Raw genomic sequence first — 72,089 nt, forward strand, 5'->3', positions numbered from 1 at the left:
CTTTAACTAAGCAGGTGTTCGGGTGAAATATACCAAAAATTAATAAAAAAATATATCATTTCCACACTAAAACAAACATGGTTTTAACAATTTTGGCACTCCTTTGTGTATGTATCTGATCCAAAATTAGACTTATGAAATAACTAGCCACATTGAATTGGGGAAATACCGTTTCTGAGACATTGCTTTAAAAAGACTTTCTTCTCTCCTTTTAAACATAGTAATATTATAATAGTTGACCTGTTATAAAGTAAGTTTTAAATGAAGTATGTGCTCGCCCATATGGTTCATTCCGGTGGCGAGGGTAAACAAACCAAACACACACAATGCTGGACAAAACAGATTTCATTGACTGGGTGTATAACGACAGTGATTAGTAATTCTGTATCTGTATTGATTTACCAGACTTGACACAAATTTCTTTTCATTAGATTACCTTTTGATTGTTTCCATAATCTCGCGTGAAAAGCGGGCGGTATTAATTAGTTACTTTCTTGGGGTTGAAGATATTAGGGATGAAAATTGATAATATTTGGTCGAGCATAATAATATTCGGAATAAATTGTGTTCTTAACGCTTAAAAAAGGACATTTATAGTAAAAGTGGTATTCGCGTCCAAAATCGTTGAGTTGACAGTGGCGACATGTGCGTCCCTCGTAAATTTATCGTTGAATTGAGCATGTATTCAAATTAATTTCCGGCGATTTTGTTTTCCCTACCAATAACAAGTACAAGTACAGCAATTGAGAAGCTCCGCGCAAAAAAAAAAATGCGCGCTCATTACAGATACCTTACCCCAAATTATTCCTACGCACAGGTATTTTAAATTCAGATTAAGTACATTAAATTGTTAGATTTTTTTCCCGAATGTTTTTGTAAACCATTTTTTTTGCAATCATTATACTTATCCTTATGCACTGTCCATAAATTAAAAAAAAGGGGAAAGAATATTTAAATATAAAAATGCTTTCACTGATGCCTACCTGGTAAGGAAAGTAATTCCATTGAATACAAACAAGACTTACAAGACTTGTAAATGTTATGTGACATGACTGTACTATGTTCCGTTTGTGTCACTACTGTAGTCAGAAACTATAAGATGATAAAAATATCAAAATCTGGGTTTTTTTTATTATTATAATTGTAACAAATATAGAAATAGTAACAAAGGGACTAATATTATAATATAGTAATATTACATGCATTTTGTCATGTCAAATTAAAAAATAAATGGTTTCGTTCAATACTGAAAGTAGAACACACTCTGGAATGAAAAAATGGGATGAATTTCAAATAGACCAAATTCACGAATGTTTTGTTTGTTATACACGCGTTACATGGTGATACAGTATTTATCAATATAATAGAAGACTGTTACCTGAATTTTAGGCAGGTATGAGGAAATTCACTAACATCATGTTCGTGCGAGTCAAAGATATAAAAGCTATTTGACATTGGTGATATATAAAAAAATCTATTGTAAATTGATTTATTGGGAGATCTATATACTTTTTTGTTGAATTGCTTTAAAACCATTCATAATAAAACATTACACTTCATGTTCAAACTGCAGATCAAAGTTTCTGTTGTTATCAATGATGCTATCTATCTAAAGCCTATGCTTTATGGGGGTCCATCCGCTCGTAAGGCCACTAAATGCAGCTTTCGCTGTCGAGCACGGACCCCGTACATGTCACCAGGCATACCCTTAAAGAGTTAATTTTGTATGCATTACCAATGACGCCAATGAAATGTAACCTTATATACTAAAGTTTAATTATTTCAAAACAACCAATTTATCAACATGTTATTATTAAACATTTAATTTCATAAATATAAATAAAAAATAATTATCAAAAGCAAAATTATTAAAGTCTTTTGCCTGAAATCTTCTTTATATTGACAAAATCAATCACTAATAGTATACTTGATATGCTGTGTCAAAATGTAACAAATTATTGGCGACGCCGGTGAGCGGCGTCGTCTCTTGTGGAATGCCTATGGGAAGGAGCTGTTATTAATTAACAATTAATGTCATGTTGTGTTAATTAGTTTATTTTGCATTCGTAAAAATAAGTAAAAAAATATTTTGTTATTTTTTTTTATAACTTTAAAAAAGCAAGTCATTGGGATATTCTTTTTCACAAAAGCGGCACAGTTCCCACCTTGTCCCTTATTTTGGGAATAGGAAATAACTGCGTAAACGATTTTCTATAGAATTTAACCATTTCGTTTCTATTGCACAGAATGATTTTTACAAAGGAACCAAAATGGGGAGTTAAAAGCTACCGATTTCTGAAATTTTACTGATTCACAGGCCACTTTTTTTTTAATGAATATTACCTTTAAATTTTGCGGCTTAAAAAAAAACGAGCCTAAAACTTTCAAAATTTTTCTTTTTGGGGTTTCTTTTGGTTTCAGGTATTCCTTTTTTAAGGGGAATAATTTCTTTTTACTAAATTATTTGTTCTTTTCTGTCTATCTTGGGTATGACTCACCATTTTTGTTGTATAAAATTTACCAGTTGTAAGGTCATCAAAAGCATAGAGACCCTGATGAGTGAATATTAATAAAAAAAATTTACTGGCTTTATATACCTTAGACCAGGATTTTTCTAGTTTGTTCAGTTAGTGCCTACTGCTAGAGGAATCTTCTAATCAATATGTGAAACTAATTATTATTTTCTATGTATTTGTATATAAATTGTTAATAAAATAACCTTTGGTAAAAATGAAAGGTAGAATATTAAAGCTATACATATAGGTGCTCATTTTAAACACTTGATATATATGCAGTTAGTTATATAGTAAAGTCTAATGTAAGGTTAAAACAGGGACAGTATTTGTTACTGTAAGAGATACGCATTTAATGTTTAGACACTCACACAACAACTCAATCTTTATTATATGATATAGACTATTTGAGATTTTATTTTTCTTTTATACTATAGTTTACATGTACAATATAGTTTTCTTTCTACAAGATTGTGAATTCCATTCAAACACCAATGTAAATAGGATGTTACATTTATTTTTAATGCAACCTGGGAATTATTAATGTAATGTGCATATGTGTATCGTAGTTTATGGATATAATGTGTATTTCTGTATTTAAAGACTTACAGTTATGATGGATGAAACTTGCATTAAAATTTATAATACATGTATTGATCAGTATACAGGTTATAGATGTTTATACCCAGTGTTAGCTGGCTAATTATAGTATCTACAATAGATTTTATACATTCTAGTTTTCTTTTCTACTAGATTTTGAATTCCATCCATTAGTACCAATGTTAATGTTAATGTTAGGATTTCATATTTATTTAATAGAAACTGGGAATTATTAATGTTATGTGCATACGTGTATATCTTAGTATTATGATGAGATTTACAATATTTCTGAATTTAAAGAGTTACAGGTAAGTCATTATTATTAAAGGGTGCATAGTTTGAAAAGGACAGCTTCTGTCTTATCTATTTGTAATGGAGGGACACCGGTCTCAACCTCCAGGTCTCCTGAGTCAACCCAACAACAGACTTTTCATAGAGTAGATTGTTACTTGCCCTTGAATAAATTGGTGCCACATGAAAACTAACAAAGTACAAAAGTAGCCGGTCACCAGATGAAAACATGAAAATACAATCTACCACAAAGTGGTTCGTTTGTTGCATTTTCATGTTTTCGCCCGATGCCCTTGATGCAAAATACAAATCAGTCTTCATAAAATTTCTCATCATAGAAAAAAGGTTAGTTTTTTAACTGTAAAAAAAAATAGATATTGTACATGTATTAGCACAGTTATGTTCACTTTCAAATTGACCTGTTATAAATAATGGCACAACCAATAACTGTTTAAGCCCTTTTTAGTAAAAATAATTATACAATGATATATAAATTGTTATTTTAATTAAGACTATGAGTATGTAAGGTTTCTTTTTCTTATTTTTTAATTAAGAATTAATTATCTGTTAATTTTAAAATCTAAAAGTATCTGTCTCGGTTTAGAGCTGTTCACTATTTAGGGGAGAAAATGTGTAAGCGGCCAGATAGCTCAATCGCTAGAGTCGCGATACATTATTCTAAGGGTCACAGGTTCGAGTTCTGGTCAAGCTGAAAGTTTTTCTCATCCTGTGACTGCATATAACCATGGGTTTAATTAACTATGCTCTGTAAAAATCAGAAATTCAAGGACACAAATTAATATAGTGTGGAGATATGTTGTGGTTTAGAACTGTTTCATTATTAAAGAGAAATTGTGTAGCCGGCCGGATAGCTCATTTGGTTTTCTGAAATTCATGGGTTCAAGTCATGGTCAGGCAGTTTCAGTCAGGGTTTAGAAGTGGTTTTAACTGACACATGTTTGATTCATTTAACAGATTGTATTCAATTTGAAATGGACAAAGGCAGTATTGCATGATACTTTTAGATCTACAATGGTCATTTGATACAGTTGATCACACTGTACTTTACATGAAGAAGTTCTTATACTTCTTCTTCATGAAACTTCAAGCATCTGCCATATGTAATGACATTCTTACATGGTTTAAGTCTTATCTCTGATAGACAGCAGCTGGTGGATGTGGCTGGTACTCATTCTATTACTGCTCTGAGTACCTATGGTGTCCCCCTGATGTTCATTTTAGGTCCTCTTTTATGTCTAATATATGTCAATGACATGTCTGCAACCCTGAGCAATAAGCTTTTATTATATGCACAGGCACGAGTATCAGACCTGGGAAGAAAAAATATGACCAGATTGATAAAAAAACCTGTGTTCATCTTAAAAGTGTCAAAAACCAAAAAAAAATGTAAATAATGACCCCCATTTAAAAATATACTTTAAGTTAATAGTATATTTTAAAAGGCGGTCAATATTTACTCTTTTTTTTTGGGGGGGGGGGGTGACACTTTTAAGATGAAAACAGTTTTTTTATCAATCTGGTCATACTTTTTTCTTCCCATGGCCGATACTCGTGCCTGTGATTATATGCTGATGACTCAGGTATCTTTGTATCTGGTAAAATAAATCTAAAGAAATTCTTTCTTATAGCATGAGTCTTTAAAGAGTGTTAATTGACTATAAATAGTATTTGCATCTTGGCAAGACAGAGTCTTTTATTTTTGGTTTAAGTTTCAACTTAAACTGGGCCTAGCTTCCCGGTCACATGTAATGGTACTGCTATAAAGGACACATCTTTTGTTAAGTATGTGGGTGCAAAAACTGGACCAAATTCTTTTGGCGTCGCCCGTTGATGCTTTGCATCAATGCTTTTCTTGTAATTTCATGTACTACTAAAACTACTAAAAAAGGGAAATAACACATTTATAACATAAGTGTCAAAAATCAGAACATTTATAGCCATTTATGGCTTTCGAATTCATGTACAGCAGAACTGCTTTCCGGTTCTCTTTTATTAATATGATATGTTGCGAATCACTGAAGGGGAAACCAATATAGAAATCGAAAGGAGTTCTTGAATGCGGATTTATTTTTAGCTGTAAATCGAAGGGATTAATTGATCAAATCCGGGCCCATGGACAAAAAAAAATAGTAAACACAAATAGTTCCGCGCCTTTGGGCGCGGAGCAATCAGTTTGCACCAGTAATTTACAATTCTAGTTTTAATTACTAATTCTAAGGGGTTGCGGCCTAACTCTCTAAAGAGTATATATAATGGGGTGCTTTTTTGTTGATTTAGTGATCTTTATAATAAAATTATTATGAACAGCATCTATTAGGTCAAGGTTGTCAAAGCCACATGTTTCACAATTATACAAACAGTTTGATCAAAAAGTTCTGTCTGCAAGTCGATTGGTATGTCAATCGGTCATTAAGGATAGCAGTAAAACTTTACCTAAACAGCTAAAAATAGTAATAGGTCTACACTTTCCAGGGTTAATGGATGATCATTTCTTTTTTATATATGGGTTTAATTGTTCCAAGTAACTATGAATCTGGCAAAATACCAGTCCGAAAATTTTGTTTAAAAAGTACAATTAGATGTTAAGTACTCTTCAGATATTCGTTTAAGATATTGCCTTGGGTAGAAGCAGCTTTTGAGTTATTAAAATTTATTTATAATATTGTCAAATTCTTTTATTATTATCGGAAAATTGTTTCTGGATTCATAAACGGGCGTCGTATGTATCATGGCTGTCGTCATAATTAACTTTACGGAAAATTTGTTTCCAAGTAAATTTTGTCAGCTGCTTTAATAGTATATTTTGATATTTGGATAGTAAGTGACAGTATTGAATGTCTGTCCGAAAAAAGCCGATCGACCTTCTATTTCAAAATTAAGAAAATACATGACTTTATATTTGTAGTGCTATTGCAAAAACGAGGTAAATTATCATGAAGATGTATCTTACCCTTCTCCCATTAATTGCGTGTCGATCTACAGAGTAAATAAAGATGGTACGTAATTTCAAATAGTTGTCTTTATAAAAAAATTCATCAAAATTGTACTTACTTAGTATTTAGAAGACATTGAAGACATGCGATAGTTTCAATTATTAGCATATCCATAAGGCTGATTTTCAAATTATATAACTTGAAAGTTGTGTCATAACTTTGGAATGATTTACATGTATTTCTTTCATTATTGTTTCATTCTTTTATCCTGAATATCAATCAAACAACTGTTTTATAAAATATAAAATGTGTCAATAATTAGAATTCGTATGTGTGTCTATCTTATGTCACTTTTCTTACTTGAAGATGTTTTATAGTTATTTTTAATGTGTTGATGTATTTTGAAATTGACTATAGAATTTAACATGTAACCAAGAATGTAAACATCAGAGATGTGTAAATCATTATGCCATAGTTTTTTGACTTGTTCTTTTAAAAACTATTGTGTTTCAGTGTACACATGTAAGTACATTTCTATCAAATTTTGTTCTTAAACAACTTTTGTCAAACATTTGTGAATATAGATAAACCGATAAAACAACAGCACAACGTTACATATTATTACATATATGATGAAGCCTGTCTTATGTCTTGGCTGCTTCATGAGGTTTTAGATATTCTGTCGGTTTGCGCCCTGGCCTGTTTTTGTTATGAGTCTTCCTGGGCTCCTTGCCGCGGGTGGTGTGGGGTTGCGTTCATTGATCTTGTTTATTGAATGTCAAATACATGTTGTATATGAATCGTTTACATGGATTTTTAATATGATAAAAAAATGTTTTTTTTATGTGTATACAGTGGTCAAAACTCATCCTCAAGACGCCGACGAATCAAAGTGTTTAACATTCCAAACTCAGCCAGAAAATGGAAATACTTTTTCTAAGCTGTATAAATGGATCGCTTGCGAGCAGGTCTACAAACTTTATTGTTATAATGGTAATCATTATTTATACATGAAGTAACGTCACAGTTAAAATGTAAATAAGCACATAAAACATTTTCACACACATTAGATTATCATTTTGAACAGGCAGATAACCTTTTATATGTTTATATTCAAGTAAAATGTAAAATTGCAGGTTGAACTTAATCATTTACCTGAAGGTTTGCTTTAAAAGTTCTGTTTTGAGGGAAGTCTTTGATTTAGTAGTTGGAGTAGTGTTGTAGTTTTGTATTTATAAATTTTAGTATCGACTGAGACTCATCCTGAAGAAAATCACAGATGGAAGGAAAGCGCAGAAATTTGTTTTAACAGATCAAGACATTCACTAACATACAATGAGATGCGGGCAACAAATATGACCTTTCGTAGTCCAGTATGGACTAGCATCATTTGCAGTGACGTCATTTATGAATACAAAGGTATTTGGAGAATTTAAACATTAGCAATGACTAGAAGAATCATAATTTTAGTCTTCCGGTGATGAATAACAATATAATTATATTACTTTATAACAGTGGCCGGTGTTATATTTGTTATTGCCAAATGGCTATATACCTTGTATGTGGTTAGCGGATTGCAAATCTACGATAAAAGTTTTGTCATAAACCAAAGGAGCAATTTTTATCTCGGAATACAAATGTTATTTTTTACGACATATTACCTTGTGGTTCGTCAAAACAAATCTTAATTTTTTCTAAATGCTTGCATGCACAATAATTATCATGACTTTAAATATTTCGTCCAATTCTCTGTTTTGGTTCCATGATCTCTTAGATAAGTACTAGAAATCTCTTGCATCTTAAGTATATATAATACATTTACATTTAAGATTATCATTATCAACTTATATGTGGAGCAATAGCAATCAAATTGTGTCTGAATAACATTGGATACTGTATTTCAACAGAATATGATAGGATAATTGGATCAAAAACCAACACAAAATATGATGGCAGTCTGCCGAATGCTCGATTTGGTTATGTGACAAGAACTGGTGCAGTTCTCAAATTTAAACCTGACAACACTCAATACAAAGCTTTATGTATTGACGGTAAGTAAGGATTGGCAGTGTTCAACGACCCGGGTGAGTGTTTTTACTTGCCACTGTTGTCAAAAAATTGAATCGATCAAATCTTGCAATATTGTGAATTTTACTGTTTGGGGCATTCTTTAAGGACCCCGTATTTCTTTCTTTTAGCGTTCCTCTTACTTACAGGGTTTTATACTTTGTACAACTGATTCCTTTCGATTAATGTATACTTTAACATCACCGGTCTATTTCGTCCTATCATTGTACTTGGATCAATTAAACCGTTCGGCAATGGCATTCCTTTATACACATCACTTGATAAAATGCTTCTATACTTTTGACAAACGCTCTTTCAAATGCTTCTTTAATTCAAGTAGTAACTTATCTATTACATCATGACTTAAACAAAACAAAATCTAGAGATATATAAAGGTAGAAATATAGAAGGTATCAAAAGTAAGTATATATCAAATAACATATTTTAAAGGAAAATATGGAAATCATTTAATACACTGTGTCAATAAGTTTGGGTGTTTCTCTTCAATTACGACACGCAAAATAATTCTGTTTACAAATGTACGATGAACATTAAGAATATTTGTAGAAGGGTGAATGCCGACTAGGTAAGTAATCAACATAATGTGGTTAATCTTTGATAAGACAGACTATTAATTCTGAATAAGAATGTATACAGTGTACATTTACAAAGTAGTAAAGGCATTGTTTGTCTATAAAAGTTGATAACTTTAAGTGCTTCAATATTCGGTATATTGTTTAAGAAAAATAAATCTGCATTTTTTTGAAGAAATTACATCGTATAAAGCTTTTTAACGAACCAGTATCAGCGTGTGTATATCGGAGGACCATAACATATACATTTACTAGTATATTATTTTTAGGTCAAGGAAAGACAATCAATACAGGATCAACTAAAACTTCATTCAGATTTACATCAACGAGAAAAAGTAAACTTCTCAATTGTACGAAGTAAATGGGAGATAACTTTTAAGAAAAAACTACACTATTCAGATAAATGAGCTACAGTGCATGCCCAAATGACCGGGTTAATTGTTTTAAAGATAAGAAACCGGATGAGAATCTTACAAATTGTTTGTTTTCTTATGATTCAATCGGATATTTTTCTAATTACACGGTTACCATGTTAAGTTTATAACACTCCTGGATTTAAGCTAAATATTATTATTACATGCAAATATACAAATATACAAGACTCATCCGGTTTTTCATGCAAATAATATGCTTTAAATATATTTTACCGATATCTAGCATTTAGTCATCTATATAAAAACTGAGTGTGACTAAAAAAAGGATTGGAGCACGACACTAAATACCGTATTCCGGTATATACCGGACAAGGCGCTTGAACTATAAAATGCCAAAATCTTGCTTTTTGACCCAACGGAATGAACTTTAAAACGTCTAATTCATCTTTTCACACCGATTTATGTCAGATAATGAATGAAAAATGTAAAAATCGGCGAAAAAAACGATATTTGTCTATTTTGTGATCATGATTTCTGCAAGCGTCTACAGGTACTGCTCCAATCCTGTATTGAGTTAAATCCATAAAAACTTCTGAATTAATCAGTCGAATTTCAAGATAGCTTTTATAATTCTGTAAATGATGACAATTTTTATATTTTCATAAAGCCAACTGAATGCATTTGTATGCGTTGAAATTACAACCAATCTGTTGACTTAATGCGTATTGGTATAACTTTATATAATCTTACTTTTGAAATATCTAACAAACATATTTGTGTATGGGTACGTTTTCATTGTTTTATTTTTATCTTTTTTCATCATTGTTGAAGGTACACGCATGTATCCTGATACATCATCACAATCATCTACCACATCAATGTATAGTAGTAGTTCATTGGCTGTACAGGTGTCATCCAACCGTACATCAATGAAACTGTATGGAGAACAGAATGTCGGCAATGAGGGTTTGTTGCTTTGGCATATTTATCTTAAAAAAAAGACATTTGTTAGAAATATGTGTAATTTAAGATTGTTTCAACAATTTCCTAAGAAAAAATATGAAATTGTATCGTGAACAGATATATCGTGTAAATATCAAAATTATAAAGTTTAAGATTGTTTTTTATTGATTCCTTGATATTTGTTTATATCTAACAAGTTGAATATGAATAAAATGTATAACTAGAAATAGTGTTCTATAATTCAAACACAAAATGATGTTCGTATGATGATCCTTGTAGTATCAACTTTTTATGAATTAAACATAAAACCTGTTAGACAAATTAGATATGATAAATTGTTACGTCTTATAAACTTTAACATGAGTCTTTGTAAAAAAAAAACAATCTAAGTTCTAAACTTTTTCATAAATAAAATTATAGATCTATTGATTTTTCCAAGAATGGCACTATAAATTAATTTAAAGATGCTTGCAAACATTTTATATCGTATTGCTAGAAAATTATTCTAACAATAAGCTGAGCAGAGTTACTATTTTATTATTGGAAAATTAATATTTAATTATCAAACATATACATAAAAATATGTAACATTATTTGTGAGAAAATGTCGACTTTGACGACTTTATCGACAAAAGTCGTGCTATTTTGCACGCCCGATGGCTTGCACTTATCTCCACTACCGTCACTATACAGTCTAAATCACAATGAGCCTACAACATTTTAATTATCCAGATATAGAAATGTATAATGTATATAATTAATAATTTATTCATATATTTTATTCTATAAAAATGGATTTATATTAAACGGTTTTCAGATGGAGATTCTACAGTCTATGTCATTGTTGGTGCCTCAGTTGGGACTTTAGTGGCTGTTGGTATATTAGCTGTTACCGTTGTTGTGATATTCAGGAGGAGGTGAAGCACACAATTTTATAGATTCTAATTCATTTCTAAATCCATAAAAATGTTATGTATACATATTAATGCTCACTTAATTTGCCATGGATTAAAATTTTATTTTATCTTCAGAATAATAGTTACTTTGAGCGATAAACATTGATAAATTTGCTTAACAGAAAACGAGTTCAGGCATTATCATTGACTTAGTTTATAATAAAAAACATTGTATTTACATATTAACCATACCGTCTTAATTTATGATGATTGGATTGTATAATGAAACAACTCATTCCTTTTATCCCGATGTTTTTTTGCAGACGATCGGCCACACCAAAAATACCAAATACTGAACATGAGGTTGTTTATAGCAACGCAACATTCCCTTACATTTGGCAGAGAACGATAGTGTGCCCAAACCAAATGCTGACAGTTCTTATTCCCAGGCATATGGTTTTGGTAAGGAAAATCTAACTAAATCATGCACATTAGATGAAACATATGATACCACTAAAGCTGCTGTTAAAAACATGAGCAATCCAAACGATAACATTTATAACAAGTTGGGAGCAGATGAAACGTACGACATCACTGGTCCTGAAAAAAGTGCTAAAATCGATGAAAGTAGCAATATGTATGGCAAACTGAATGAAGATATGGAAAATGTTTACAATACAGCCGGAACTGAGACGAAAAATCAAATTGTGAGCGAAAATATATATAATAAAAGTGGTAAAGACATTGATGAAACATATGACCATGTGTCCAACAAATAAATTGCAACATTTGTTATTTATAAAACATTCCTGCCATTTCTCATTTAGAAAGTCTCAAGTTAGTTTGAAATAAGTCCAAGATCATTTAAAACCAAGGTAGCAAACTGGATATTATCAATGATTTTGTGAAATGTATGTTCTTTTCATGTATGTAACCTTTTGCAACAGTGACATAAATGTTAACACATAAGTGTTACACATGGGGACAACTAGTAGAAGGGTGATTGTCATTTAAATCGTTTTGCAGCTGTTTGTTCTCTTACATTACTCATATGTATGTATTATGAGCCGTTTAAATATCAAGGACAAAATTGCCTTATTTATTTGGAGTATACAACAAGTGGACTTTTTGGGCCAAGAGATTGATATGGCTATGTGTTCATAAGTGCTGAAATATCATTAAGATGTTATAATATCATTTGCAGCTTAAATCATGAAAACAATATCGCTTACTAAATATAAGGAAGGCAAAATTGACTGAAGCCTTGTATGTACGCTATTCTTTTTTCAATGATACAATACAGAAAAAAAGAGTTGATGTAAAACTTAGCGAGTTGTATTTCTTGTACAATTTTTTGGGACAAATTTCGTCCAAAATGGTCTCTATATTGTTAAGTGAAACAACATAGGTGGAATAGGTGAACAGTTATTGTATAGTTAACATAGTGTTGCGATTATAAAGACTTGTCATTTCCTATTTAGAATTATACCAATGTTAAAGGGTGGTTTCACAATTATTTTGTTCGCATTCACTTTAACGTTCTCGCCAACCGTCGAACAATTTCGATGGGATATGCATGAAAAGGTTTAATTATTAACAATTAATTTTTCATGTTCAGAAGGAAGGCATTTTAATCATGAAATTCGAAAACAATATAAAATAAGAAAAAAGAATTTTCTATTTTTTTATGATATATTTTGAAAATATTAAGATATATACCTGCATTTGAAATAAAAGAATATTAGATGCATTTATTGTTGAAAGTTCGTAAAAAGACAACTTTATGAGTACTCCGTCTTTTCACAAAAATTGGAAAAGGAAATACAATATATTTATAATTTCATTACACGTATTTCATCAAAGTTATAATGTTATATTTAATTGAACTTTGGGAACAAAGTTTGTCTGTGATGTCAAATTTTGTTTTTAAAATGGTATTTGCATTTTAAAGAGTGTAGATCTTAGGTCGACAAAGTTTAAGGTGACAACAGACACTTTCCGTGGTACTCACATAAATGTCATTTAAACCAATTTATTTTAGTAATAATTGTTATTTATTTAATCTTTGTGCATTAAATGTCGTTGATCAACATAAAAAATAACATATTTGAAAAAAATGCCTTTGTAAATGATTGATTTTTAATAAAAATCCTAAAATTTTAAATCGTCATATCAAAGTCATTTTTTATTTTTTTGTCATCAAACTTTTGGAAAATAAACATACTTATAATATCTGGGGAACCGTGTCTCAAATTTTTTCTATCTTTTCTCAAAAAAATATTACGTAACGTCAAACATTTTATGCGACTTTTTTCACCATACATATTACGTAATTAAAGATAATTAAGTCGCTGATTGAGCAAACAAAAATCCCTGACACGGTTCCCTCCGTAAATAAATTCACTTTCATGTGCTTTAAACCGCATGTTAATTGCTTGATTATTAAAAAAGTTATGCCGATTCAAAGTTAGTCCGACCCGCATCAAACGAAGTGTCATAAATCGGCTGTTCTCTCTCGGACCCCTACGTTTCACGCTAAATAACTGGATAATACACAAATATCGCACCAGAGAGGGTCACAAGTTGCGCTAACATACTCTAACAACATTTTATGACCCAGTGACATCTGACCAATTAAAAGTTGCTGATTAATATCAGTTTATAACAGAAATTTCTTCAAATCTTAAGTGATTTACTGTCGGTCGCACATGTCACGTGACTTTCGGTAAAATTTGAGGCACTCGGTGGGGGGAAATGGAACGTATTTGCGCACCGCTAGCGGGGTATTTAATTGTTTCACTTTTGAAGTTTATTATTATTATCATCAGCATTATTATTATATTATACCAGTGTCACTCTGTCTGTGTATTCGTGTATGAAATTCCGTTAAAATATAAATTAAAATAACAAAAAAACTGAGCTTCTGATGGTCTTTTAAAGTCCATGGTAAATGTAAAAATAAAAACGGGATATTATATATTTCTTCCTCCAAATTGAAATAAATGCTTGACATATTATAATAGAAATAAAAGGTATCACTCGATCATTATGATCTGACCTTTATGACTTCTTTTATCATGAAAATTATCTATGCACGGCATAGATATCCAGTTTCTACTGGGATATACAATAAATTCCATACTTTGTCCCAGGTTTATTAGTACTGTGTTCGATTTACTGGCGAACAATTTATTCAGAGCATTCACTGATAGTATATATTAATATCTTTTTTTATTGATTCATAGAGAAATGATCATCCTTAAACAATCTAAAATGGTTTATAAATTTGTCAGGGACACCTTACCATAAGTCATATAGGCGTTCACATAAAAATGTTGTCTGTTTTTGTTGTTGTTTTACTTGACATTGTTAGAAAACGAGGTTGAATGTAAAGCAAGCCGATGAATCCGTACAAAAGTCCATAAACTCAATGTAATATCTATCAGATTAACGGGACAGACAAATTATTTTCACACATTATGGATATCTTAGCAACTATATTTTAAATCAACCCGTGGTCGTGCGATTTGCCGCTATGCTTAATTATTTATATTTCATACATTATGTTACGTACATTGGCCGACAATTTCTTATTTTATAAAAATGCTTAATAAAAGGTAGACGATATTCATAAAAGATGTACGGTATTTGTACGATACATGAATTACGAGTAGTATGGACCAGTATGGACGGGTAATTCACGGATATATGGAACTACCGATTTCCCTCATTGATGCCTCGACAGGGGGCGGAGCGTTATCGATAATTGACAGGTTTCGCGAATAGCAGATAAAAATGGTACAGGTACCGTTTTAAAACGTTTAAAAACACATTTTTTGGACTAACTGCTTCCAAAATTAAACCACGACTGTGTTCAGAAAAGGTTGATAAATCTACTAAGCAAAGAATCTCATTTTAAGTATTTTCAGTAATAATTGACTCCGTTGTCACCTTAAATGTTTGTTTTTCTTCATATAAACCATGTTCAAAATATATATCTTGTGTTCCAAGCACTCACTACTTCGTCAAACCAAACATGGGTTAATTTGTATTATATTATTATATCATGCCGGCTCGCTTCGGTGTTACGTTAGCATTTTACTGAGGAAACAAAACAATGTAAACAACTTTAAACTCCAAATATATACGAAGTTTGGCTCCCAGCTTTTTATATGATTCGCCTGTCTGAGCTGGACTCCAAAAGTAAGTTTTCGTTTGGTTAATTAACATCAGTGTCAATCAGCTTACAAAAAGATCAGCTATATTATTGCCCTCAATCATTCCTGTTTTTAATAGACCACCTATAGCATAATTCTTTTGTTATCAAATTGTTATTTTTGTTTTGTATTTGTTATTTATTTCATACATTTATGCTAAGGTATAGTCTAATGATTAAAGTTTGATATTACTTTTTCCTGTTGTTCATTTGTATGTCACTTTTTTGTTAAATTCCTTAAAACCACCACAGGAATTTCTTTGTCTCCATTGGAGTTGATAATATTAATTTTTAATAAAAAAAGACATATGACAACTCCAGCTTCACTAGCGAAATAATACATCTGGTGTCCCATTTAAGCATTATTCAGGTACAAGTAGGCACCTGAATAGACATGCATATCTTTAATAAGCCAGCTCACTTCCTCAAAACAAAATGCCCCAATAAACTGTAAACTCGCAGCTGTTAATGGGAAAATTTAAAGCTGCAAGTCCTTTGCAATAACGCTCTAGCAAAACAAAATGATGTTCAAGCTCGACTATTCGAAAAAAATGAGAGCTATCCTAGACCCCGAGCATCAGCGTAACCACTTATGTTAAAGGTGTACATACTACCACAAAATATTTTCAAAAAATCAATTGACAGATAGCTTTGAAACTTTTTTCACACTTGATCACTATCACGTTTCAACTTGTACACAGGATGAGGTAATTATAATAAGCATATTGGCATAATTATTCCCTTTTTTTCTATTTAGAATTTACGAATATGCAAATATTTTTAGATTCCATTGACATCTGGCTTTGAAACTTTGCACATTATTCATCATCATGCCCCAACCTGTACACTGGATAAGGTAACTGTATCAAGCATTTTGACAAAATTATGCATATTTTCACTTAAAATGTTCGTTTTAAGTTTGTGTACTACCTCATATATTTTCAAAAGTCTATTAACATGTGGCTTTAACTTTGCACACTAGTTCATCATCATAATTTCAATCTGTGTACAGGAAATGTTCATTGTGTAAAGCTTTCTAACGATATTATAACCCTTTATCTACTGTTTTTACTCACCAGAGCACAACTGCCTCATAGTGTGCTTATTGTGACCCCCCCTTCATCCGTTGTCTGTCATCATACGTCGTCAACTTTTTCTTTTAAACAAACATCTCCTTTTTTGAAACCAATGACTGCACATCAACCAAATTTACAGAAATGGCCCTGCGGTAGTCCAATTTCAAAGTTGCTCGAATGGTTCCAGCCTGTTGCATATGTAGGTCTAGATAATGGGACAACTTGACTTATATAGAAAAAAATACACATTTAAGCCTTATTTTCTCATACTAAAATGCCTAAAGCTTAATTATTTGGCATGTGGTATTGCTTTTTCTGGACCACTACAAAATGTACATGTATCTAAATCATGTCCCTTGGGTCAAAATATTCACGCCCCAAGGGGAAAGTGTATGATTTATATTAACCTGCATAGAAAAATATATGTTTTAGTCTTATTGTATAATACTTCAATGCATGAAGCTTAAATATCGGTTATGTAGTATTGCCTTGTGAACTTATACAAATCAAATGTTAACCATGCCCCCATAAGTCAATATTCACCCCCAACCAAGGGGGTACTTGATTTACGAGTATATAGACATGAATAGGACTGTTTATTGTCCATTCGTTCCAATACTTATTGGCCCTATACAACAATTAAACTTCATATATGGAGACACATTGAAATGAGTTCTACTTTACCACACACATTTTCAGGTCAAAAAGTCAAGGTCATTGGGAACTGAAATATCAAAAAGTACAACGGCCAAAAAGTGAAAGTACATATACAGAGGGACTACATTCTTTCTATTTGGATGCATCTTGATATATGTAGTCCTCAAGTGACCGCTTTGGGGCAAATTGCCCCCTTGTTAAAAATGGAATATTCCGTCATTACCCAAGTTGTTGTTAAACTGAGAGAGCTGTCAATTCAAATTTTTTAACCCTACCCAGGAAACAGAAATGGCAAAGATAGTCGCTACTAGTTTTTTTAGAAAGCTAACCTTTGTTATTAAATTATTACAACCTACTATTGGTTAAGCAATCTTTTGATAATCAATCTCAATGACTAAATGGTGAAAAAACTATGCCCTAAAACATGTTTGCTTTAAAAAACGAACAAATAACTTTAAGCCGAAAAATTCAGTGCATTGTAGATAAAATCTATTAATATTACATTAATCTATTGGTTATTGAAGATGACAAAAGAACAAACAAATTTTATACAAACGATCAACTATGTTCATTTTATATTGATTTTAATGGAAATCGTGTTTTTAATCCTTGGATGTTTTAGTTAATTAAAAACATTATATTTTTATTTTCTTTAAAAACGGGGTTTTTTTGTCATGGTTGTTTGTTTATTAATAGTGAACTTCATTGAGGATTTTAATGCCACTGGTAAGCTTATAAATACATAAAAGTAAATTCCGAGTAACCCCCTGTGTTTTATATTTCGGATTGCACTGATGAAAATTTAAATTTACATTATGATTTTATTTTTTATTCACTGGAAGAAAGCCAGATGGGCGAGTATTTGAAATATTATCTAGTCATTCTAGTTTTGGGTGCAAATATAGAGATATTATCTAATTTTTAAACACGAATAGATATAAAATTCAAGTTTACAGGACATCGGTTGATAGTTTCATCCTTGAGAAATTTAAGTAATTTAAGTAGAAATAGAGCGAATTAAGATAACAACTTATTAATACGCAGCGCTGCATGCGGTTACCACTGGATGACTCACCGCTCGTCACTATAAAATTTCCTTTATATGAGTGCAAGTTTTCATAAAATGTAATAACCTTACTGAATCTATCTAACTTAATCAAAAACATGAAAAATTACACGTTCGGTTGGACATGGATTCAGCGTCTCTTGTTAGTCATACTTTTTATCGGAATCATAATAATATGTAATAACTATAAAGTTATTGTAAATATTTTACTGATATGTCGGACATGAAAACAAATGCGCAGCACTTAAAAACTTTTGACATAAAGAGGCTTTTTCAATTCAAAGAGAAGGAAAAATATCAAAAGTCCTTAATGTCAATTACTATTTTGGGCAAGACAAAGAATATTTTTCGTAAAAATGAAACAGACTGTGTGTGACGAGATGATATATCTCGTCGTCTCCACTTGCATGGGCCCAAGAACAACAATCTAAATTCATGCCCGCAGGAATAAAATTCAACGTTACTTAAGTAATTTAGAACATAAAATTAATAATGAAATGATTTTTTTTTCTTAATTTTTAAGTTTCATAAGAACATAAGAATACTGAATAATTCGTTCACGTGCATGAAAAAATTTGCAGCAATAATGACCGAATTACTACTGATAAGTACAGTAGCTTACCTTGCCGGGGTCGCCGTTAGGGATTGTCATAATGTAGAATAGAGTTTGCTTTGCATTGCTTAAAGAAGAACTGTTTTCCTTACAAGGAACTGATTCTTCGAGTGGAATCTTTAAGTAATAATCAGTGATATCAAAAAAACAATTTTGCAAAAAAGTCGCCTTTCGTCAGTTCTTCAAGTACATTGAGTTTTGAAAAGTATCTTTTCCAAAGTGATGAAGATCTTAAAGCAGCACGCCTCCAGATTCATGCATTATTTCATGATTTTTTAGTGTATTTAAAAGTGGTCAAAATAAAATAGCACTTGATAAATATTGCAAAATCTGTTTGTAATTACACATGACATTACTCGAATATATTTTTTTTTCATTTTTCTTTAAATCTCAGTACATCGTTCTTCAGCTTAATTATCTTGATAAATAAAATTAATTATATTTGGCGCATCTGGAGTCATGCGGCTTTAAACAAATTTAAGCTGCAGTGGAGAGTCAAATGTGCTACAAAAGTAATATCTACGAAAGCCTAATAGTGTCAAATGAAATAAAAAATAAAAATGCAAAGGCGTTATAACGCGAATAAAGGCGTAATTACGCGAATCAAAAGGCGTAATAACGCGATTAAAGGCGTTATTACGCGAATCAAAAGGCGTAATTACGCAAATCAAAAGGCGTAATAACGCGAAGAAAGGCGTAGCAACGCAAATAAAGGCGAAGTAACGCGAATAAAGGCGTTATAACGCGAATCAAAAGGCGAAATAACGCGAATAAAGGCGTAATAACGCGAATCAAAAGGCGTATTAACGCGAATCAAGGTGTTATAACGCGAATTAAAAGGCGTAATAACGCCTTTATTTGCGTTATAACGCGAACCAAAAGGCGTTATAACGCAAAACAAAAGGCGTAGTAACGCGAATAAAGGCGTAGTAACGCGAACCAAAAGGCGTAATAACGCAAATCAAAAGGCGTAGTAACGCGAATAAAGGCGTAATAACGCGAAGCAAAAGGCGTAATAACCCGAATCAAAAGGCGTAGTAACGCGAATAAAGGCGTAGTAACGCGAACCAAAAGGCGTAATAACGCAAATTGAAACGCATTATAATGCCAATTTTATACCGTATTTATACTTATCAAATGGCCTAGTAACGTGGGAAAGGAAAAACAATATTGATCTGAATTTATTGCACAAGATATAAACTCGTATAGAATAATATAATATACATTTACAATAACTATCATTCCATTTGCGCAGTAATATTGCAAACCATTTGTAATAATCTAATAAAGACTCTTTGATATTTGTCAATATCAGGTGACTTGGAGACTTAAAGGTCCATTGGGTTATATGTCAATACAGTTACTCTGAATTCACATCATTGATTTTACACATTTCACTTTAGTAAATGAATTTCTATTTTTTTCTTATATCTTTCTTATTTTATATGTGCGTCATATGTTCAATTGTATACGGATATGTCCTGTATAATTACTTAATAACCTGTAGTATCTTTTAATTATGTAAATGTCGTTCCTAATTACGCTATAGGTAATTGGGTATAGGTAACAAGATTTGGAAAAAACGTAAGGCATACGTAAGGCACATTCGGGTGAAAGTATCTCTAATTATTGATAAGTATGCTTAGAGGGGTAAAAAGTGTTTCTGTTAAGTTACAATTATAGGAGACATTGTCTTCTTTGTCTTTATCGAATAGTATCTATAGTTGGGTGATAGTAACCTCTAATCTCACGAAAGCATTTCCTAATAAAAGATTTAAAAAAAATCAGACTGTGGCCTTAGGACGTATCCGTACATAATTGAAAATAAAAAAGTACATCTTGATCAATTCATTTCAATCAACATTGTTCTTTCCTATCTTACATCATACGGCCACGGTTTGGAATTGATATGGTATTAAATTAGCGTTATAACGCCTTTCGTTTCGCGTTATTATGCCTTTTGGTTCGCGTTATTACGCCTTTATGTTCGCGTTATAACGCCTTTTGATTCGCGTTATTACGCCTTTTGATTCGCGTTACTACGCCTTTATTCGCGTTACTACGCCTTTTGATTTGCGTTATTACGCCTTTTGGTTCGCGTTATAACGCGAATCAAAAGGCGTACTAACGCAAATAAAGGCGTTATAACGCGAATCAAAAGGCGTACTAACGCGAATAAAGGCGTTATTACGCGAATCAAAAGGCGTAGTAACGCCTTTATTCGCGTAATAACGCGAATCAAAAGGCGTAATAACGCGAATAAAGGCGTTATAACGCGAATCAAAAGGAGTACTAACGCGAATAAAGGCGTTATAACGCGAATCAAAAGGCGTACTAACGCGAATAAAGGCGTTATAACGCGAATCAAAAGGCGTACTAACGCCTTTATTCGCGTTATAACGCGAAACAAAAGGCGTAGTAACGCCTTTATTCGCGTAATAACGCGAATCAAAAGGCGTAATAACGCGAATAAAGGCGTTATAACGCGAAACAAAAGGCGTAGTTACGCCTTTATTCGCGTTATAACGCGAAACAAAAGGCGTAGTAACGCCTTTATTCGCGTAATAACGCGAATCAAAAGGCGTAATAACGCGAATAAAGGCGTTATAACGCGAAACAAAAGGCGTAGTTACGCCTTTATTCGCGTTATAACGCGAATCAAAAGGCGTACTAACGCGAATAAAGGCGTTATAACGCGATTCAAAAGGCGTAGTAACGCCTTTATTCGCGTTATAACGCGAAACAAAAGGCGTAGTAACGCCTTTATTCGCATTTTAACGCGAATCAAAAGGCGTAATTACGCGAATAAAGGCGTTATAACGCAAATCAAAAGGCGTACTAACGCGAATAAAGGCGTCGTAACGCGAATCAAAAGGCGTAATAACGTGAATAAAGGCGTTATAACGCGAATCAAAAGGCGTAATAACGCGAATCAAAAGGCATAATAACGCAAAACAAAAGGCGTTATAACGCTTATTTAATACCATATAAATTCCAAACAGTGGCCTAGTAATGTAAGATAGGAAGAACAATTTGATCTAAATAAATCGATCAATACGAACGTTTTATTTTCAATTCTGTCTTAAGGCCACAGTCTGATTTTTTAAATCTTTTATTAGGAAATGCTTTCGTCAGATTAGAGGTTAACTATCACCCAACTATAGATACTTTTCTACATAGACAAAGAAGGCAATGTCTCCTATTATTGTGACTTAACTAAAACACTATCCCCCATTTAAACATACTTATCAATAATCACCCTAATGTGACTAACTTATACCTTACGTTTTCCCAAATCTTGTTACCTATAGCCTATTACCTATAGCTTAATTAGGAATGGCATTCACATAATTAGAAGATGCTAGATGTTATAAGGTAAACAAATAGGATATATCCGAAGATAATTGAACATATGACGCACATATAAGATAAGATAAGATATAAGATAAGATAAGATAAGAAAAGAAATTCATTTACTATAGTGACATGTGCAAAATCAATATGTGATACATGTGAATTCAGATTAACTGTATTAACGTCCAGTCCAATGGACCTATAAGGAACCAAGACACCTTAAATTGGCAAATATAAAAGAGTCTTCATTAGTTTATGACAAATAGTTTGCATTATTACTGCGCAAAATCGGAATGTTAGATATTGTAAATGTGTATTATATTATTCTTTACGAGTTTATATCTTGAGCAATAAATTCAGATCAATATTGGTCTTGCTTTCTCACGTTACTAGGCCATTTGATTAGTATAAATATGGTATTAAATTGGCATTATAATGCGTTTTAATTTGCGTTAGTACGCCTTTTGGTTCGCGTTACAACGCCTTTATTCGCGTTACTACGCCTTTTGATTTTGCGTTATTACGCCTTTTATTCGCGTTATTACGCCTTTATTCGCGTTATTACGCCTTTTGATTTGCGTTATTACGCCTTTATTCGCGTTATTACGCCTTTTGATTCGCGTTATTACGCCTTTTGATTCGCATTATAACGCCTTTATCCGCGTTACTTCGCCTTTATTTGCGTTGCTACGCCTTTTTTCGCGTTATTGCGCCTTCTGATTTGCGTAATTACGCCTTTTGATTCGCGTTATAACGCCTTTATTCGCGTTATTACGCCTTTTAATTCGCGTAATAACGCCTTTATTCGCGTTATAACGCCTTTGTATTTTTATTTTTTATTTCATTTGACACTATTAGGCTTTCGTAAATATCAAAACTTAAATATTAAAAAGATAAAGCATATTCCATGACCTTTTTTCTAATCATTGTATACAAAAAATTGGTAAAATGGCTGGGAATGTAAAGCATCACCTTTCACATCAAATCTTAGCAGTGCTTGATATGGTGATTTTTTATACGAACTTACTACCACATTTAGTTTCAGCAGTCATATAAAGAAATCAGTAAGAAATAATTTCAACATCACGGTATTAATTGTAAATGTTTCTAAAATAAATTAATTATGCTTGGCTTGCCACGTAATGCAACTTGGTATAGCACTATTGGTTTTCCGTGACTTATTAAGCATGATAAGTACATGCACATGACTGCTTTATCGTGTATTCTTTAAATAATTTTGTCATGTTATCAAAAGTGAGGAAGGAAATACATTCATTATTTCATGTGATACATGCATTATTTAAAATAATATTTTAAATTAAATCATTAAATTGACGCTGTTTGTGATACATACTTAAGGTGCTGCGTACTTGTTTCCTATTCTATTGATAATTTTTACATCCTACTTGAATGTGTACTTTAAGATTAAAACTGACTCGCTTACAAGGAAAATATTTAAACGTAATTATAGTTCGGTCAGGGTTTAATTCTACATTTGTATAGTCATATATATTGGAGAAATATGACATTTTGGAATATATTCATTTTATTCTCAGTTTTTCATGGTAAGTGATGGACGATATATCGTATAAATCATATTTATATAATAATATTAAAATCAATAAATTCAAACTTGTATTTTTTTTCAGAAAATATTCTTATCTAGATAAACAAAATATGAAAAAAGTTAAAATATATACATTTGCATACTTTTAAATGACTTTTTATCCGAGAATAAAAAGAGAGATAGAAAGAGAATAAAATTAATAAAAGTACACCAAAATTAAAAAGCTTTTGAGCAATACAAATAAAAGCATATCTAAGGTAAAATGGGCCTTTAACATACAGCTGTTATGAGAATTGTCTAAAAATCATTCCTATTTTAGTTTCAGAATGCGCAGAAAGCTATCTTGTATCTAACATATCTTCACAATGGGCGAATATATATAACAAATGTTCAATTGCTGTTCCTCCTATTCGACAAACATCAACCGGAATTGTTGTAGATGCCAACATCTCACTCTCAGACACTGAGCATGCTTGGGTTGGATATATCAAGACGCAAAAGTCTTTCGATTATATTGGTAATTATCTAAAAATAAACAATCAATATTATAGAGCGAAATTAGAATATAGTTTGATATACTATCAGTAGTAATTTTAGTATAATTTTTTAAAATAAATTTTAATTTTTTATATATATTTTTTTTGGCGGGGGTGTTGGTGTTGTTGTTGTTGTTTTTTCCTTCTTTGTGCCTCAGTTGGTCTATGTAAGATTTTAAATCTTATGTATTTAAGCTCATATTTTTTGAAAAACATAAAAATTCTCATGTTTAAAAAAAACAAAACATTTTCGTGGTATTCTTTCAAACATCAATATATTGCTAATAGTTTAACTTAAAAGATAGTTCTGCATATTATTTTAACCAATTTTAATTTGGTTGACTGTGCTTTGGTAATCACACACTCTTGCATTGTGCTTTACATAACTCGAGGCATTCTAATAAATGACTGAGGCAAATGGTTTATCAAATCATACATAACAAACTAAATGAATACATAGTCGTCTTAGTAGGTCTTTAACCATACGATTAAGATTTGAAAAACTGGGCTTAAAGACGGATGTTAATTGTATCAAATTAAACCGAAACCAACCTTAACTTCAAAATAATATACACCCAAAATAACTTGTTTTTTATAATTGTTTTATGAACAAAAACTTTGTATTATCTTCCTGTTCACACACTATATACAAAACCCTAGTTACCGTTCAAATTTGCCATAACAATAACTACACATGAAACGTATAAGTTTATGAAAGATTTTAAGATTTTGTTCCGCTCTAATGTATTATATCATTAGAACACAGACTGGCGATAATGTGTCGGTGTCTTTTATAATTAAAACACAACAGAAAACACAACTCTTTAATTTGTAGGCAATTTGACATTCGCAAAAGAATATGTCAAACATCTACTCAGGCGAATAACTGTTTTTCACTGGCTGGTACAAATATCAATTTGTTATACAATGCATCTTAAAACTGGATGTATATATAATACGAGCACTATAGCTAATTTCTAAACAATAGAATAAAACAACTAAAGTCATAGTACAATATATAAGTAAAAACTGAAACGCATTAAAATTGGTTGTTTTCGGTTTCAACATATCATTGTCATCAATGGGGAATATTATTAGTTTAAAAATGTTTTCACACATTTTAGAACCAATTTAAACACGGAGGTCAGTTTATATGATATGTGACGCTCAGACGCGCTATTGTCACACAGCGATAATATCTGTTGTTTTTTTTATTGAGTAGAATGTAATAAATTATGATTATTTTCAGCAGACGTGTATATAAATTACATAAACGCCATGGTTGGCCAATGAAAATCGATGTTACAAACGCGCAGTATTACAACAGATAACAATACAATAAAATGCTTTTATTTGAATGAAAATGAAAAATAGTTTTTATATTTGCTACAGCGTGTTTATTGGTTATACAAACGAGGCGATTATCCAGTCAAAATCGGCGTAACAAACTTTTAGTATCATAACATTTAAATACAATATATTTAGTTTAGTGTTAAGTTAATTAGACGACTTTCCATCTTTGCTGATTGCAAAAAATCACCCGTACCCCTAATGGCATTATTATGGCAACCAATAGGAAACCGAGGAGAACAATCGACCTCTTTTGCGCTCGCTGGATAGCTGCTTGACACGAATAGTCTAAAGCCCTTCGACGTATTCAGACCCACAGTGACAAGGGATAGGACAAATGGTTCAGAGACAGTAATTTTGACCACATTGCAACCAATGCTATCGATTAAAATTAAAAATAATTGATAGAAAGATTTTAGGAATATCAAATAACAGTTGTGTCTGTTTCTTTACAGGATGTTTTCAGCAGAAATCTTTGGGTATCCTCCAATCTGAGAAAGTTGAAGTTGTAAGTCCAGGACAGTGCTTTGATGTGTGTCATAACAGGTCAACCGTGGGAGTGTCAGGAAATGAGGTCAGTTGGTAGTTCACCTGGTTGAAAAACTAGATTGTGGTCAATTGTTACCGTTCTGATCATAGGAACTCTGGAACAGGACCGCATATTGCGGCGCATAAATCCGAATCCGTACCGGCTTTACATTTAGTTTGTCCGACCTTTGAATATCTTTTTATATTATGCGAGCGGGTGGTCTTTAATTCTCTAATCTCAATTTAATATAATCTGCTAATTTAAAAATCAGTCAAACTTACGGTATATTGAAAAAAGAAAAGGAGTGACATCCGCCATTTGCCGCAACGTTCGGCGTAAGTTATCCCCTTGATATGCTTGATTTTTGTTTAAATTTTTCTAGTAATGAATACCAGATGAGTGCCTAAAATATTTATCTATGGATCATGTTTTAATATTCCTTTTTTCAGTTAGGCAAAACCAGTTTGACCATATTACTAAAGTGTCTGTTTTCTCCATGTTAACAAATCAAAACACGAATACACCCGATATAATGCCGCCTATACATGTCAACACGTGTAAACAATAAACCGTTAACGTTATATCCGGACGATACCTGATAGTTGACAAAAATAACGGGAACAAAATTCTAAAAAAAATAGTAATCAATTGTAGCCAAAGGGGGAAAACTCATGCCGAAAACGTTGCGGCAAATGGCGGATGTCACTCCTTGTCTTTTTTATAATACCGTAAAATTTGACCAGTTTTAAAAGAGACAGATTGGGTTCAATTGATAATATATTTTTTGAGTCCGTACACTCGGATAATACTAAAAGATATTTAGATGTAGCAGAAACGTTTTTAAAAACCGTTACACGATCGAAAATATACGCCGCAATCTGCGGTCCCGTTCTCGAGTTCCTATGGTTCTGATGACATACATGAGATAGATACAAGTAAAATGGTTTCCTGCGGTGAACATTTTAATGATATAAAGATATTTCATTTAACTATTTTCAACATTATTTGGGGGGGATAAATAAACGTTTGTAACAGGAACATAGTTGACAATAATCGAACAATATAGAAGAAGGTCTTTGGAAACTGTATGTGACCGTTGAAGACCGGGGAAGGTCGAACATAAAACAATTATTTCTTTTTAAGAAAATGATTATATAGGCCTACCATTTTATGAATAATTCCGAGCAAAAAATAAATAAAGTAAACACACAAATTTACGCCGAAAATATCTCTATTTATTATGGCAGATGCCACTACGAATATTTTAATTTTGTAGATTGTCAGTGTAAACAATTTATTGTTTGTAAAATTTGAGATAGATATTGAAGAAACATTGATAATTTTCAAAGACATCATTCAAGTTTTTCCACCTTCAGGAAACGGTAAAATAATTATAGAAAATTAGAAATATCACGTAATAGATTTTTGTTCTCAATATGTATAATCGGAATAATTCCCTACAGGTAAATCCGTAACGTACCGGCAAACGGTATTTAGCTGGGTTTTCGAAAAGGTCAATTAACCAATCATATACGGTTTACAGATCACATGCTCCTCCATGTACCGAAAACAGGTCACGTGCTCCTCCATGCCTCAAAAGTTAAACGCGTACCAATACCCTGCGGTCTCCAGACCGCAGGGAATAATGTCAGTAAAATCTGAACAGGCGAATGCTTTATATATTTGGAAGTTATATTTCTGAAGATTGCGTGAGAAAATTTGTTATTTGATCTCCTCCCTAGACATTTTTTCTATAAAATTGTATCAGTTGCTTACATACATTAAAGTCTATTTTGGTTTCAGTGCTTTTGCTTAAACGATTCAAGTTCCTTGTCGGCATTACGGTCAAATTATACAATTTGCACGACGGAATGTGAATCCAAAAGCGGAGTTGTTTGTGGTTACCGAATGGAAAATGGATCAAAATATATTTCCATTTATAAAGAACACAAACTAGGTATGATTGCGCTTTCTATATTTTGACCAATTAATTGACAAACTACAATTATATGTCTATTAACCTGCAAGAAACAAAAGTAATTAGCATTTGCCACGAGTATAGCGCCAAGCCAGAATACTGTTTGTAGCTTGATGTTAGAATCACTCTATCTTTAAACTGTTACAAGTTTACAGTAGGGCAAATCCATTACATGTATTCAACAGATTATATTATCAAGGGTTTATGTGAATGAATTAGTAAGATAAGAAACAATGTAAGAATGTTAGTAAAAAATAAATGGCATAGCATAAATATTAGCCTTGAAAGTGGTAGAGAATTCAACGTATCAAGATATGCCTCTTTGTTTGCTCACTGAAATACAATCAGGTTCCCTATTTCGAAACAATTTGAATTCATTCAGTTTCAATTTAGTTACTTTGTAATTTAAACCGGCACAATGTTTTACAATTGAAATAGTAAAACCAATGCTAACCCCGGGGGACTATTTATAAAAAGAAAAACATTTTACTGTCTGAAAACGATATCAGCCCTGTTTCTTTTCCCCTTGCCTCCTTAGGATGGCATATGTCATTTCAATAAGATCCACATTCTTGACATATATCATATATACTGAATTCATCCAAAGATGAAACCTTGAGATCTATTCAATCTTACGCAATCTTAAGAATTTCTTAATTACCCTCTACACCAAATGAAAAATAACTTTTGACAACAAAATATATCATAAATGAAAGGGAAAATCACTCAAACAGCCATAAAGTATCTGCTACTATCCCAAGATGTTTCTAAACAGTACAACTAGGAAGCGTATCATAAACATATGCGACAATCTATAGTTTGTTCTTTTCAATTAAAACACAATATGACAAAAAAAGGTTTGTTAAACAAAATACACTGAGCAAGTCAATGTATGAATACATCTGCCATGGCTTTCAATGTTAATAAATATTCAAATTAACCTCCGATCAAGATACGCATTACGAGTGTACCAATGTTTTTAGTATTGTTTCTTTCTTTTAGAAGCAAAAGATATTAGCGCAAGAAATTATGTAGATGCACATTGTCTGCGGCTTGATCGGGATCAAAATACCTTTGCTTGGGACAAATGTTCAGAAAAGATGTTAGTTGTATGTGACTTCGGTATGTAAATGCAATTAAATGATAAATAGGATAGGATAACTAAATTACTTATAGTACCGTAGTGATATGTTTTATCCTCCATTGTTTTGCTGTATTTATGTTTTTATTGCTGTCATAGAAATAAAGACGAAATCGAAACGTTGTCAAACGTTGAATAATGAAATGAAAAATAGGGTGAGCATTGATTGTTGGCCTTGTCCCGTTGAAACATTAATTGAAACATATTTCAATTTAAAACATTGTGATATCAATCTAAGTGAAGATATTACACCAGTTGACAAATGCTAATAAGAAATGTACATTCAAAGATGATGGATATTCTTATTTGTTGGATTTAAACTTGCTAAATACCCTGAATAACCTCTGTTTTTATTGTTGTTGTTGTTGTTTTTCTTCTTCTTTTTTGTTTTGTTTTTGTTGTTGTTCCTTTTTCTTGTGTGTTTTTTTTTCAGGCCCGACTTGTATTCCGACATCTTCAAATGGGCTAAATATGTCATGGATTAGAAATACGAACGAATGTTTTTCAAATGGAGGCTTACCATTACGTGTAAAAAACTGTAGCGCTTATAATGACAGAATGTCACAGGCGTGGACAAGTTTTATACGGAGTTATGTCATCATCTCTTTAATGCAGTCATCTGATATATGTAAGTTTGTTTTATCTTGACTATAGCGTTAATATCTTTTTTAAGAAACTGATAATTCTGTGAATATATATATAGCTATGAACGTCTGTATTTCTAAATAATTTCTTCGAGGATTGTTGATATTTTGATATAGTCAAATGTATAACAGCAAGATACTGCTCTTTTCTTTGCTTACTATTGCATTGCTTCAACATGTTGAAAAATATTACAACGTCAAATTAGTTAGGTCAATTGTTAACGGAGATAAATTATGGTAAAACATGTCTTGAATTACTCTTACCCCTCTTTTTACTGCCAGTTCGTTTAAATAAGTTGTAGGATGTACTATAACATTTAGTTAGTTGAAAGATATTTTACGACATGTTTTAATAGAATGTTACATACAACAGCTTTGATTTTTTTCAGTTGATTCTGGAATAATTCAATATGGGTATGTGCAAAAGCAAGACGAAAAAATTGTGCTGAATTTTACTAAGAATGGAACGATTTTGAACAAGATTCTCTGCACTAAAAAACCTAGTCCCAAAGAAGTAAATGGTGAGTGAAAAGCAAAATGGTCTTTATTTACATGGTGAACTTTACTTTGAGGTGTCTTTCACAAAGGTTTGACTGTACTAGTATGTTATTGACAAAAATAGTATAGATGCATACTAAAAGGAGCATTGATTTGTGAGACATATTAAAGGGAACACTATTTCTGAACCAGCGTTACAACATCTTTTACTCAAATCGAGCTAAGAAAAGCACAAAAAGACGGTTTTCAGTTGATAATTGAGTATATTTCTTACTTATGCAAAACTTTGTATTTTAAGTGCCCCATGGCATTTGATCTGTGTAAAAAAATCAAATTTCATGTTTATGGCTTTTGGACCTCAGTTCTTTAATGATATAAATTAGACAAAGGTGTAAATAAATGTTCTGCATTTTTCATGATGTCTGATGTTTATTTTTGCTTTCTAAACGAGAATGTATTAAACATTTAAATCAAAGTTAATGAATTAAAAATATCATTGCTATCATTTTAACTTTGTGATTAAAGTATGCTTTGATATTTAATAATTTATTTGCAGAAACACCAGAATTTGGTATGTTTATGTATACAGTTGTTAGTGCAGCCGCTGTTTTGGTGACTGTCATGGTTGCGATTTCCATAGCGTTGATTTGTCGAAGGTATGTTTGCTATTAATGTTGTCGCTATTTTTATTGCATGCCATATGACAATGAATAAATATAACAATAGAAAACTGTATTCATTTTTTTTTTGTTATATATCTTAACCCTTTCCCTCATGAGCATATTGTGAAAAATGGCCGGTTTCATTGAAAAGCCTCCTGTTACAAGTTCAAACTGCTATGAAACCATATAAAATGCTTCAATACTAATAAAAACTTTGCATAAAATGTTGACTGGGCCATTGCGTTTGTAACGACATGCTCAGTCTTAAATTTCCTGTTACCATGGCAACGAGGGGACATCTCAAAATTGCCTAAAATCATTATTTTGCGATGATTTTTTCCATCAAAATTGATTTCAAAGTGTTGCAACTTCTCAATTGAGAAAGAGTCAAAGGCTTTTCAGCGTTGGTTACACATTACCTTATGATCGACCTGGGGTCATATTTAGTCTCTCACAAGTCCAAAATTTTCTTGGCGATGAGGGGGAATACCGCCCCCATTCAAATTCCCCAAACAGAAGGGGGTACATCCCCCTTCTGGCAACCCCCTCATGTACCTTTTTGATAGGCGGCGGCGCCGAAAAAGTGATCTCTTTTTAGCAACATTTCCCAAACGAAAAACAGTGTTTTGGGCCTAAATAGGGCAATTTTTCACTGTTTGAGACCTCAAAAGGGGGAGGGTCGAAAAGCCGTAAAACACGTCTATATGAAGTAAAGGGTAAAACGGTGATCACTTCATTGTAGAAAAGATCATTTGATATAAAGTGAAATCTGTGCTAACAGATCCTCTCTATAGAAGTGAGCTCATTTCAACAGATCTAACAATACTTTCCAAAGTAAAACCCAAAATTCTATCAAAATTGTCTAAAGCAACCAACAAAATCATTTTCTCCCAATTCAATGTAAATTAGCAGTGTACTATAATAAATATCCTAGCTTCACTCGACACTGTTTCAAAGAATCAATTTTTTTCAGAAAGAAACGTAGACACAAGAACCTGAGGAGAAATAGCTCGCATTATGATAACCCTGTTATATCATTCACTGCAAATGATGAGAACATTCGTCGTTCACGTGCTTACGAAACAATTGGTCAAAATCGAGCCAATCAGTATGATGAAGCGTATCAACACGTTAACGAGAATCATATGCAAATATGTCCTGACAATGTCAAACAAGAAGAGAAATCGCAAATACAATTAGTTTGCGGACAAGATAAACATGAAGGAAATAATTCTGAATATGAACGTATTGATGACTTTATAAGTAAACCAGGTTTAGAGCAAAATGACAATAATCCAAGTAAAATCAAAACAGCTCATGATTATTATGTACTTGAAAAACCTTTAGAAATTGTAACGCCTTCGAATCATGACATTTCTAGAGACACAGATAAAACTTCTAAAGAAAGTGAATTCAATATATACAACAAGCTCGTTATTGATAGCAAACAAACTTATGATCATGTATTTCTTGCTAAACCAAGTAAGCAAACAGCGTTTGATAATGCTTATAACACTACGGCATTCGTACGTATAGCAACAGATTCATAATAATTTACATATAGCAGATAGAATCTGATGTAATTATATAAAGTGTATATTTCAATTTGATTACTAATAATATTACGTTACAGACTTTGTTAGTGAAATTCACTGATTTTACTGAATGTCGCGCACGTTCTAACTGCATTATTTCAAAGAATATGTGGCTTAGTGGGGTGAATGATTTCAGCACATTAGTGTTGAGGATTAAATACTGCTTTAAAAGCCGGTGTTGGTGGGTGTCAGAGATTGTGCACTTTTAATTATCTGTCATGAACAGACCCGATTAAACTGTCTGCAATGTTCATATAATATCGTTGCTTTCGGTTCTTCCGAGAGATCATCCCTTTTTCTAGACTTACTGGTTCATTTGTCTGCATGCCAGCCCATTGGATTTTGCCATTTGATGTACCGACCATGTTTCCAGAAAGTGGACATGGAAGTTGTTTAAATAGGACCCTAGGTTTTATTTCACCCTGGCAAAAATATATATATGTATTAACTTATTCTCTCACTGCGTCTCATATTTGAAATTCCATATCTGTATCTGAAAAAGAAAAGCATAATCATATGTTACCATGAATATAGTTTTAAAGCATTCAGTGTAAGATTTATTCTGAAATTTGCATTAATTTGAATCTTCAAATGATATTCATTTTAGCTTTACTTTGATTAATTACAACTACTTACCTTTCGGGAGACCACATATGGCCCATGCTATAGATTGGAACAAACCCCATGTGTTTATTATGTAGGTATTAAGTAGGTATTTTCTCAACCACCCCGCTCCCTCTTCCAATTTTGTACCCCCTTTGCATGTTTACCAATATTTATGAATATATATATAATACTATAACTCAATAAAACTATAACTCAATAAATTTCCGTTATGTATTTTAAGAAAGATACTCGACAACTAATTAAATTCGGTAGGTGATAAGTCATACCAACACTGTAAATGTTATATGACTTTCTAGCTTTACCGAATAGAGAAAGACTTTGAGTACCTATATGTACAGGTACAAGATGACATCTGATTCTTTTGATCGAAATGAAATAGAATCCCAATAGAAAGCTCAAAATGGCAAAAACCCACAGCGATAAATATATTAAATTAAAGACTACAGTTGGGAGCTCTCATGCACTTCTATTATTATTTTAATTTCTCAAGAACTGACCAATTCGTGCCTGGAATAATACTCGGAAGGGCACCTAAGGTCTTCCTCCACCATTAAAACTGAAAAATGCCATATTACCTTAACTTTATTGGTGCGACGTATAGCTCAACAAATAAAACACGAAAGGACATAACATAAAGTATAGTTATTGCCTTAACAAGTGATTATAATATAACCTCAAGATGCTTAATTTTTTCCATATTTTAGTTAAACATTTCTTTTAGCTTAATTTTTAAAAAAAACGCGTAGCTTATTTGAACTAACCAGAACTGATGTCGAATAAGGAAAAGTGGTCGCGAGCAACGGAGTAGGAATCAAATAGTTGTATATTAACGGTGCTTATGACTTCATGGTCTTTTTCCCGATTAACATATTTAATTGATCCAGATTATCAGTTTTTTTATTCATATAAAAAAATGGAATTTCCTTAATAAAAGCAAAGTTTATGTTACCCTCTTTTTAATCTTTGTTTCATGATTTATGACCAAAAATGAATGTCATTTCCCTCTTTTAAACACATATTTAATTTCGTTTAAACAAATGTATCGGTATTATCCACTATTTGAGGAAAAATGTTACCACCTAAATTCTTATTTACATTTAACGTATTTGAACCAATTTTAATAACTTAAATCCGCACTTAAGGTAGAACGCGACACTTTGCGAACTATCGAGTAGCGTCTTGAAAATTGGCATGCAAAAAATTGACCATATTTCTGATTGGATTTCGTTGATTTTATTTCAATAGTTTCAGCCAACCTTTGTACACATGACGTCAAAGTTGACCATCAAAGCCCGTTTTTGAACATGACGTCGTTGCGTATCCTTGGCAACTGTTACGGGTATTTCAACGCCATTGGCGGACAAAATATCTTAAATCCTACAGCATTCGACGGAAATTATTTTTTCCTTTAAGCAGATATAAAATTTATTGTTTTACGCCGAAAATTGTTTGAGTAATGGAAAGAAAATTGTCAATTTTGTGTAAAATTTGACGTTCAGTTTAGCCGCAATTTTCGGCTTTAAAGCGGCTTATTAAAAAATTCCTGAAATAAATTTTTGATTTTTTTCTTTAAACGTCCTTTAAAATGTATACTTAGTCAAAATAACTAAAAAAATTAGGGGGTCACCGACTCAATTTTTTCGGTACACGTGATTTTATTTCCCCCACCCCTTTGGATAAAAGTCACGCTATCACGGGGCGTTTGGTTTTTTGATGTTATTAAAACGATCGCCCTGTGTCAAAATCCCGCTTTTTACGGCATTTTACGCTATTATGACCACTGCGGAAAATATATGGATACAATAAAGGGTACGGAATTCCGTATATTATAGATAGACAGGTAAAAATAAGTGAAATTTGATGTACGGGACCGTATATAACGCAATACGTATATGACTAATATACCGTGATCCGTACACTCGTACTATGCGGGAACTTTGAATGAAGTTCGTATTTACTAAAATACGTATTTTTTTTAATTACACGATCAGATATTACCAAAATATGTTTTTTTTATTCTTGTAAATACAGATTTTGTATATAAAACAGTGAATAAAGATGTACTTCAGAATTACCCACTTTCTACAAGAGGAAAGAAATAATAGTCTGATCTGACATTTGTCAGAATAACAATAAAACTTTGATTAAAATGTTATATTTCTCGGTTTTATTAAAATGTCAGTTGCATACTGATTAAATAGTTAGTGAAACATCGACAGATCCTCTAAAGTGCCTGTAGCATGTACAGGCAAAAAATAATGACAATATATATTGAAATATCTTTATTTTGTATAAAGATTTACAACGCAACACTCCTTTGTGCAGTATCTAGCTCAGGGCCGCCGGTTCGCTAAAATCCGCAGACGTGTATTTACAGTGTTTCATTATATTTCATGTTTAAAGTACTGTTTCTAAATTTTCCTGTTCAAAATAAATTCTACCATAAATTTGGCTATACAGTGAATAATGAATATTTGCAAAGGCCGATTTGATAGTAATGTTTTTAATACAGCGTTGATGGTGAATCCTCAATTAATCGTTATTTTTAACACTATGATATTCTAAAATGATAAGCAAAACGAGATAATATGTATTACAGATATTTGTAGAATCGAACGTGCTACATCTGTAATCCAACACCCACTGAGCTAACGTTTCAAGCATGACTGTTTGCTTCACGCTAATATAATTGACTAAGTTTCATTTATGAACCGTTTATTTTAATTTGTCATTATTTCGCCAATTCTGTCAAATTGTTGCAATAGTTTTTGATTACAAGTGAAATTCAAATTCTGGTTTTTAATAGGTGAAATAAATACATATCACTCACAGTATATCACTCATAGTGTGGGTAATGCAAAAATGTATAGATTTACAGAATTTCTTGTTGACTACGTTTTAATTTATGATTGAATTTCCGTAAATTTCTAAATTTACATAAAATATATAGTTGCTTTTTGTTCCATAAGGCATATTTCTCGATTCAAGTTTATTTATCTTATTGTATTACAATATCAAAAAGGAACACCGCAAATGATTACTCTCAGTTGTATTTATTTTTGTTTGCGCAGCGTACGCGTTGCCGTTGAACACCTGACGTAATTTTCTTTACATGCGTCTGTTTACAATTCCTTATGAAGTTATTAATCATGCTTAAAAACAAGAAAAAAAATCGTTTGTTTTTCGTACAATGTTAAGAATTTGAAATGGAACATTGTTGTTGTTGTTTTATATGTATTAGTAAAACTCTAGAACAATTCTCCTGATAAGCTGAACATTATTGCCGCACTTTGAAGTCTCAAACGTATCTGCATACGTCGAATTTCGAAACAAAATTACTCACGGGGTGGTGGAAATAAAATCACGTGTACCGAAAAAATTGAGTCGGTGACCCCCTAATTTTATTAGTTATTTTGACTAAGTATACATTTTAAAGGACGTTTAAAGATAAAAATCAAAACTTTATTTCAGGAATTTTTTATCAAGCCGATTTAAAGCCGAAAATTGCGGCTAAACTGAACGTCAAATTTTTCACAAAATTGACAATTTTCTTTCCATTTCTCAAAGAATTTTCGGCGTAAAACAATATTTTTATATCTGCTTAAAGGAAAAAATAATTTCCGTCAAATGCTGTAGGATTTAAGATATTTTGTCCGCCAATGGCGTTGAAATACCCGTAACAGTTGTCAAGGATACGCAACGACGTCATGTTCAAAAACGGGCTTTGATGGTCAACTTTGACGTCATGTGTACAAAGGTTGGCTGAAACTATTGAAATAAAATCAACGAAATCCAATCAGAAATATGGTCAATTTTTTGCATGCCAATTTTCAAGACGCTACTCGAAAGTTCGCAAAGTGTCGCGTTCTACCTTAAAGTTATTTGCCGATAAACCAATCTTAATGGGTCAAATGATAAAGACAAAATGAATATATCAATACAGTTGTCGATAAAGGTCATACACATATTGCAAAAATGATGTATTTTATCTTATCACTGGCTTACAGTCGCGGATATTTAACTTCCTTCTTTATTTGGTGAAATGAATTCAGTTATAGATAGTGTTGGGATTTAAAATGGCTAATGATCTTTTAATAATTTCTGTAATGTTATTTCTCTTACGTGTATTTCAACGGACTGAAGGTGAGAAATTTATCAACAATTTAATTATGTTGTTTTAATACGACTGGAAATTTTTATACCTTTTTCTTTGCGCAACTTAATCTTTCAAGTTTTCTTTAAATACGTAAATCTCAATCGAATCCGTTCCTTCATTACATTTATTTTGGACGCCAATTTTAAACAATGGTGTTGGTTCATTTATCCTAAATTTCCTAGAAATTGAAGCAATGTCAATTACAAGTCATTCAATAGCTGGTGCACTGAAGGACATTTTTTCAACGTCTATAGGTCAATAAGTTGATTTTGTTTTGTAGAATAAATTCACAAATATTTACCGTGCAATATCCAGCTTAAAAATCTTTATTGTCAGCAATTTTACCACAAGTTGAAGATAAACCAGTAGGTCAACATTATCATAGATGGGTGTATTTCATGAACGCTCTCAGTTGTTAGATTTATACCTGTTTGTGATATGAAACCATTACTTAAATGCCTACAGAAAAAAAACCTGAAGCTATTAATTAGTTAATTACTTTTATTTGATAGTATTTGACAATAAGGTTAACATTGGCACATTTTAATATTCTTATATGAATCACTCCAAGGTTCAGAAACAAAGATATTTAGGTAAAGATATGTTCAGGAATAAACAGTACTTCTAAACAAGCTAATATTTGGTTTGTTCAAAGGACAACAAGGTTAGCATAGGCACATTTTGATATTTAAAAAAATCACTCGCAGAGCCAGCAGATTGGTTCAGAGAATACTAGTAAACATTTAGGTCAGAAATATTTGTAGAAATTAAAAGTACCAAAGTATTATGCAATGTTGATTTTCAATGTACAAAAATACTGATTTTATTTCAAATGGATTGCAATGGACAAAATGAATTCTGGACTAAGATTCAGTTAGAATCAGGTGTTTCTTTATATACAACCAGAGACAATATAAATATTATCAATAATTATATTGATGCAAAATGTTTTACAGATTGTGGAGATTTATGAAGAAGGTTAATAATCACAGTACTGGCTTGATTTAGCTTTGCATGTTTCCAAATTGCCAATGTGAAAAATAGCTGAACATTGTCGTTTAATCTAGTTAATTCATATCACTTTGAAATTATTGCACATATTAACTGAATCACTAACATCGGAAAAATCTACAAAATATAACAAGAGCACCGCTAGGCGGAGCATTATATGCCCGAAAGTGTTGTTTTTTTTCTAGTAAGGGTAAAGCATTTGTAATACATAGCAATTAGCTGTTCATCCTATAAAATAATACAGCTGTAGGTTGATTAATACTTAAGTTATAAATAATGACCTTAACCTTTGACCTTGAGACCCCAAAATCAATAGGGGTATTGTACCTAATATGGACAATCATCCTAAGAAGTTTGAATATTGTGGGCCAAATGGAACTTTAGTTATGCTCCGGAAACTGTTTCCAGTATTAAGGTTATAGTGACTTGGACCTTGAGACCCAAAAATCAATAGGGGTCTTCTATCAAATATAAACAATCATCTTATGAAGTTTGAATAGTGTGGGCCAAATGGAACTTACGTTATGCTCCGGAAACTGTGTTAAGTTTTAAGGTAATAGTGACCTTGACCTTTTGACCCAAAAATCAATAGGGGTCTACTACCCAATATGGCCAATAATCCTATGAAGTTTGAATATTGTGGGCCAAATGGAACTTTAGTTATGCTCCGGAAACTGTTTCCAGTATTAAGGTTATAGTGACTTGGACCTTGTGACCCAAAAATCAATAGGGGTCTTCTATCAAATATAAACAATCATCTTATGAAGTTTGAATAGTGTGGGCCAAATGGAACTTACGTTATGCTCCGGAAACTGTGTTAAGTTTTAAGGTAATAGTGACCTTGACCTTTTGACCCAAAAATCAATAGGGGTCTACTACCCAATATGGCCAATAATCCTATGAAATTTGAATATTGTGGGTCAAATGTAACTTAAGTTATGCTCCGGAAACTGTTTTCAGTTTAAAGGTAATAGTGACCTTGACTTTTGGCCCCAAAATCTATAGGGTCTTCTACCCAATATGGCCAATCATCTTATGAAGTTTGAACATTGTGGGTCAAATGAAACTTAAGTTATGCTCCGGAAACTGTTTTCAGTATCAAGGTAATAGTGATCTTGACCTTTGACCTTTTGACCCCATAATCAATAGGGGTATTCTAACCGAAATGGACAATCACCCTATGAAGGTTTAACATTGTGGGCCAAATGGAACTTAAGCTATGCATCGGAAACTGTTTTCAGTTTTAAGGTAATAGTGACCTTGACCTTTGACCTTTTGACCCCAAAATCAATAGGGGGCTTCTACCCAATATGGACAATCATCCTATGAAGTTTGAACATTGTCGGCCAAATGGAACATAAGTTATGCTCCGGAAACCGAATTGCTAACGGACGGACGGACAGACAGACGGACGCCATGGGGTATAACATAATATGCCCTTTTGGGCATATAATAAAGAACTATACCCAGAATTTAATTGAATATCGATTTTTTTAATACGATTTGAGTCCATTTTGAGCGAGAAGCGGTGTACCGCTTTTCATTTTAACGTCATTTTGCACAGTTAAATGATAACTATGTCCATGACGAGGACCTTATTCCAATATGATCTCCGTATTTTGTAAGATACATGCACATATTAGTGGTATGTTCATACCTTAAAAGATGTGTTTTGCTCATAACGTGTCTTTTGCAATAAAGGATAACATAATGCACCTACAAAAACCTATCAAAACAGTGTTTCACTAGGCATTAATGTGGTCTATCATGAAAGGTCTGTAACACAATAAATTATTACTCTGACAGTATTTAGTATCAGACAAACCGCAAAATGAATTGTATATATTATGAAAATTGTGAGATACATGATGAGAGATTTCATATTTATATAGCGGATAATTATCTAGATAATTATATTCATCATGTTTCACAATGTTCATTATACATCATTTAGAACTTTATTGACATGTTCCATTCAAGCAACATTGCATAAGAATATCCAAAAGAAACGTTTCTATTGTGTTTATCAATAATTGAAATAATTATGGAAAAAGTGTCAATTGAAGATCTATCCATTATAATGTAATTTACAACTCCAATATTTATCGATGAATTTACAAATATTTTCATCCCAACTAAAAGTGTATGTATTTGGAGTTGGATGTGTCTACCGATGCTGTTTTGACTTTGTTCGTAACTTTCCAGTAGAACGTAGCTTTTAGTTTGCCAGTTCTAAGCGTTTTACCTTTATATAATTTATAAGAAGCTTTGTGATCTTCTTTTGTTTGTTTTTGTGTGTATCTATTTCCGCAAGCTCACCTGTGATGATGTTGTAAAGAATATCATTACTAATTGAACGGAAATTAAATCATCCCATCAACGACTTAAATCTATATATTTTGCAAGTCATTGTGTGTTTTAACTCGTTAATCAGTTTGACCCGTCAGATACATGGTGAATTCTAATTTAAAAAGTCACGAACTACTGGCTTGACATGATTGCAGACCCTGAATAGATTGAAAATACATTTTATATTTCAAAATAATTTAATAATTGTTTGCTTTAAACATAAGCAGAAAGGTAGTGTAATGAACCAATGAATCAATGAACCAATTATATCAGATTGTGATTTATTGCAGCTGGTGTACCGTATTACATGTCACAGACAAAATCTACATGGGAAGCTGCTTCAAAAGAGTGCACCCTTGCGACACCCTTATTAGATTTAAACAACCGTTCACTAGACATTCCAAACCAAGATATATCAGAGGATGTGTGGATTGGATATTATCTAGCGTTAATGAAATTTGAAATTTTGGGTAATTTACTTTTGAAATAAGCATAATTATTGTACCTAACGGAAAAGAAGCAACATTTAAATAGGTCTTTATATCATCAGTCTTTCACGATTTCGTAGAAAATTTACAAAAAACAAACCTGTTTTCAGAAGTAACTGTTAACGTGTTTGCAACAATACCTTTATTGCCAATTGCAAATGACAGTAAGTTTGATATAACTCGACATGAAGAGCCATATTTTATCTTTTGGAACTGAAACGGGTGGATAATAGAAAAGGGTCTTATATAAAAGTTGGTAGAGAATAACTCGGTCATGTTATGGCTACCAAAGGAAAATATTGTAATATCTATATCTCACTTTCATTTGTATTGACCTGGTTTATCGGGGTTTTTTTTTCATAATATACAGCAAGTGACAAAATAACTTTGTTAAAATCCTGATATTCAATTTAAACCTTTATTAACAGACATTGACATGCTTTATATGTTGATAGTAACTTGATACATACCCGTACATCTGCTATAATTACCTTACCAACATTGGTAGTGTAAAAGATTATCGGTATTAGACAATAAAAATTTGGAACGAATTATCAAACAAATATTCTTGTCAGATTGTAGTGTATGCATTCATAGAAGCATGGAAGTCGTACGGTCTTAATTCTTGTGGCATATGTCTGTTGATTTTGCTGCAAGTGTTTAAAGGAGTTAAGATGTATTTTACAGGTTGTCTGCAAGAAAAAAGTAACGAAAGGTTGTCATTTTACAGCACAAGCAGCCCAGGAAGATGTTTTTCTTTTTGTGATTATGCTCCATATTTTGGATTTGGCAATACAACTGTAAGTCGTAAATTAGAAGATTAAATAATATTTAGTAACATTAAGATGCAAGATACGTTAATCTCATATTCATATCGAACATGTATGAACACCAAAAACATTTTATATCTCTTTGGACAATGTTGCTTAAATTTCACGTTTGTATGGGGTTCTTTATGTTGTTTTTCCATTTTAGTGTTTATGCTTTGGATCAAAGCCAATAAACATTTCTCCAGATCTTGTTTGTGACATGCATTGCAAAGGACAAAATTGCAAGCTATGTAACAGGGAAGGTTATATAACACTGTACCAAATTTATACAAGTGGTAAGCTGAATCTTCCTGTTATTTTATATGCAGATTTCTTTTCAACAAACACTTATGTCCGTGATTGATTTTTGTTCAATGTAGATTTTTTTCTTGGAAAATAAAACCTGCAAGTTTAAACTTCGTTCGGCTTTAAAGTCATGGGAATGGCTTATAGCCTTTAATCATGCACGTCTTTAATGTTGCTTTTCATTGGGGTGATTAACTGTTTATTTTGTGAGCATCAAATAAAGCAACTGATATTAGGAATTTGTATAAATTGGTTTAAATACATGTATAATATTAAAATTTAGAATATACGCGTGTCTTTTACCGTTATCAACACGTTTTAGAACATTCAAGATGAAAATTAATCACTTCTTCCAAAATTCGTTATTGTGCACATTTGTGTACGTTTCGTTATATTGTCTATACAAAGCAATTATAGTAGGCATGCATTGTTGAAATACTTACTTCTGCATGCATTAGTTAAATGAAAAAGTACAGCCGATAATTGGCAAACTCCTTACATCGGTTACATCACTATTACTCACGTGGCGATAGGTATATCATGTGACCTAAAATGGCGGTCATTTGTTATATAGTCTGGATTATCTGCCCCTGTTCAGTTACGTTATGAGGCAGGAAACCATACATTTTTTAATTCTTAGTTTTCCAAAATATATTTTATACTTTTATGCTTTACTTTCTACACATTTAACACAATGAATTAAGGAAAGTAAAAATTGTTCTAGACACTTATTCCGCATTGTAATTTTACTTTAATGTCATATATTAATTAATTCATCGATGTACAAGTCTTATTTTTAAGAGAAAACAATGCATTCCAGTCATAGTTTTAAGAGGGAATAAAAAACAGTTGCATTCCTGCATTCTCATATTCAATTACGGGCAGTTTCTTCGCGAAAACTTTTTCTTTGGAAAAAGAGAAGAAATTTTGGTTTCGTAATTATTATATATTTGGCCATTTAAATGCTTGATTAAAAACTTGCTGTTTTATCATTTCTAAATTTCAGTACTAAACTCTTATTTATAAGATGATTTTCGTAGAATTAAATTATACATGTATATTTATAAAATTCATTATATTCATAACTTTCTTTACGATTACCATAGTCTTATTTATATGTATCATTTAAACGTGCTTAACTTTACATATTTTTTTCAATTTATAGGTGATGATAATGTTCAATATGTCAACATTAATATGTTAAGCCGTTTATGTTCATCTGGGTCGACCAAACTCTTAACACCAGGTGGTAAACATTATGTTAAGAAGGAAAACGCAATATTAAAATATGGCGGTAGGTCAAAAATAATAAGAAATAAAAATGTATAAATAAGTTCTACATGACAAAGACAAAAATATAAATTACAAGTCAGGCATGTTTTTGTAGGGGGGGGGTGCGGTTGTGATAATAGTACTGTTTAAACATATGTTTGCTTTTAAGACTATAATTTCGTATTTTAGGTTATCTAAACTGACAAATACTTAAGATACAATATTTTAATATAATTAAAAGCGAAAACCATAAAAATCATTTGCATCAATAAATATCTTAGTTTCAACGTCGTAGTTAGCAGCAAGACTTTGTGTGTTTGAGTCCATAGTTTTTGACGTTGATTTTAACAGAACATGTGTGGTTAAAGCTCGGCAGGTTAGTCCATCTTCTAACCATAGTTGTAACAAATTCACCCGCCAGTGACCAGCCACTTATACCACATGAATTAGCGGGTAATTTGCTCAATGTCAGAGATCATTTGTCGTGATAAAACATGCTAATATTTTAAGCCAAAAATTAAAATATTCAAAGAATTTAGAAGCGTATAATTATGTTCAATTTATTTTCGAATGTATCAAGTTTTCAGATTATAATATTTTCTTCCTAGCAACTATAGCAACGCTGAAACCACCACAGATAAAGAGCTATGGACATGTTTCGACAACATCAAATGGTAAAATAGAATGGATTGTTCATTCGTCTGGGCACGAACTGAGAGCATTGTGCGTTAGAGGTACATTTTATCCTCAAGATTCTGAGATCAGATACGTGCTCGTTAACGGATAATTATTGAAAAGGCAAACACGCCAGACATAATTCCAATAATGAGCCGCGTCATGACAAAACCAAGATCGTACGTTTGCAACCAGCATGGATCCAGCGCAGGCTGGTCTGGATCCAGGCTGGTCGCAAACATACTATGTTGGTTTTGTCATGGCGCGGCTCATATATGAAATCAGTCTAAAACATCATTGTGTATAAGCGAAGATTTAAATAAGAACCTTCATCCTTCCTATTCCATTTCATGGTTTTATGAGTTTAATTCTTATTGTAAATATAGCATCGAATAAAATACAACTAATTTCTCAATCTACTAATGTATTGTATTTACTTTTAGTGCCGGAAGAAACGAAATCAAACGAAGATTCAAGTAAGTTTTTTTATTCAATAAAAGAGATACAAAATTTTTAACTTTGAACCTTTGTAACTTACATTATTATGTACTTGGTCGTCATTATCTGCAACCAATTTGAGAAAGACAATTATTTCGATTATTGATGATAAATATAATACGTATTCTGATAAATATTATACGTATTCTAATAAATACAATTCGAAACATTTTTGATGATTGTTAAAGGTCTATTATACCTCAGAAATGCTTTCATGCATAATTCTAAAAATCATTTTGATGTTTGACTTTAAGAAATATGGGTTTCTGAGGCATAATTAATGTGCCTATACTCGTTTCCCATTAATACACATCAAAAGTAAATACAGATAAAAACTATATGGTACTATATAATATACTTTTTCAGATCTTTACATTGTTATCTCAGTTGTTGTGTCAGTGTGTGTAACAGCTCTAATTGTCGCCTTAGTGATAATCCTAAAAAGAAGGTAAAATTAGCTTAATTGTCAAATTACAAGCATCTCTGATCATATGTATGATAGTTTAGTATGGTTTAGAAAACTAAGTATGATCGCTTGAACTCTGCTCATATATTTAGAGTTTTCATTTTTATATATTAACGCAGTTTTAAGTATTCAATTTAAGCAATTTGACTTAATTAATAGATTACAGAGCAGAGATGTGATAAAAATGCTTAAGGGATGCATTAATGTACATAGAGATGCATTTATATAATAAAGATTAATTAAATAAAATTCGTTCAGCATTTTTAAGAAATATAAAATTATTATACGTTTTACAGGAATAGCATACCAAAGTTTTGCAGGAATGATGAGTCTATTAAGCCCATCAAAGAGCAGGAAAGTACAAATAAAGGAGGGACATCACATCGTGGAATAGATAGTATCGGTCATATGAATCCTGCCTTTAACAAATCGGAATATATGAATACATTGAATGTAGACACTGCAGACGACAATTATGATTCTTCACATTATTCTTCAATAGTAGAAGAGCCACGGGGTAAAGTTAATCAACCGATTGAAAGCCAAAGTGTGAAGATACCAGATGTACAACATTTACATGCCAAAATGGAATCTAATCTAACAGATCAAAATGCTAAAGGGAGTGATAAAGACGGTAGTCCTTCTCCGCATTACTTTATACTTGAGAAGATTGAAAAGGAAGCTGGTGATCCAGTCTCGACAAAAGACTTAACAAGAATTGAACAACAGTCAATGGTAAAGGATAATGAACGCAACGTTTATAACACATTAAATGAAGCGAAAATAGAAATGTCTGATAATGTTTATGATATAACAGAGAGGACAGCAAACAAAAGCGACGCAACGTACGATACTACGGGAACTGCATCAAGTCAAAGAAATGAACCGGCTAATTATAATAGCGTAGTTATTGGCGACGATGAATATAGTCATACTGGTAGAGATCAAATAAAATATTCTAAAACGGACAATGTCTATGGGATGCAAGATCAGCAAGGAATACCTATGCAACAGTTTGACAAAGAAGATCTAGAAAATTCGGAGACATACAATCATTTGAACATGACGAAATTTAATAAAAACAAAACAGACAATTTGTATGGTTTTAGCAAAGATTGAAAAATCGAAAACATGAATTTAATCAGCCACTTTCCCGTGGTTATGTATTTTGACACTGTTAATGGTTATGCATTTAATTTGAATTCTAATTCAATACATTAAATGTATTTATCAAACAGATTTATGCTGTAAAGAATGAAACTGCGTTTTGGAAGCACGTTTAAGTCTCGTTTGTTTTCAGGAGAAGAATGCATACATACTAATTATAGCATTTACGTAGATAATAGATGACATATGTTTGTAATAATATATAGGGAAAATAGAGAATAGAAGACTTAAACCATTTATGAAGTATAGAAGCTAAATCACATAAAGATATACAAGAAAAAGAAAAAAGGAGTTAATAAACTGCTCTGATAGTCTATATGCATGCATTATTTCTCTATGCATGTATTATTTTGGATATTAAAAAATTCTATTTAAAAAAACATTTTCTTATTTCTAAAGGGTTTTCGAAGAAAATGCACTTTCTTGTACAAAAGTAAATTAGAATTTAATATTTGACCTCGACAGTAAAGGTCATTTATAAAGGTCGAACTTCTATCATTCAACATGTTGGAGTTTCTTTTAATTAAATTTATCCATTACCATAAACAACAAAGTTATGGCAATTTAAGGGTAGACGGTCAATTAGGCCAGTCAAACTTGAATATTACAACATATCAGTTTTGCAATGAGCGTTGTTGTTTGTTTGTTTGTTTGTCTGTCTGTCTGTCTGTCTGTCTGTCTGTCTGTCTATCTGTCTGTCTGTTTGTCTGTTTGTCTGTTTGTCTGTTTGTTTGTTTGTTTCAATATATAATTGGTTTGTTTGTTGTTGCTGTTGTTGTTGTTGTTGTTGTTGTTTTTGTTGTTGGGGTTTTTTTTTCAAGTATAAATCAAACAATAAAAAATGGTAAAGTGTCACAATTAAAGCAAAATTCAATAATTTGACATTGACGGTCAATGTTATTTAATGGTCATGGTCATATTTGGTTCATGATGAATCAAATCCGTAGATATATGAAAAAGTTATGATAATTTAGATAAAATACAATGATTTGATCTTGTCAAATTCATATAACGGTCATGGTATTTTTTCTTTTTTTCTATAATTATTATTTATTTATTTGTTTATTTTATTTTTCAAAATGATGGCTCTGTCAAAGAAACTTAGTTTAATCCGTAAATGAAAATCAAAGGTATGAAAATGTTTGCAGATTTTAATAATTTGACCTTCAATGTCAATGCCGTTTAAAATTCAAAGTCATAATTGAATAATTAAATTTGGTTTAGTCATAAGTGTTTTGTATGAATCAAAACTGTTCATAAATAACAAAGTTATTAAAATTTAAGCAAATTCAAATAATTTAACCTTTAAGGTCAATGTTATTGATGAGATAAGGTCACGTTAATTTGGTACATATGAAGGTCTTGTCCAAATAATTGTTATGTCAAAGTATGGAGACAATCTGATCGTTAATAACAAAATTATAGCCAGTTATAACATAAATCAAACCAAATTCAATTCTATGACCTGAAAGGCAACTGTCTTGTGTGAGTATATGTCAAGTTTACTCTGGTCTTCTTGAAGATATTGCCATGTAAAATCGAACTAAATGCAGGTCATTATTTGCATACATCAAATTACAAATTGACCATATAAAACAACCTTATACCTAATAGTGTTTGTTTAGAATATTCTACAGTCTTTTAAAAATCATAACTGTAAACAAAACAAATTTTACAAAATTGTAGCAAATTGAGAAAAAAACCTTTTATGATTTGCAGTTCATAATTTTCTTTAAGTCATATTTTGTGTGAAATTGTGACTCTGTCACAAGTTGCATTCAAGTTTTACGCTAGCTAGCTAGTTACAAATGAATTAGTTATAATACATACAATGTATACTCACTCTTGGTATTCCATTCAAGTAATTTTATATTCCAGACAGAAATCCGACATAAATGGTAATGGTGAAAATAATTATCTGAATAAATTTATATTACCCAAATAGACATGAATATATGTCTTGCATAGAAGGCAGAACGATACGAAATACCTTTTTTCGAAAGCTATCGTTTATGTTTGCTCTCTCAATTAATAATGTAAATGGAGGTTTTCTTAACTATATAATCGTAATGTATACATTACAATGGACGATAAAACGAAAGAAATAAACATTATCAAGGAAAAACAAATGACGAGAGGAAGAAGTAAAAAGAAAACGGATCAGACTGATACAAATGCGCGTACTAGTACCAGTAGTACAGACGGCGCGATAGGTGACAAGCAAATACGTATAGACGCTATGCTTCAGAGTATGATGAAGGAGGATGAGCCTAGTATTCCTAAGCTTATCGAAGTTATGGAGTCATTTAGTAAACAAATCAATACTCTTGCGTCAAAGGAATACATTGAAAAAAGTTTAGAAAATATCACAACTGAAAAGTTTGTATCGGACCGTCTTACTGCTTTCAAAACTGAACTAGCTACAGGGATAAAGAAAGATTTTGATAAGGTATACGAACAAGTAAGAGGTATAAAGAATAAGATGCTTCAAGCTGTAACGGAATTAGAAGAATTGAAAACGGAAACGGAAGGTATAAAGATGGAAATCAACGTCTTAAAGCAAGACATTCAGAAAGTGAGAGAAAATAATGCCAAATTGAAAGAAATTATTATAGAAAAGGATCGCACTTTAAAATGGAATGAATTTCAGATTAACGAACAAGAACAATATAGTCGCTTAAACAATGTACGGATATATGGGATCGACGACAGAAATAGGCACGAGACCGCCGATGAAACCACTACACGTGTTGTGAGTATCATAAACGAGAAACTTAACCTGAGTATTAAAATGGAGGATATATGCATTGCGCATAGGCTGGGACAGTTTCGTACAGACGGAAACCGGGTCGTGATATGCAAGTTCGTGCGTCGTTCTACGAAGAAGAGTGTTATACGTGCTCGAAGGAACTTAAAAGGCTCGCGAATAGTGATCAGAGAGGATTTGACATCAAAAAACGCTAAACTTGTACAAACATTATTGAACCGCGAGGATGTTAAATCTGTGTGGTCTGATGAGGGGAAAATATTTGCCATATTGTCAAATGGTAATAAGATAAAGTTGGATATTCAAACGGATTTGTCGAGACCTCTTGCTTAAAAAGAACTACTAATTGATAAAAACTTGATACTGTATTAAATATAAATTCCATTTGGCTTGACTGACATTTTATCATTTATACACTTGCAGAAATTCTATAAATATATCTATAGTTTTTTATTGAAAACTTATATATATGATTCATTTATACTTTTCTCACTCTTTGTATTTCATATTCGATTGAACATAAAGAGAACTAGCGAGTGACAAAACCTTGATATTTTTACAGCATGAAGTTATCAATATAAATTTAACTAAGCCTGACTGAAAGTGTAGGATTTATACACGTATTGACATTCTACACACATATCTATATATTTTATTGAAAATTCATATAAGTACATATGTGCGATTTATACCTTTTACACTCACTGTTTTTCATATTCAATTTAACAGAAATTTGAGTTCGGTCTTTCGACACATATACGATTAAATTTATACTTAGATATTTTATGTATATGTTCCACATTTTTTTTCCCGTTGAAAGCGGTATTACTTAATGATGTATTCTTTTTTTCGACACATAGACAATTAAATTTATACCGAGATATTGTATGTATATGTTCCATTTTTTTCCAGTTGTAAGCGGTATTACTTAATGATGTCGAAACTCATGTACATCTTCACATATGTTTAAAAGTCACACTTTGTTTAAGGGTTTTTTTGTTGTTTTTTTTATTCGACACATATACAATTAAATTTATACTTTGATATTGTATGTATATGTTCGAATTTTTTCTCCGTTGTAACCTTTTGTTTAAGGTATTACATGTATATTATTCGAGACATATACAATTAAATTTATACTTTGATATATGTTCCAAATTTTTTACCGTTGAAAGCGGTTTTACTTAATGATGTCGAAACACATGTACATCTTCACATATTTACAAAAGTCACACTTTGTTTAAGGTATTATTTTATTTGAGACATATATAATTAAATTTTACTTAGATATTGGATGTATATGTTCCAATTTTTTACCGTTGAAAGCGGTATTACTTAATGATGTTGAAACTCATTTTGTTTAAGATACAGTGCATTTGTGATAACTGCACTCACAAACTACATATGATGATGTGCCTTTATATACTCAAAAACTACATATACTTGTAGATGATTGTTTTGTTTCATTTTTTTTTTGAAGGGTACAAATAAAGCAACCATGCAAATATTTTTCTAAACATTAGTTTAATGTTATTTATACATTGAACACTGAAATTTTACTTGAGACTTTTTGTGCATATCTAAATGTAATATATGTTTTAATTACAAAAGTAAGGTTATTTAGTTTAACATGCGCAATTGACAAATAAAAACATGAACTTTTTGAAAATTTGTGCTCATACATTAAGAAATATTTGTAATGTCTTATAAACTGAAAACAACACGATAAAGTACTGTATACATATTTACATACAAACAGCTGTTTTAAGTTAGACGTTAAGCAAGATTAAACCTTAGTCAGCGGTATTTTTTGTTACCTCTGAATTTTTTGTTTTTTTATATATATATATATATAATGCTAAGTTAAGCATCATTATAAAAACTCCACTTAACGGGTTTTTCATTCTTTAAAGTATGAGTCAATCATTCACTTTTTTTGGTTCAATATGTACGTGTCTTCAAAAATTGATTATAGTTGATTTATATTTGGTACTTGTGTTATATGGTAATTTACTTCTTTCAAACAAATGTCGAGTATTCATGGCAATACAAAGGTTATCTGATTCTGACTTAGAATGTCAAATGGTATAACAATAGCTAGTTTTAATGTACAGGGGATCGGGGACAGTCGGAAAAGAAAAGATGTATTTGGTTATATTCGTGATAAGAAATTTAATATTTATTTTTTGCAGGACACACACTTTACAGACAAAGAATCTAAAATTATTAGAAGTCAATGGGGTTATGAAGCTTACTTTAGCAACTATAGTAGTCAGTCGAGAAGTGTTGCCATTTTAATCAACAACAACTTTGAGTTTAAATTACACTCCGTTGAAAAAGACAACGCGGGGAATCTTTTAGTTGTACATTGCGCTATAGCAAGTATAGATATGTCTTTAATATGTGTTTATGGCCCAAATAGAGACGATCCGGATTTTTATAATAGTTTAAATGAGATACTCCGTCGTCTGAATAATAAATGTATAATTGCGGGTGATTTCAACTTAGTACTTAACCCAGATATTGACTGTTTTAATTATGTTAACATAAATAATCCGAAGGCGAGAGACACAGTATTAAGTCTTATTTTGGAACACAATTTAATAGACTGTTGGCGTGAACAGAATCTAGAATCTAGACAATATACATGGTTTAAACGTAATCCAGTAAAAAAAGCGCGTTTAGACATGTTTTTGATCTCGAGCGACTTATTTTTAGATATTGCGGACACTTGTATTTTGCCGGGTTATCGCTCGGACCATTCAATTGTTATATTAACATTAAAACTGGGTGAATTTAAGGCAGGTAAATCCTATTGGAAATTTAATAATTCGCTATTGAAAGATGTCGAGTATGTTAAACGAATTAAACAATTAGTACAGCGTATTATTCAACAGTATGCCTCGGATGATCAAAATCAATCAGTAAACGACTCTGTTACTAATCAAAATATTTCGCTATCTATTGATGATAAGTTATTTTTAGAGACATTGTTAATGCAAATTCGCGGTCACACAATCTCTTATGCCACTTATAAAAAACGACAGGACAATATCAATGAGAAAACACTTATTAAAGACATTGAAATTTTACAACAATGCACTAATACAGAAAATGAAAATGCCTTGTTAAATAAGCAACAAGAACTGCAAGATATAAGGAAAAAAAGGTTAGAGGGCTCCTTAATAAGATCGCGAGCAAAATGGGTATTAGAGGGAGAAAAAACCGACCAGATACTTTTGTAACCTAGAAAATAGGCATTTCGTTTCAAAAAATATGGCAACCCTTTTTAACAAGACGGGTGAAATTATAAATAATCAAAAGGCTATTTTAATGGAAACCATGAGCCATTATAAGTCCTTATACTCTGCAAAGATTACTAACACAGTTAATTTAGATAACCTGTTTCTTGATATAAATGTAACAAAACTTTCCGAGACGACAAAAAATAGTTTAGAGGGTTTCATTTCTCGAGAAGAGGCTTTGGCAAGTTTAAAACGAATGGCAAATGATACTTCGCCTGGGATAAATGGTTTTACTTCGGCGTTTTTTAAATTCTTTTGGATTGATATAGGAGATTTTGTTTTGCGTTCAATTAATTACTCATATACCACAGGAGAACTCTCGCAATCCGATAAATTAGGTGTTATCACATGTATACCGAAAGGTGACAAAGATAAACGTTTCTTAAAAAATTGGCGTCCGATTTCCCTACTTAATATTACATATAAAATTGCATCCGCGTGTATTGCCAATAGAATTAAATCTGTATTAGACAAATTGATAAGTGAAGACCAAAGTGGATTTATCCCGGGGAGATTTATAGGAGATAATATTCGTTTAATTTATGACTTAATGTTTTATACTGAACAAAATAATATTCCCGGAATGATATTACTAGTCGACTTCGCTGCGGCATTTGATTCCGTGTCTTGGGACTTTATGATTTCGGTTCTGAAATTTTTTAACTTTGGTGACTCTATTGTTTCATGGGTAAAACTATTTTATACAAATATACAATCATCTGTTGTTGTTAATGGCCACCTCTCCGACTGGTTCCCCTTATTTCGAGGTTGCAGACAAGGGGACCCCCTGTCACCGTATATTTTTGTCCTGTGCGCGGAGATTCTTGCTTTACTTATAAAAAAAAATAGTAATATCAAAGGTATCAAAAATTAAGGGTATAGAGTATTTGATGTCACAATACGCAGATGACACCTCTTTGATATTAGACGGTTCTGAAAAATCCCTCGTTCATACTATGAAAGTTTTAAAATTTTATGCAGATATCTCTGGTTTAAAAATAAATGTTGACAAAACTAGGGCGTTATGGATAGGTGCAATGAGAAATAGCGATTTAGAGTTATGTCCGGAAATCGGTGTTAAGTGGGACAAAGGTCCATTTAAATTATTGGGAGTAACTTTATCAACAAATATTACATCTATAAGTGATCTTAACTATCCTTCCAAGATAAATGAAGTTAAGACTCTTTTAAAAGTATGGTCCAGAAGATTACTTTCTCCTATAGGAAAGATCACAGTGATTAAGACGCTTGCTTTGTCTAAATTAACTAACCTGTTTTTAACTTTACCAAACCCTAAATCTGATGTAATTAAAGACCTACAAAATGTATTTTTCAAATTTATTTGGAATGATGGACCGGATAAGATAAGTAGAATAAAACTCACTCAAGATACATGTAATGGTGGGCTTAGAGCGGTTGACTTAATACATTTCATCAGTGCTTTGAAAATCACTTGGATAAGAAGACTTTTATCTTCAAACACTAAATATGCTTTTCTTGTACAAGAATTGTGTCCAGCTCTTTACCACTCGACCAAATATGGTAGTGACTATTTGTTACAACATAAAAGTAGAGTAAACAATTTGTTTTGGAAGGATGTTTTGAATTCATTTTATCTATTTCAATGTAAGATTCGTTCAGGTAATTGGGCAGATTTCTTGTCCAATCCGGTATGGTTAAATCCTAATTTCAAAATTGCAGGAAAATCGTTTGAATTTAAACACTACTTAAGAAAAGGTGTTTTGTTTGTCAACGATTTTGTTAATGAAAATGGGTTGTTTTATAGTTTTCAAGAATTTCAAAGATTATTTGATGTTAGATCAAACTTTCTTGAATATGAAGGTATAATACGTTCCTTCAGAAAAAACTTTGACGGATTTTCATGTAAATCAAAATGATATCAAAGTAAAAAACCCGATATTGCCAATTGCCATCCAAATACTTAACAAAAGTCGCAAAGGATGTCGCGCAATATACGACGTGCTGGTCAATAATAATCGTCAGACAAAATCAGAAATAAAATGGCAAAATGATTTTTCTAAATATTTATCTTAACTGGAAAAGTATCTACTCTCTTCCCTTTAAAGTGACTAAGGATCCAAAACTTTTATGGCTTCAATATAGAATAACGCATCGTATTTTAGGTACTAATGTATTACTGAAAAAGATTAATGTTAGGGACAACGACAACTGTACATTTTGTAATGTCAATCCAGAAACCATAAAACATTTATTTTGGGAATGTGACATAGTCAACAGGTTTATAAGGGACGTGCAGGGTTGGTTAACAAACAAAATTCCAAATTCTTCTTTTCATTTTTCAGAACAATCTGTCATTTTCGGCTGTTCCCGATTCACAGTTCCAGAGAATAATATATTATTATTATTAAAACATTATATTTACAAATGTAAAATGAAGTCCGTATTGCCATGCTTAGAGGCTTTTTAAAAATCAATTACTATTTTTGGTTAAAACAGAAATAATTAATGCCAAAAAAATGCTTAGGTTTGAAACAATGCAGGATGTATGGAAAGAATACATAAACTTAATTAATGAAAATGAAAGTACCTAACATTATTAGTTGTAAAAAAAAATTTGTGACACTTATTGTTGTTGTAACTTAACTCTTTAATAATTGAACGTTTGTGCAGAGTAAACTTTGCCTTTTAAAAAAAAAAATATAATAAGAAAATACATATAGTACTTTGCAAATGTATGAATTTGTGTGTATCTTTTCAGAACATTGTTATTACATCAAATTTCATGGTATTGTATTATTGTATTATTTCATGACCTCTATTGTTTGCATTGTACAATAAAGAGAAATAAAAAAAAAAAAAAAAAAAAAATATAATCGTAAACGCATATGATATAGAACTAGAAACGGTAAAAAGTAAAGCATTATTTGCGAAACACACTATAGATAACCAAACAACCAAGGGACGGACAGACAACAAAATAAAACTAGAACTGGACTATGCAGTTCAACCCACACAAGTGCAATGTGCTTAAGATAATCTGAGAAAGGAACACTACCATCTTCCGCTACACCCTCTATGATAAAATTCTTAAATTTGCTGAAACTATTAAGTACCTTTCAGTAAACTTCTCTAAAACATTAAATGGACCAACTATATAAAATAACACCCCCTCAAATGCAAAATGAAAACTCTCTAAGTCTTATTCAGAGAAGCATCAAACCAAATAACAGACTAGTCCCAAAATCAGCCCATGAAACTAATGTGAGATTACATCTAGAGTATTTCTCAATTATATGGCACCCTCTGAAAAAATACCTTACCTACAAAGTGGAAAGCAGTCAAAGAGCTTAAAAGAGCTGTGACTATGTATAACTTCTTATCATTTCTTTATTATCTAACGTACCTTGCATTTTCTAATCTGTAAACTTTGTCGTATAACGGAGAGAGAACTCACAGATGTTTTACATTTTAATATTCAAATACACAAGTGTACAAGTGAAATACCAAATTCGAACTATCTACTGGGCGTTGAGACCAGTATTTTATAATGACAGCCTGCAATAATAACAACTTATAATTATATACAAGCACGCGTTTTAGAGTTACATGCAGAACTCTCATTAATATTAATCATTTTGACATATTATTACCATCCAGCCCAGCCTGCGTGTATTTTGTAGTATCTAAATCATAAGTATAATGAGCTGTTCAATATTTTGTAACGAGTCATCTGATTGGCCAATAGCAACGAAAACCGCAACGTTTCACACAAGAATGCCTAATGGCGTAGAAAGCGATTGAAAGACCGTGTAAATGTTTGAAACTCGAATCTCACGTGTATTAGATGCTCCTGACAATTGTGAATGGTTCAACTTAATGTATTTAGTAATATCATTTAGTAAATTCAAGTGATTTTGACCCGTACTCAGCTGACATACATGTATTAGTCTATGTTTACGTACCGAATTGTTGTGCCGCAATTCTGTCTACCAAGGATTTTTAGCACGAATTCGCTCGTTTCCTGATAGATATTTCATGAACGGGAAGGGCTAGAGACTTGGGGTTGGTCTCATTTTGAAGCTTAATATAAACGTGAAATAGTTATAAAAGTTTTATTTAATTATCTGGCCAATTGTTTTCACAACGGCCCGGGAAATGAATCCCTTGCTCGTAGGCTCGAATCTGGAGTTTCCGGCCTTCTCTTAACTTAGAGTATATTTTTAAAGGGGGTCATTATTTACATTTTGGGGGGGGGGGGTTTTACACTTTTAAGATGAACACAGGTTTTTTATCAATCTGGTCATATTTTTTCTTCCCAGGTCCGATACTCGTGCCTGTGATAAAAATAACTGAGAAAAAAATCAGAAAAACGGTCTTATATATACTTAAGATGAACTATACTCTCACTGAAAGTAATATTTTGGGAAAGAAAGGTGCAGAAGTTGACTTTATTCGATATGCACCAGTGGCCATTTCACACAAATAATCTGGAATATTAGTTATGAGGGTCCTTACAGGCGTATGCGCTCATTAAGTTCGATTAATCTTTAAAATATATATCGACCCCTTTTCCTATTCAAAGTTGTCATTATCCCCCCACACACACACAATTCAGCGTTATTTTACGGTGAATATTGTGTACGGTGAATATTGTGTACTGTAATGCACGGGTTTCTCGACTTCACATATTTTCTATTGAATAGAGAACAATAGAACAATAACCGGTCGGTATCTATTTGCAGACCTGTTAACCGGTCGGTAAGTGATTTACTAGACCGCTTTTAACAATGGAGCCGGTAGGTAATTTATTTTATAAGAGTAATAATCACCTAAAGTCATATCCGTTCAGAGATGTTATCTAACGACCTTTTGTTACTTTATTTTAAAAAGAAAAACGCTTTAGGAAACAATATTCGGAAATATTCGCTCAATAGAATTTTTTTGTCATTTTCAAAACAGTTCTCGGATATGAAACATGTACTGCAGTAAGGTAAGAAATAATTTACTTTGGCGGTTATACAATTCAACAATTTTGTAATGTTTTTAATAAGTAAAAAAAATAATTATTGTTAAATGTTAAGATAATCTTAATGCAAAAAAATGCTTTATATTGAATAAGTTATTATTGTTAAATGTTAAGATAATCTTTATGCAAAAAATGCTTCATATTAAATCGATTGAAAAATAAACATTCGACATTTTTATCAGTTAATGTAACTGTTATTCTACAAAAATAATTTTCAAGTAACATAAGTTAAATATTATAGCTTAATAGGTTTTCTATAAATATTTCGGAGATGTTTTACATTTTAATATACAAATACACAAGTGTACAAGTGAAATACCAAATTCGAACTATCTACTGGGCGTTGAGACCAGTATTTTATAATGACAGCCTGCAATAATGACAACTTATAATTATAACAACAACAACAATCACTTTTATTTTCCAGTCAGTTTACAATAGTAACAACATGACATATAATCAATAAAAGTTTCAAACAGTATGTGGGTTTAACTTAGAGAACTAAATATGATTTTTTTCAGGGGGACAGTAAAATAGATTATGAAATAAAAAAAGAAAAATATACATAAATATTTATATATGGCATTGTCATATTGACTTAGACAATTACGACAAAATTACTGTGGATTGTATAAATAGCCTCTTTTCTTAGTAAATTTACCGTGGGATTTTTTTGCTATAATCTATAAATACAATGCGTATTTCTACAGTAGATACGATGGCACGATTTCCATGATGTTGCGCTTGTTGATAAATTATAATTAATAGTACCGTCTCGTTCGGAAGTCACGTGCTATGTTTGTTGCGATTTGATTAGTTGGGACATATAAGAAAATAAAAAGGTCATGTTTTGGACAAAACTGGTTTCATTGACTGGATGTATATCGATTGTGATTTTAAATTCTATACAGATTTACTAGCTTTGCAACTTGAGAGGTTTGTTTTCAGTAGATTACCTTTTGAATGTATTCATAATCTCGCGTACAAAGCGGGCGATATTAATCAGTAACTTTCTTGAAGTTGAACACATTAGGGATGAAAACTTGATTAGATTTGGTCGAGTATAATAAAAATTCGGAATGAATTTTGTTCTTAACGCTTGGAAAAAAGGACATTTAAGGAGAAAATGGAATTCGTCTCCCAAATCGTTGAGCTGACAGTGGCGACAGTTGCGTTCCTCGTATGGGACAAATGACTGTCTCCATCTACCTGTTTCTATTGGCAACCTATGATTTCCGGTTCTAAAGTAGAAAAGTGACGATCTTAAGTTGTTTGGTAAATTAATCAAATAATGTTCTAAATTTAATTCAGTTTTAAAGAGACGGTAATTTAATTCCTTTTAGGAGTTAGTTAATTGATTGCTCCAGTTTTGTAAGAATTGGTCTAACAATTTGCGCTTGATAAGAATACCAACATTTCTTTAAATTAATATTATTTTGGTTTTCCCATATATATGTGTAACCAGTATTATTGAAAAATATATTTTATGTGTTGCAGCCATTTGAAGTTAATCGTTGAATTAAGCATGTTTTTCATAACATATTTTCTGGCTACTTTATTTTTCCTTACCCATAATCAGTTTACACCAGTAATTAATCATTCTAGTTTTTATTACTTATTTCTAATGGGTAGCGGCCTAACTCTCCATAGAGCATATATAAAGGGGTGCCTTTTTTTACTATTTGTGATTTTTCTAAGAAAATTATTATGAATAGTTTCTATTAGGTCAAGGTTTTTCAAAAGCCCCATGTTTCACAATTATACGTTAAAATAGGCAAAACGGTTTGATCAAAAAGTTTTGTCTGTAAGTCGATTGGTAAATCAAGATTAAATATCCTAGAGTAAAGAATATGCATGGCTTTATTAGCTTGGTTAGACAGGTATTTTCTTGTACTAAGAAAACTGCCAGACGGGGTAACTAGAGTCCCGAGGTATTTGTATTCCTTAACTATTTCTATTGGTTCCTTGTTAATTGTAAAATGATATTTGTTTGTTTAATTTGATCCGAAAATTACAATTTTTGTTTTTGCCATGTTTATTTCAAGTTTCCATTTTACACAATAATCATAATTTAAAAATCATCCAAAAGTTTTTGAAAAGCAGCAGGGTCGTCACTAACTATAATAGTATCATCGGCATATAACAGTATAAAAAGTTTCAAGTAAAGGTCGGATCCAAGGTCTGTCTGCTCTATTTTAATGCCTGTATTGTTTGATTCTAAATAGGTCTCTAGATCATTAAGGTAGATGGGAAAAGTGCAGGAGACAAATTTTCTCCTTGACGAACTCCACAGTTACTTTTAAAAAAAGGAGACATTGTACCATTTACAGAGACACAGGATTTTATGTCGGCATACATATTGTAAATTATATTATAAAGTTTTCCCTGTATACCATTGTTAAAAAGTTAACTCCAAAGGCCCGCCCTCCATACTTTGTCCAACGCTTGAGAAAAATCAATGCAAGTACAAAATAATTTCTTTTTCTGAGTATACATGCACGCGTTTACATGCAGAACTCTCATTAATCATTTTTTACATATTATTACCATCCAGCCCAGCCTGCATGTATTTTGTAGTATAATATATATAAATCAATGTCATGTTTTACAGTTCACATTATGAAATAAAAACCTTAATATATGTATATACATGTCGACTTGTCATTTATTGTGTCGCCTCTACGGAGTAGTAGCGACATATAGGAATCACTTCTCCGTCGTCTGTCAGTCCGTCTGTCTGTCTGTCCGTCCGTCGTCACAAAACTTGTCCGGACTACTCCTCATAAACTACTGGTGCAATTTCATCCAAACTTTACAGAAATGATCAGTACCAAGTCTAGTTGTGCATATTGTCAGCATTTTCCGGTTCAATGATTTCTGTCAGAGTTATGGCCCTTTAATCATTTTTAATTTTAAAGTTTGTCCGGACTACTTCTCTTATACCACTAATGCAATTTCAATGAAACTTTTCTGGATTGATCTGTAGCTCAAGTCCTTGCGCATATTGCATGGGTTTTCCGGTTGAATGATTTTTGGCCGAGTTATGGCCCTTTGATAAAAAGGTGTTTTTTTCTGTGTGTTGCCAGATACACAAAAGCTTGTCCGGACTACTCCTCATAAGCTACTGGTGCAATTTCATCCAAACTTTACAGGAATGATCAGTACCAAGTCTAGTTGTGCATATTGTCAGCATTTTCCGGGTCAATTATTTTTGTTAGAGTTATGGCCCTTTAATAATTTTTATTTTTAAAGTTTGTCCGGACTACTTCTCTTATACCACTAATGCAATTTCAATGAAACTTTACAGGATTGATCTGTAGCTCAAGTCCTTGCGCATATTGCACGGGTTTTCCGGTTGAATGATTTTTGGTTGAGTTATGGCCCTTTGATAAAAAGGTGTTTTTTTCTGTGTGTTGCCAGATACACAAAAGCTTGTCCGGACTACTCCTCATAAACTTCTGGTGCAATTTTATCCAAACATTACAGGAATGATCAGTACCAAGTCTAGTTGTGCACTGTCCGTCTGTCTGTCCGTCCGTCTGTCACAAAATTTGTCTCAACATGAAATTGGCCATCATGAGGCGACACATGTGATCACTGATTGCTCTTGTCTTAATATGATGTGTAAACAGTATAATACGACAACTTTTATTTTTTAAGTAAGCACAAAACTATTTTAATACAGTTTTCCAAAATTGATTAATCGGGGTAACATGTGCATCATCATGTATATATACATGTAGATATTTAAGTACGTACCATATAGAATTTACCATGCCACAGATCTCGAGGCGACATGCACATATATTTAAAAAAAGGTGCCCCTCTAAATACAAAAATGACCATGCCGTGCGGACAACTCTAACCCCTCTTTGTAATATTACACTCCCCCTGGGGCCCTTTTTTCAAGCAAAAGATCTATTTTATCCCATAATAGAGTCCACCGTGTAGTAAGTGATATTTCTTTTATTGTCAAAGCCATATGTAGTATTTTAAACGTACGCATTCCCGAGTGCATAACATGTAGTCCCTATTAACTTCTAAAATATATGATAAATTTGAGTTGCGGGCATTATTATTTCAAAGGAGAAAAATGTATCATGAAGTTTTACTTATTTGGTTTAAATGCAAATGTACAATATACAACAATTAACTGCTGGTATGAGTTGAAAGGTTTAAACATTCCCGCCTTCATAGGTTTGTTGTGTAAGGGAAACAAGGTCTTCCAAGAATAACATTCATATAAGAATCAGTTCGCTGATAAATTTGTCGGAAAAAGCTTGAATGGTTTGATTGAAAATGCTAGGGAGCATTAACCCATGCCACGAGGTGACACGCACAAATTTCTTTAAACAGTAATCAAAACTTATTGACCCATGCTGCGTATACATTTTAATCTGATAAAATTATTATTATTTATTTACTTATTTGTTTATTCTACTATAAAAGTATTAATATCAATATGTTAATTAATTAGAGAAAATGGGGAGGATCCCTGTCCTGTATTTTTGCCTAATATACACCTGTTTTTCTGTTAAGAATTACAGCTGTATATTTCTTCAGTTATGATCAACATTTAGCAAATTACACCTGTTTTTTTTTTCAAAAATACACCTGTTTTACACCTGTACTATGAACGAAATATGTAAATTAACCGTATTTTTCTACGGGTCGAAAATACAGTTGTCCTGTTTTACAGCTGTTTAAAATACAGGTGTAAAATTTTACAGGTCTAAAAATACAGGTGTATAATTTTTTCAGCTCAAAAATAAAGGTGTAAAATTTTACAGGTCAAAAATACAGGTGCCCTTATTGTTTAAGGGATGAAAACCACACATAAATGCAGACATATTTGGCATGTTTGGTGCAAATATCTTTTTCATTGGGATAAATACACTTTGGTCAGAAATTATGTGCGTGTGTTGCTACTCAATCTTTCAAAAATAAGAAATGGTTGAGGAGAAAATATCTTTTTACAAGATTTAGGTACAAATAACAGACATTATACAATCACAATAGTTCACAATGGCACTCTGTGCTAAGGTGAGCGGAAATTTCACTGAACTAAAATCACTATCACTAAAGATGGGGATAAATATAACCAATTTTCACTTTGTCTTAAATGGATTACTATATTTTATTACATTCTGTTATGTACAGTCTTACACTACTGATACTGCATCAATAAAATCCAAGTCATATATAAACTGTAGGCATCCTTACATTTGAAGAAAAATTCACAAATGGTTAAAAAAGTTTTTTGTTCTTGTAAACATTAATTGCCAGTATTTTCCAAATTAATGTCTACATATATAGGTATTTGGAATGAAGCCTTTGCAAGTCTTTTCTCTTCTTAACTGGTCCCTGCCATTGTGATTTAAGATCCTGTTTAAAGCAGCTTCACCTGAATTAAATAAAACATCAATAGTTTAACATTAAATGAATACTAAATGATAATCATACTTTCAATGCTTGCATTTTGTACTAATGTCATCAATGCACATATTCGGTGCCTGACCAATTCATTTTTTAAATACGTACCAAAAACCTTTTTTCCTTTTTCTATGTTGTTAAATGACCTTGAAGATAGTTTTATACATAGTGATGTTGAAGGCCTTGATGTAAGCATGTTTAAATTATTTTTGCTCTTATATGCTGATGATATTGTTATTTTTGCTAACTCAGCAGTTGAATTACAGAATTGTATCAATTTATTAAGTGATTATTGTGACACTTGGAAGTTAAAAGTTAATGTAGAGAAAACAAAAATAATGATTTTCCAGAAAGGTGGAAGACTTCCTGATAACCTCATGTTTTATTATAATGAAAATTTAATTGAAGTTGTGAATAAGTTTACATATCTGGGTATTGTTTTTACGTGTGGCGGTTCTTTTACTACTGCACAAACTAAATTATCAGATCAGGCTCAGAAAGCCATTTTTAAAATTAAATAAATATTTATATAAGTTTACATACATTAAACCTAGACATAAGTTAGAGTTATTTGATGTTTTAATTGCACCTATATTAAATTATGGTAGTGAAGTTATGGGTTTTAGTTTAAGCTAGTCAATTGAAAGAACACATTTGCAGTTTTGTAAACAGATTTTAGGTGTTAAGAAAACAACCCAAAATGACTTTATTTACGGTGAACTTGGAAGAATATCTTTTCAGTGTAGACACTTGTTTAATATCATTAAATACTGGATACAAATTTTAAGAAGTAACGAGAATAGGTACATTTATAAGATATATCAATTGCTTAAGAACGATTTTGAAAATAATCCAACTAAAGTTAATTGGTGTTCACGATTGAAAAATGTATTATGTGTTTTAGGTTTTTATGAAATAGATAAATATTAGGGCTGGGAACGAATAAGGAATTCGATGTTCGAATATTCGTTTTCCATATTCGAATATATTCGAATATTCGTTTTTACAACATTTGTTCCAATATTTCTCTTTGACGTATACGTATCCGAAATTGATTGCGTCGAATACTATACTACTTTAAAATGCTTGGAATAATCGACGATTAAAAAGACCTTTATTGCTATGTCGAACTTTTTTTAATTTATATATTGTAAATCGAGATATATGTTTAATTTTGAAATAAATTCATAATTTGATTGCCTTTTGTTCAGTAAACCCGACAATTGTCTTATTAACGGGAGGTAACTCACGTGAGACTTGACTGACAGTAATGTGAATCATCGTAGCCATTTATCCCCAAAGACACATAATGATATTGAAACTTAACTTGTATTAAATATTTTTTATTTATAATTTTAGATAAAGTTTAAAATATTCTTAAGATAAGTTTAGCTATAACGAGGTAAATATCACACGGAGTCTAATGTCTACGGAATAAATATATTCTGACAGAATTTAGACACTTCATATGCTTTCATAACGCGCCGAATAATGGTGCCAATTTATTCTTATTCACAAAATTTAAGACAATTATTGATTAATCGGAAAGATTTTAACACAGAAAACAATAAATAAGATAATTAAAATCGGAAAAATTTACATTATAAACTGTTCAACAGGTAAATTGCAAACTGTGAAACGGGTGCCCTTTTGATCAACTATACCCCAAAGTTTTCACAGTTAATTGGCGATAATTGTTGACACGCGTCATACAAACATTTGAACACCTGGTGAAAGAAAGGGCAAAGGTTAATTTACGATCTGAATTGAAATTTGAAAGTAATGACAAAAAATGAAACATTTCTCCTTTTTTTTCGAATATTCGTATTCGTTTTTCAATGTTCGAATATTCGGTAGTGTTTCGAATATTCGAATATTCGAATATAATTCCCGGCCCTACCAAGTAATAAAAAGCGTGTGCCCTAAACGAGAAAACAATGGGCGGAACTAAATAAAATGGAATTTATAAAGGGGATCAGAGGTTATGAAGCCTGCGTATCACAGATAAGACGTCAAAAGACAAATTTAAAAAGCAGGCAACATATCCTAAGGGTGATTCAACATTATTCAAGTAGGAATTTTGGAACCACCCAACTAGAACATGCCGAAAAGTTGAAACTAAAAATACCACAAGCACAACAATAATGTCGTGCTGAACGATCCTCAAGGATCGAAAATATAACATCATTGATTAAATGTACGGGGAGACTTTTTACAGCCGCCACACGGCACAAATAACACGGATGTGATCATAAAATATGATAAACAAGATCGACAAGGAAAGGCGGCGTTCAATGAACGCAAAACATAGAAAATTCAGAATCCCTAAAGAAAGCCCAACACGGCAAAATTGAAAATGTTGCAGGCTCGGTTTGTTTGAGCCTGTTCATGGACGGTACTGGAAAGTGCAAGTTACCGTCCACGCCCCCTAGCACCGGCTTAAGCAGGATTCAACATTTAAACGTGAAATATTAAAATTTGGAATTTTGAAACATCCGCAGATGTGTTCATACGGCGGTTATCATGGAACCTTCAATGTGACACTTCCGTGTCATTCCATGAAAAGCGGCATATGGTCCCCAAGTAATAAAAAGCGTGTGCCCTAAACGAGAAAACAATGGGCGGAACTAAATAAAATGGAATTTTGAAAGGGGATCAGAGGTTATGAAGCCTGCGTATCACAGATAAGACGTCAAAAGACAAATTTAAAAAGCAGGCAACATATCCTAAGGGTGATTCAACATTATTTAAGTAGGAATATTGGAACCACCCAACTAGAAAATGCCGAAAAGTTGAAACTAAAAATACCACAAGCACAACAATAATGTCGTGCTGAACGATCTTCAAGGATCGAAAATATAACATCATTGATTAAATGTACGGGGAGACTTTTTACAGCCGCCACACGGCACAAATAACACGGATGTGATCATAAAATAGATAAATACAGAATCCCTAAAGAAAGCCCAACACAGCAAAATTGAAAATGTTGCAGGCTCGGTTTGATTGAGCCTGTTCATGGACGGTACTGGAAAGTGCAAGTTACCGTCCACGCCCCCTAGCACCGGCTTAAGCAGAATTCAACATTTAAACGTGAAATAGTAAAATTTTGACTTTAGAAACATCCGCAGATGTGTTCATACGGCGGTTATCATGGAACCTTCAATGTGACACTTACGTGCCATTCCATGAAAAGCGGCGTATGGTCCCCAAGTAATAAAAAGCGTGTGCCCTAAACGAGAAAACAATGGGCGGAACTAAATAAAATGGAATTTTGAAAGGGGATCAGAGGTTATGAAGCCTGCGTATCACAGATAAGACGTCAAAAGACAAATTTAAAAAGCAGGCAACATATCCTAAGGGTGATTCAACATTATTCAAGTAGGAATATTGGAACCACCCAACTAGAAAATACCGAAAAGTTGAAACTAAAAATACCACAAGCACAACAATAATGTCGTGCTGAACGATCTTCAAGGATCGAAAATATAACATCATTGATTAAATGTACGGGGAGACTTTTTACAGCCGCCACACGGCACAAATAACACGGATGTGATCATAAAATAGATAAATATAGAATCCCTAAAGAAAGCCCAACACAGCAAAATTGAAAATGTTGCAGGCTCGGTTTGATTGAGCCTGTTCATGGACGGTACTGGAAAGTGCAAGTTACCGTCCACGCCCCCTAGCACCGGCTTAAGCAGAATTCAACATTTAAACGTGAAATAGTAAAATTTTGACTTTAGAAACATCCGCAGATGTGTTCATACGGCGGTTATCATGGAACCTTCAATGTGACACTTACGTGCCATTCCATGAAAAGCGGCGTATGGTCCCCAAGTAATAAAAAGCGTGTGCCCTAAACGAGAAAACAATGGGCGGAACTAAATAAAATGGAATTTAGAAAGGGGATCAGAGGTTATGAAGCCTGCGTATCACAGATAAGACGTCAAAAGACAAATTTAAAAAGCAGGCAACATATCCTAAGGGTGATTAAACATTTGCTTGTGGTTACAGCAAAATGTAGGAAATGCAGACATATTTCTAGAATTAGTAAAACAAAGATTGAAAGATAAGTTTGTTCAAAACTGGCATGATAGGATACAAAGTTCACCACGAGCATTATTTTATAGAAATATAGCAGTTTTCAAGTTTCAAGAATATCTAGATCACATTACAGTTAATAAGTTTTGTTTTTCATTGATAAGATTAAGAGTGTCTTCTCACAGATTGCAAATAGAGGCAGGTAGATGGACTAGACCATTAAGGACACCAATTGATGAAAGAAAATGTACTATATGTAATATGTTAGAAGACGAATATCATTTTATTCTTGAATGTTCATTGTACACTGATTTAAGGAAAATATATATACATAAAAGATATTGGGAGCATTCAAACATGATTAAATTTATTGAATTGTTAACAATAGAAAATGTAAAAATTGTTAGGAAACTTGGAATTCGTGTATTTAAAGCTTTTGAAAAGTGAAATAATGTGTTGTACGGAAGTAATGCGTAGATACAATTTTTTTTTTCACTCTTCAACTCTCGATCTATTTTAAGATTACATTCTTATTAAATGTTAAGTATTATTACTTAAATGAAAATATTAAAGTGAAATACTTATGAAATACTTACGATAATTCCTTAATATTGGTCTTGAATTTCGTCTCGTCAAGACCAATAGCTCGATATGGAGGTCGTTTTAGACATAATGACTGAGATCGGTTTAATGTATCAAATATAATTTATGAATACATGTATATCAATATGATCTGCGCATTACATCCGTAAGACGTATATGTTTGTGCGTGCGTGCGTGGGTGCGAGCGTGAATGCGTGCGCGCGTGTGTGTGTATGTTCTTATGTTTGTAATATTCATGTTCGAACTTCTCCAATTATTGATGTTTTAGGTACATTTTTTGCTTGTCATTGTTCGCCATTTATAACATGCTTGTAATGCCATCATGGGCATATTGCATGGGCATTGGAATAAAAGAATAAACTACTACTATATTTTGACAATGAATACATGTATTAATTTTCCTAACTTAATGCATTGCTTAGTAAAAAATATTTACTGAGCTGTTTCTATTAGTGGCAAAGGTAACTTAACTGTAATAATAAAGGTGCAACTTTCAAAGGGACTTATTTTGTTTAGCCATGAATTTCTGTCAAAACTATTCTAATTATTTCAACTATAATTTTGTTTTACCTTGTCTGTTTAAGTCCTTTGCTTTGTTTCATGTAGGAACGTCTCTGGGGTGTGTACTGTGACCTTTAAGAACAAAATTTATAGTTCATTATAAAAGATATGGAAATAAATTATGACCTATTAATTAGAAGTTAAGTATAAATGTATTTAATATCATCTCTTCAAGACTGTATTCAAAAATATAAAGCAGTTAACAGTCAATAGTGTACTAATTAAATGCTATTGGTTACAAAATTAAATTTAAAATTATTTTCCAACTGGGTAAATAGAATATAATTTTTTTTTCAGAATAAAGTTGATAAAAATAATTGCTAGTAGACCTGAAATAATACTTGTTTTTTGCATAAATGTATCCAAAAGTTATTACCTGATTTTTTCATGATTCTGGTTTTCATTTGCTTGTCCAAGGTTCAAATTTCATTTACAACCTTGAGCATATCCCATAATCCAGAATATTGTCATTTTCATTAACAAGACTGTAGCCTTGATTTTTTTTCTTTGAAAAGTTAAACTTTACACCCGAACATTTTATACAAAATATTACTTAGAAAATTGCTTATATCTCCACAATTTCTTAATTATCAATAAAATCCTTTGTGATACATGAGCACTATTTCCACAAATGCCTCAGATTTCAATTTTTACAACTGTAGAACTGGACTGATTCACCATGTGTAATGTTAAACAGGGATATTCCACAAATCAAAGCACCCATCATTTTACTTTCACAATCATATAGACATATGAGAAAAAAAATGTATAATGTAGAATTTCAAATTAATTAGAAGTTTTTAAAGATAACTTTGCAATGTCCTTCTAAACATACTTCATTCAAAATCTGTAAAGTTGTGTCCCCCCAAAATCCTCAAATGGAAGCGTCTGAACTATAGCAAAATTTATGCTGGGAAAACAGGTGGTTACCATTATCAGATTGGTCAATGCATGGTGAAAAATTGGTCAGTTGTGTAAAATCATTGTACAGTAGTAGAGGCAGTATTTATTTATTTATCCTACTTATAAGAAATTATCAACACTGAGGTCATTTATATTACAAAATAGATTGAGAGAGCTTATTGTATTAGTTTATTTCATACACATACACTTTACAGAGTGAAGAATAACTCATAATGTCTGCGAATTTGGAGTCTTGAATAAGAACATGTACCAGTTTGTTGTTGTTGTAGTTTTTTGTTGTTGCTCTTTTTATATCTCATATATTTTATAACTAAATAATCATATTTAGATTCAAATTCAAATTTAGATAGCACTCTTAGTTCAAAGTTGCTTACATAATGCAGGTACGTATATTAACGTTAATATACGTACCTGCATAATGTTAAAAATTAAATCCTAAGTGTAAATAATGTTCATGCAGTCTGTATACAATTGCATCAAAGATATTAAAGTATTTAAATAAGAACAATTTCTCTAAAAGATTTTTTCTAAGGGTGTTTTGTACATCTGTATAATCATTGAAAATTATACAGTTGTAGTTTTGGACTTAGATTATTTTCAGCACAAAATATCAGCTCAATATTTTCTAAGTATCAGAATTACATGTGTACATCTTTAGAAAACACTTTTTTTCCCTCAAAAATTCACCTGTAAAATTTATAAAATACACCTGTATTCACACAGGTCCCTAAGACTTGTATTGTTTTTTTTTTTTTTTTTTTTTTTTTTTTTTTTTTTTTTTTTTTTTAAACAGGTGTTTTTCAGTCGTCTTACAGTTGTAGAACAGGAGTTTTTTTTCGTACGGGTCGGAACATCTTACCATAAGATAAACAGTGACGTGACCAAAATGATTCTATCTTTTTTTTGAATGCTGCAAATCCCTCTCACGAGTGTTATACACTAGGCAAGGAAAATTAAGTGCAGCGAATTTAACATCTGACATAATGTTCTATTCCTGTCGCAATTTCATATCGACCATATAACTGTATTAATTATGCCAATGTTACTAATTGTAGGGAGGAAACACTTAGGGGTATTCAGCCTTAAAAAATATTTAGTGGGCAATTTTCAAGGGCGCTACTCCCGATCTCTTTGGCTGGTACCCCGTATACTATGCGCATTTAGTCCTGTTCAATCGAAGCTAGGAAAGAAATTCTTTACATGTGATCAACATGGCTCCCTGTCGAAAGGCCCGACTGAATCGTCAGTATTTGAAGGGTGGGAAAAATGGCAAATAGCTTTAGCCGTAGGAGCAGCCCAGTATGCCTAGGGTTGCAGGTTTATGGTACTATACAAAGTGTGAAGAAATCAGATCAAACAGGAGATGATTGTCAAAAGCGAAAACCAACCTTCCGCTAAAGAAAAGGTCAAAATCTCCTGATGCTTCGAAGTAGCATCTTTGGTTCAAAAAAGGAAAAAACGAAAGCAAGGGGTAACCGGTTAAAAAAGAATGACATACCATAATTGAATTCATGATGGGTATCTGTATTATTGTTTATATACTGATGAAACTCATACTGGTGTAAAGGATCGTATCTTTTTAAAAGGAAAGTAAAAATACCAGGTGTTTCTTGGAACTTTACAGGAAATTATGATAAATAAAAATTTTATTAAAAATAAAACGTTGTCAAACCATGCCAGTTTTATTTGATTAAATATAACGTTCGCCAAATGAAATTGCCATATTATATCACTTTATTTCGTTCCACCTTAATTAAGAGACCTAGATTTAAGAAAATAACAATTTTAACAGAAAAAAGGGTTCTTCATAATGAGGGGAAACTATTTCATAAAACCTTCCCTTTAAATTTTTTTTTTTATTTAGCCCTTCCAGGTTATAAGTCGTATCGTCAAGTGCCTAGATTCGACCTGCCCCTTGATTCGTCACTAGTTTTATTACGTTTCAATCTTTTTAGGGGTACAAAAGGATGAGAAAAATCAATATTACTGGTAATTTTTTCATGTATGGCAATTTTCATTTTAAGCAACAAGTTTTAGTCGGTAAATTAAGGATAAAAAAATAATAATGCCAATTTTTTAGTAATCCTAATAATTTTATAAAGTTGTTTTTTTCTTTTTTATCGATTTTTTTCAAAAAAATTTTTAATGTCTGCTTTTTACATTTTGAATTGAAAATTTCCCCAAAAAAACCGCACCCCGGAAGTGAATTTTTAAAAAAGGCGCGTTGCTGCGTGTGACGATCAAGGGCCCTTTAAAATGGCTTACAAGGTCAATGACCTTTTTTCTCATTTTATGGGTCATTGAATCTTTTATAGAAAATTAATAATGGAATAATGTGAAAATATAATAAATAAATTAACAAGTAAGACATTTTTATTTCGATTAATTTTCTTTTTAATCGTTTATATATCATTTGAAAGCTTAGGGTGTCGAATCATGGGCAGACAAGGATATATTAGATTAATGGTTAAATTGTTAGATCTATAAATAAGTGGCAATTGTGTTATAAATTTACACATATTTATGCGTTACTTAAAGCATACATGCCATAACGTCCCGGACGTCCAGGATTGTTACGGAAATCTGATTTTAATCAGCCAACCGTACCGGAGGAATCCTGGAAAAGATTTTTTTAGAGAAAAATAAAAATTTGGAACTTATTAGCAGCAAGAACAATTTCAATATTATGCAATTTTATTTGCATGTTAATTATCCTAAGATGTTGGTATCACATAGATTTTCCCAGACAGTTTAGTAAACACAAGAACTGTTGACACAAATCCACTGATTATAATATATTTGTGACCTTTCTCTGACAATTAAAAGCTGCTTGCAGGGCAAATGTATTGAACAACTGTCTGCATAATATATGACTCAACCTACA

General features: G+C 31.9%; 3 protein-coding genes across 5 annotated transcripts; all 3 read left to right on the forward strand.

The window, feature by feature from the left end:
* Positions 1–7,213: 7,213 nt before the first annotated feature.
* On the forward strand, positions 7,214–12,755 carry LOC132758368 (uncharacterized; the record flags this gene model as incomplete). 2 transcript variants are annotated; one of them, XM_060749989.1, is given in 7 exon segments in its annotated part: positions 7,214–7,351; positions 7,604–7,777; positions 8,266–8,409; positions 9,288–9,353; positions 10,224–10,358; positions 11,173–11,272; positions 11,575–12,755. In XM_060749989.1, coding segments are annotated over 7 exon segments (911 nt in total), but the record flags the coding sequence as incomplete, so codon positions are not given.
* A 10,878-nt stretch (positions 12,756–23,633) lies between these two features.
* LOC132758374 (uncharacterized) lies at positions 23,634–32,786 on the forward strand. 2 transcript variants are annotated; one of them, XM_060750014.1, is made up of 9 exons: positions 23,634–23,798; positions 24,120–24,317; positions 26,142–26,260; positions 28,019–28,172; positions 29,196–29,315; positions 29,768–29,962; positions 30,368–30,499; positions 31,033–31,132; positions 32,112–32,786. In XM_060750014.1, the coding sequence occupies exons 1-9, from the start codon at positions 23,756–23,758 to the stop codon at positions 32,686–32,688; spliced, it is 1,638 nt and encodes a 545-aa protein (XP_060605997.1). In that variant the 5' UTR covers positions 23,634–23,755; the 3' UTR covers positions 32,689–32,786. The 2 variants fall into 2 exon arrangements, with proteins under 2 accessions (XP_060605997.1, XP_060606008.1); XM_060750025.1 differs by having other exon boundaries at positions 24,126–24,317.
* Positions 32,787–37,245: 4,459 nt separating this feature from the next.
* On the forward strand, positions 37,246–46,663 carry LOC132758357 (uncharacterized). Its single transcript, XM_060749978.1, has 9 exons — positions 37,246–37,503; positions 41,167–41,346; positions 42,052–42,164; positions 42,340–42,469; positions 43,645–43,773; positions 44,360–44,485; positions 44,870–44,902; positions 45,291–45,372; positions 45,687–46,663. Exons 1-9 carry the CDS (start codon positions 37,437–37,439, stop codon positions 46,507–46,509), a joined length of 1,683 nt encoding a protein of 560 aa, XP_060605961.1. The 5' UTR covers positions 37,246–37,436; the 3' UTR covers positions 46,510–46,663.
* Positions 46,664–72,089: the final 25,426 nt, after the last annotated feature.

Source organism: Ruditapes philippinarum, unplaced genomic scaffold (genome assembly GCF_026571515.1).
Source record: "Ruditapes philippinarum isolate M1 unplaced genomic scaffold, ASM2657151v2 ctg3824_1_1_1_1, whole genome shotgun sequence".
NCBI classification, from domain to species: Eukaryota; Metazoa; Mollusca; class Bivalvia; order Venerida; family Veneridae; genus Ruditapes; species Ruditapes philippinarum.

Bases quoted from the DNA above. Each gene is read 5' to 3' on its own strand.
- LOC132758374 (XM_060750014.1), top strand. From the start codon at position 23,756: ATGACATTTTGGAATATATTCATTTTATTCTCAGTTTTTCATG. The intron at 23,799-24,119 runs GTAAGTGATGGA...TTCCTATTTTAG, and splicing joins TTTATTCTCAGTTTTTCATG to TTTCAGAATGCGCAGAAAGC. The intron at 26,261-28,018 runs GTCAGTTGGTAG...TTTTGGTTTCAG, and splicing joins TGGGAGTGTCAGGAAATGAG to TGCTTTTGCTTAAACGATTC.
- LOC132758357 (XM_060749978.1), top strand. From the start codon at position 37,437: ATGGCTAATGATCTTTTAATAATTTCTGTAATGTTATTTCTCTTACGT. The intron at 42,470-43,644 runs GTAAGCTGAATC...TTCAATTTATAG, and splicing joins GTACCAAATTTATACAAGTG to GTGATGATAATGTTCAATAT. The intron at 45,373-45,686 runs GTAAAATTAGCT...TACGTTTTACAG, and splicing joins GTGATAATCCTAAAAAGAAG to GAATAGCATACCAAAGTTTT.